General features: G+C 44.0%; 1 protein-coding gene across 1 annotated transcript; it reads right to left on the bottom strand.

Annotated features, from left to right (window-relative positions):
- Nucleotides 1-629: 629 nt before the first annotated feature.
- Nucleotides 630-53,626, bottom strand: lingo1a (leucine rich repeat and Ig domain containing 1a). Its single transcript, XM_083763792.1, has 2 exons — nt 53,448-53,626; nt 630-3,653 (listed from the first exon to the last, which is right to left on the bottom strand). Exon 2 carries the CDS (start codon nt 3,638-3,640, stop codon nt 1,772-1,774), a length of 1,869 nt encoding a protein of 622 aa, XP_083619918.1. The 5' UTR covers nt 3,641-3,653; nt 53,448-53,626; the 3' UTR covers nt 630-1,771.
- Nucleotides 53,627-72,089: the final 18,463 nt, after the last annotated feature.

The following is a 72,089-nucleotide window of genomic DNA, read 5'->3' on the forward strand; positions in this document are numbered from 1 at the left end:
GCTGAATTTGGGATTTATTTTTCTTGGCATGGATTAAAAATGTATTCTCTCCATCATCCTCTGGGCTGAGGAAGTATGATTGGCCTGACGTATGAAACTTAAACGTGCATGAAGCTGAATCTGTCAGTAGATATTGGGCTACTGTACATGCCAAGTCAAATTGTATTGTACCTTTTTATTGTATTATTGTCTCCTTTATTTACATATGTTTGGTCTCCAGAAAAAAAAAATAGTGCAAAAGTTAGAGGTTATGTCAAAGCAATGGCACTGTATAGTGGTTTAAATTGTGGGCAAAGCTAGTTCTGGGATGAGATGCCGAGCTTTCTGATGTGATGGAAGTGGGTGTCCATGAGATAACTCTGATGATGACACATCAGAGTTATCTGTGTGTCTGTGTGGAGCCAAACCTCCTCCCTATCCAAATTCAAATCCCTATTAAAGACTCATTCGCTTTTAATTTAAGTCTACCCATGTACGATGTTCCCATGTACTGCTTATTGTATTTTACATTTTGCTCTCTTATACATTGAAATAATGCTATATTCTATCCCCTTCTTTCTGTTGCCTCTGTGTATGTTATTATGCTCTGTAATGTGAAGCACTTTGGTTCGACCTCGGTCGATGTAAATGTGCTATATAAATAAAGTTTGATTTGATTTGATTTGATATCCGTCCATCATCCATGTGCTTAGAATAGGTGATCATATTGTAATAGCACAGATGGTAGTTACATGGTGCCATGTGAAATACATGGTTCTTAGTGAAATCTGTGCTGATCAGCGTTGTGCTTTTGAAATTGGAATCAGCTGTGTAAACCAGGCATTTGGGAAGCCCTCCTATGTTGCAGTGGTCAATATTCTCTCTTGGCCGTTATATGGATTCATTCATATTCATTCATCAGTTTGACATTTAATCTATCAATGATACAGTATTTACTGTAGCCTATGTCCTCCACTCTATTCAGTGATCTGGTTCTAATCATTTGGAACAAAATATTTCTATGTTACGTTACGTTACATTACGATATCTTGTGTTACACCGACACATTTCTTGGAAAGAAAACTATTTTCAAAGACCAACGTCCGTTGAGCTGTGCGTGTAACAGACAGGATGGTAGCCTACAGCACAATATCATCCCACAGGTGTGTCTCACTCCCAATTTAAATGAAAGGCAAGTACAAAAGTTATCACACAACACTGCCTGAATGTGCTCTCCAACCTATAGAAATATCTGTCTTCCCTTTTAAATACAAACATTACCTATGCTGGGAAAAGTATAAAAAAAAACAACAACATAAAAAAAATATATAAAAATAATAAAAAATACAGACAAAATACAAAGACAGCATTCAGCAATGGCCAAAACGATGATCTGCGCTCTCTTACATTCTGGCTGTTAGGAACAGAGACGTACGTGTTTTCGTCATTACGTTCCCCAAATAAATCCACATGAAAAATAACAAAACCCGCCTTTGTAGAAACTGTTCGCATCAACTGTGCTTTCTGTTTTTGTTGTTTTGTTGTTGTTTTTTTCCATTTTCATTTTTTCCCCATCATATGCCCAGTGCTTCAGTCAGGGAAAAAAACCCAAAAAATAAAACAGATAACTACCATCACTAGACCAGGGATCCACAGGTTTGTAGGTGAGAGAGAGGGAAACTTTGTAATTGTGTCTTTATAATTCTCCATTCATCCTTTTTTATCTTCTTCTCTTTTCAAACGTTTCAAAAGTAGCAAGTCAAATCCTCAACAGCGGGGGGGGATTTCCACCTTAAATCATTTTCATGTTAAACTTACGCGGAGCGTCCGCCGCGGTGCTGCTGCTCACCCCGGCATCCGACTTGCGCGGCACGTACTCGATCTCGATGTTGTGCTTGGTGTTGCCCTTCCCTCTGCTCCAGAGGAAGAGCAGAACCAGGCAGAACAGAACCACACCCAGGAAGGAGATGAAGCCCATGGTCGTGGCGATGATCAGTGTCTTGATGTCGAACGGGAACGGAGCGTTGGCCCGCGTGCCGTTTCCGCCGGTCCCACCGATTCCGTTCTCTGACGGCTGGTTGGAGATGAAGGCAAACGTCTTGTTGTTGGGCTGGTGCGGCCAGTCGGGGGAGTAGCTGTGGACGTGCAGGTGCGCCAGGGCGGTGTCGTTGCCGCCGGCGTTGCTGGCGACGCACGCGTACGTGCCGTTGTCCTGGATCTGGGCGTAGCGGACCTCCAGCGTGCCGTCGGGCAGCACAGAGACGCGGCCGATGGTCTTGGACGTGATGTACTTCTTCTGTGGCGACAGCCACATGATCACGGGCGCCGGGTCGCCGTCCGCCTGGCAGGAGAAGTGGACGATCGCCCCTTCGTCCACAAACTTCTGCTGGGCCTTGCGGTCGCGAATCCGCGACTTGCGGCAGGTGAAGTAGTTGGGCTGCAGGACGTCCGGGAAGTCCTTGAACTCCTTCCCCTGGACGAACTCTGGCGAGGCGCACGTGGGCTGCTGCCGGTTGAAGTTGAGCCTCCAGCGCCGTCGGAACACCCACAGCATGCGGCAGTCGCACGCCAGCGGGTTGTCGTACAGCGCCAGCGTCTCCAGGTTCCCCACCGAGTGGAAGGCCGACTCCTCCAGCGTGCTGAGAGAGTTACCCGACACGTTGAGGATCTTCAGGTAGTTCAAGCCGCGGAAGGAGTACGGCTCGATCATGGCGAGCCTCCCGCCCACCAGGTGAAACTCCTGCAGACGGAGGAGGTCGTGAAGCTTGTTCCCCTCGATGGTGTGGATGGGGTTGTAGGAGAGATTGAGAAAGCGCAGGTAGACCAGGTGGCGCAGCGCCACGTACGGGATGGTGGTGAGGTTGCTGTTGGCCACGGTGAGCGACGTCAGGTTTAATCCATAGAGACAATTGGGGGTCATGGTATCCAGATACGGCCAGTTGGCGATCTCCAGCACCTTGAGTCGGTACAGCCTCTTGAAGGAGTAGTCCCTCACCACGTTGATGTTGAGGTGCCTCAGCCGCAGGGTGACCAGGCTGTGGAGGTGGGCGAAGGCCTCCGTGGGCACCTGGGACAGGTTGCACTTCTCCAGGCTCAGGTGCTCCAGGCTGCTCAGGCCGTGGAAGGCCCGGTGGGAGATGAAGACCAGGTCGTTGTCGCCCACCTCCAGCGAGCGCAGGCTGTACAGGTCCTGGAACATGTAGTCCAGCAGGATGACGATCTTGTTCTCGCTGATGTCCAGCCGCGTCAGGTTGCTCAGCCCCGTGAAGACGCCCAGCGGGATGAGCTTGAGCTTGTTGCTCCGCAGGCCCAGCGCGCGCAGGCCGTACAGGTTGTTGAAGGCCCCGGGCTCGATGCTGGAGATGGTGTTCTCGTTGAGCTCCAGCTCCTCCAGGTTCGGAAACGCCGCAAACTCATCGGGGTTGATGGTGCGTATCCGATTCTTACTGAGGTCCAGCAGGCGGGTCTCTGGTGGGATGCCCTCGGGCACGGACATGAGCTTCTTGCGGTGGCACAGCACAGATCGCTCCTGGACATTGCAGTCGCAGCGGGATGGGCAGCCCGTGGCCGAGCTCGACAGCACGGAACCCAGCATCAGAATGAGGATGGGCTGCCAGCACGCCACGAAGAAGCTGTGCCCGTTCGCTTCTCCAGACACCATCTTCAACGGTTACCTGCGGACACACAGACAGAAGGAAAAGACATTTAGCCATGTAAAATGAAACCGGGAAATAAAAAACATAACAAAAGAGAGTATAGGTGAGATAACTGAAATAGAAAGGGGACAGGTATGGAAATAAAACTTGGAACTTCAAAGCTGTCTGAGAATTAAGAGTCGTGTTATAATTTGTTCCGCATGAAGAGCAGACAATGCAAGACTGAAGGCGGAACTAAAACCGAGGAAATTAAACTTGGCGGTGGCATGTGTGTATGTACTGTATGGCAAGATGCCTTAGAGAATAAAGTGTTCCATTAGAAAGCCTTCAATATAATGAATAATAATCCACTGCAGATTTCAAAAGATTGAAATGTGCCAGCGTGCCAAATAAGTACACAAAGCAACTAAAACAAAGGCTCTGTTTTCTTGTTGCTGCCACATTATCTCATTATTGAACGTAGCGCATGTGAACGTTATTGTTATATCTCTATCTGTGTGAAGGAAGTGTGCTTGTTTTTGCTTGTGTGTGTGTGCATGTGTGTGCACGCACGGGTGCACGCGTGTGTGTGCGTGCATCAGGTGGTGGAAGTATTGAGTCTTCAATTTTGCATCACTCAAGCACACAGTGTGTTTGACATAGTACTATATACTTTGTTATCGAATCTTACATTTTCTGTCAGATATATTAATATGACAAGCTACGCCGTAGCTTGTCATATTATATATTTGACAGAAATGTAGGACTGGACAGATAGATGCCTTTTATTAAAATACTGCTCCCTTTTATTAAAATACTGCTCTCTTTTATTAAAATACTGCTCTCCCTTAACGCACGGTGGCTATTTGCCACTCCACCTCACTCAGTCAGCAATCCCATGAGCGATAAAATGTAAAGTGTTGCCATCCGCGTGTGACACAGTTCCAAACAGAATGGAGTGCATGAGTGCCCCTTCTGCAATATTCATGCCGCCGCGGCCAGAATGAATGAGGGTGGGAGGTTACGGGGAGAATAAGGTATGTGCTCGCATAATGGAGAGTGCTGACACGTTTGAATTCTGCATCGTTCACGTGGCTCCACACGGCTTCAAAGGGCTTCTCAGACGCAGGGCGGCTCCCCATGGCTCAACTGATGGGAAGGGCTGATGGCTGCAAGGAAGCTGCAGGTGCAAAGGCATCAGCATCCGATTCCGTATCATTTCACATCATATCGATGTAGTTCTTGCAGCTAAGCCCCACTATATTTAATTTATGTCTGTCTGTTATGTACATGATAGGTTGTTTGTTTGACGTCAAACAAAATGTACAATTATATGCAATTTACAATTCAGACATTTATCTACGGTATTATGACAGAGTGATTTGTAAGTGCAACATCCTAACATACTTTGAAGCGATTATTTGTAATGGCACTCTGAGCCCTCGCACCGAGGTCATGCCGTGCAACTCTGAATTTTTAAAGTCACTCTGGTTAAGAGAGTCTGCTACAGTAAATGCCTAAGTTGTAATGCTTTGTACTGTACCTCCCAGCTGCTGGGAGGTTACGGGGAGGAATAAGGTATGTGCACGCATAATGGAGAATGCCAAGGATATTTTGTCGAAAGACAGGGCTTTTATGGCAGTATAAAAGTTCAACCTCGGTTGAACTTCATAACATTCAACATAAAATAAATGTGTACGTGATTAACCACCTAAACCCTATATATAGGTTACGTAATTGACAGCACATCCCCAGAGGTTTATACTAGATTAAAAATGTCCTCGACACAAGGTTCTCTTTGCCAAACGCAACACAACGCGATACAACACAACACAGCGTGATACTATAATAAAGAATATTAAAAGTTAAAACACATTAATAAGGGCTGATATGCTGCATGAGATATTGTGTATATACAATGTGTATATGAGAATACGCTTGTAGGCACGGTAGCTATACTGTAGCCTACCCTGCTGATGAATCACAGCATCACAGGCCAAAGAATCCTAATAACCTGCCTGGTGTTGGCTTTCACTCTGTGTCAGTCACGGCTTGCACACACTTCAATTCCCCCACACGGGGCACACATATATTCCCGTCGCCCCCATCACCACTGTCCCCCCCCCCCCGGACTGATCAATCACCCCGCGCACGGCATCATCTCTCTTCATATGAAATGGCGCTCCCCTCAAACAGAGACGAGGGGGAGTTCGCATTTTTCAGAAGCTGATCCAATCTGGCGCCGTGTCACCGCAGACAGATAGAGGGTTCAGACAGACAGGCAGGGAAGGTGCGCAGGGAGACTGGCACGTCTACAGCGAGATCACATGACTATCGCAGCCATTTCTCCTCCTTTTCTCATACAGGCTCTGCAGCCACAGAGCTCTGCTGAATATTATTTAGCAGTCGACATACTGCACCTTTCACAAGCCTATAGACGTGCCCACGCACGCATGCATGTGCACACACATACGCACACTCAACCTTATGATACAATGTGTGATACAATGTGTTTTAGGTGTTTAAATGCAACCTGAGCGGGCCAATTAGCAGTATCAATGGAGTTAGGGGTGTGTGTGTGTGTGTGCGCGTGTACAGTATTTGCGTGCGTGTATTTGCGTGTGTGTATTTGCGTGCGTACGTGTATTTGATGTGTGTATTTGCGTGCGTGGTTCCGAGTGTGCTTATGTGCTTCCGTGTGTGTGTCTGAGTGTGTGTGTGTGTGTGTCTGTGGGTGAGAGTGAGTTTGCATGTCATACTGTAGAAGTGTGTGCGTGTGTGTGTGCTGTGTTTGCGTGTTCTGTAGGTGTGTGAGTGTTTACGTGTAGCTGTGCGTGCGTGTGTGCTTGCGTACATGCATGTTGGGTGGAGGGGCTTGGAAGAGTGATGGTGTTGAGCGTGACATATTTGCCTGCCGCTGGCCAATCCCTCACTGTAAAATATAGACCCCGCCGCACAGTCCGAGAAGTGGACACACAGAGACAGACAGACAGACAGACAGACAGACACAGCCCTTGTAGGAGCGAATAAACAAACACTATCTAATTTCTGCACCATCTGTCTCCCACTCCAATGCAACCCGACTCACCTCAACCACCTCTGCTCCACCCCCCATTAACAATATAATTACAATTGATTTTCATCCCTGCAGAAATGTTGCGCTGCCACTCCTCGTTTCTTTATGTAAAAAGGACTATGCCGGCATGAGTTATATATTGGATAGTTTGGAGTGAATCATGGAGTGTAAATCACCATGTGCTTTGCAACGCTGAGCGAGCAGATATGCTGGAGAAAGCAAATGGGTGAAAATTAACATGGACTGTACGACGCGCGGCCGGGGCAGTTTGATAGGCTGTTAAAATGGAAGAACAAAGTCTCTCTTTCGTTCTCTGTTCAAAACGCACAGGTGAACTTCTCTTTATTGAGGGGCACTATCCCCTCCTATGTTCAGCTATAGTGTAGATTTCTGTCCTAACACAAACATGAAATGCTATGAAATGAATTTTCGTCATATGTGTCTGAGCAAGTCGACATGTTACGGCATGATGATGTACGATAATAAGAGGGGCCCTCACTTCACACAGATGTGATTTTTAGATTTGATCGCTCACCGTTGTGTGGAGACTTGCCTTTGACTTCTTGCACCAATCTTTCTCTTATCTTTTTCAGCTGTTTGGTCATGTTTTGCCTTGTTTGGGTCAGTACCTTTACTATTTCAACTGTCAATTATTATGTTGAACTTGACAGTTGACACTACACTTCTTTAGGAACTGTATGTATATATATATATATATATATATATATACATAAGGTTAATTTATTTTTACCTTTTTCATATCACATTAATTTGGCATTTGGTATTTTGGTATTGTTGGATACCATTTTGTCCACAATTCCATGCTGTATTGATCTGGCCATAGGACATATAACAGGCAAAAAAATCTAAAATAACAATCCTTTCTACATTCTCTAATTGTGTAGAGTTCTTGTAAATTAAGTAATGCAGATGTTTAACAATACTTTTGAGAACGTAAAATTAAACAAAATGAATCCGTAAGGTTAAATTATTATCGTATATAATAATATAACACAGTATATAATCAGTTCGGGATGCAACTGCAGGTCTATCTGAAATTCAGCTGTCTCAGGAAAGGTGCATTAGCATGCATTAGCATTAATCAACATATTCTTTGTGAGCAGATATTCACCATGCCTCTCCCCTCCCACAGTTGTGGGCACACCAGATGTGATTGTGTGCACATTGCACAGCTGAACACACTAACTTTGTGTCTGCCTGTGTGTCTTTTTGAAGCAGGTAAATGCTTGAAACTGTAACTGCGGCTTTTCTCTATCTGTCCATCCAGGTGAGTTGAAGGCAAGGCCGGTTCTAGAATATCAGTACAATTTATCATTTCTGATTGGGTGGGCAACATTTTTAGACCCACCTGAACACAACGCAAAAGGAGAGTCTCTCGGTAGTCGGTTGTGACTAGCGAGATGGAGGGAGATACTGTGACGGGCCGACGGCTCGCAAAATGTGCACAACAGAGAAGAGTTCAGACCACAACACAGATAAACTGATATGATGATAGCATAGTTTTCTGTGCATTTCGGGAGTTTGGTAGGGATTTGACTCCCCAAAATGTTTCCGCCTGTGCCCCCAAATATTCTACCAGCCCACCCTAGTGGTGCAGGCTAGAACCACCCCTGGTTGAAGGCAGACCGGCCTGGCAACATCAAGACAGAAGATTCTGCAACAAGCTGCTCTGTTTCTTAGGCGTGCGAGCTTGCAATGGACTTGTGGTGTCCTGTTTTCTTTTGTTGCATTAACCTCTGAGTGGTGTGTCCACTCAGAGTTTCACAAGTAAACTTAAAGTACAAAAAAAGGTTGACAGAAAAAAAGGCAGCCATTGCTGAACTTTGCAGGTAGAAGTCATGTGTAAACTATAGTCTGCATTGTCCAGCTGTTCTCATTACACTAGAAATGAGGTTCAGCTGTCACCAGACACCTTGTGTGTCACTATGCAGCACACCATGAGTCACAAAGGTGCATCCCTGCACAGCTGCTCTGCTGATTGGCAAATACGCTGATCCTAAAAATACAATATGTTTCACCAAAAAGGACATTAACTGCCTTAACCCTGTCATCCCTATTTTGGGCATGTCATTAAGTAGCGATGCATGATACTATCGGTATAGCATATCGATATTGGCCGATATTTCATTAAAAATGCAATATCGATATCGAAATTATTCTGATATTTTTTCACCGATATTGACCAATATTGATCGGTCATTGCGATATTGATACAATAATAATGTGACTCTTAATGGCTTTGAAAATGAAAATGAAAACAATTCAGCAATGAGCTCAATATAAATATAATATATGATAATGTAATATAGCCTATTGTTATGCCCATTTTGACCCTGTACTGCATATTATTATTAACATTATTAACAGTTTAAAATAAGCGTTACATGGTAGAAAACCTCAACACACAGTGTTGTACTATATACAGTACACCACGTTCTCACAAACCACCTGAGACATGCATGTCGCTCGGTGACAGTGACAGTGACACCTGTCAATTTAAGATCCCCGCTGTCAGTCAACTTGGCCAGAATTCCCCAGCGTGCTAAGCAGCTGAACCTGTCCTGTCTCTCAAGGTCAACGGCTAACTATCCTCACTGACCCTCCCTCTGCATCATGGCGGGTGGTGGAGAATGTTTGTGCAAAAAGATAAAGTGCAGTTTCTCGCTTCAGTAGCTTTAATAGGCCGCGTGGCATGTGACAGAAAGGGACTGCAAAAAGGCGAGAGGAGAGGGAAAGAAATCAATATTGTTATGGCGGACACTTAATTAAGGAGCGACGTGGCAAAGCCATTCTGGGTCGCTTGCGCGTTATCTCTCGTCCTTATCTGGGGAGCACTGGGCTAACTGGACATAAAACTCACCAGAAGAATCGGTGGGGGGGGGGGGGGGGGGGGTTTCATAGGGTCATTTCTCCCCGCTCTGTCACTCAATTTTTACATTTGATTCCCTCCGGGGTCAGAGGTCAAATGAGGGGATTTGACGATAACATCGTAATCAAGCCAAATGCCGTATCAAATCAACCCCGAGATGACTGCCCCGTCTCGGAGATCACACACCCCAGATCTAAGGCATGCTTGGCTGCCACTCTGTGCTTCATGGTGCTTCCAATCTGCTGTCATATGCTCTCATTCTCCCACGACCGTTCCCTTTAACCTATGTTGATGGAAGCCCTATATAGCCTGCCTGGCTGGGAGATGCCTTTGCTTTCTCAACGCAATGCACTTTCACATGATAGGTATGTATAATGACATTGTCACCGTCGGGTGGAACCCTCATATCTCCATATATGTATTATTTTTCCTGCCTACTTCATCAAACAATGACTAAATAACAACTGCATTGGACCCATTGGAACACAGCACATTTCTTTCCATTATCTGAATACAAATTATTTTGGACATACAAGGTTTCCACCTGACAGCAGTGATATATGATATGATAGCCCACAGTAACTACTGTAAGTGAAGCCCTGGGCATATTGGTAATCCAACCACTTAAACCCTATGTACACTCTGTTGAGCCGAGTCTCTCAATGGCCTATTATACTGGGCCTTCTTTCCCCTCTGCACCAAACATTTTTTCAGATTTTTGTAGATCTTAAAGCTCACCACCCGTCACATTGCGAAGCGTTGTGTGCTTGCTGATCTGCTATTTTCACTATATTTGTTAAGAAATATATCATAATAATCAAGGCACATTTTAACTCACTCGCCGCCACCACCCCCATCTGGTGGCTGAATTGTGTACTCCAGGACCGCCGTTAGTTCATTTTCTATGAACGACCCTATTATTTTGAAAGCCATTGCACCCGGAAACCGAAAATCAGAAAGTGAATAATCGCTATGTAACAGGAGCAAATGTTATTTAATTCATAACATATACATTTTGTAACCGCCGATCATATCGTTTAGAGAAATGAGGCGCAAATCAAGCTTGTTTTGATCCAAAAACAAGAATCTGAGATATTACGATTCTAAAAACTGCGTTCCCATAGACATGGAATTTTTCTTTCTTTTTTTTTGTGTGTGTTCTTGATTTGAAGTAATTTCGCCCAGCCCTAACTCATTGTGCACACTATACTGTTATGTGAAACACTACAGTACACATTCAGTATGCATTGTAGACAAACAGTTTTTGCACATGTTGTTTCAAACAGGAGCCATCTAATGTGAACGCCAGTCGTCTGATAACATTAGTGGCCATCTGTAAAAACGATGACGTAAATAACTGATCGTACTGATAATTCCCTGAGAATACACCTCAAATCACAGTTGCACTGTTTATTGCACTTATTTTCTGCAATAGGTTACCTTGTGATCTTATCCCTTGTTGGTTCTTTGACCTAATTTCTTCCCGGTCATCAATAACATTTTGTCTCATCTCTGAGACAGACGGGTAATGCTGGGATGTATCAACAGAAGACTAAATATCAACACCAAACGTTCCAGGCCATGGCACATCAAAATAATGATAATTGAACTGGATGGGTCCCGCACTCCCCCCACCCTGACAAGCACTTGTAGACATTATATTTGGTTTTACTTGGTTCTACCTTTAAATATTGTGAAAACAGCTGAAATACAAGCTCACAACGCCTCGCAATGTGAGGCATTATTATTATTATTATTATATTTTTTATTTTATTTTAGAGGTATTACAAAAAGTCCTTAAATGATCACATTAGAAATGTGCACCCTTACTGTATATGTTGGGTTTGTTTACTATTGACTGAGGCACGGCACGGCACAAGCAGGCTCGCTGTGGGGTGAGTATGGGGCAACCTGCTAGCACTGAGTAAGTCTAAGTCCATTAGCAGTGACACTGACACCCAGTCAAGACTGTGATTAAGTCCTAATCCCAGACAGACAGACAGAGACTACCCATGAAAGTATTGCATTTACTTAATGACTACTGTACTTACGTTGACGTACTTTTTAGTTGACTTGAGTATTTCTATACTCTCAAATTTAAAGTAACACTGAGGAATTTATATTGCATATGGCTCCCCTAGTTTAAAATCACAACTGGCAAATGTGTGAAGACACAGGGGAAGGGGAGGACACATTAATATGAAAAATGCTAGCTATGGTTAAACATTTATGGCTGCGTTTTGTTAATGATCCACTGTTATCATTTGCTCGCAGGCACATGGCTCTTAATGCAATTCTTCACTCCAATCAGGGTGTCTGTTTCTGCCCCACAGAGAAGCACTATTAATTGAGGCTGAAAGAAGATAGAACACAGGCCTACATCTCTCTCTCTCTCTCTCTCTCTCTGAACACAGCAGCAGTAGCTGTTAAATTGACCAAACCAGGAATGGCTGGATGGATGATGCGCCACTTTGAATGAATCTACATGTAATGTATGATGGCATTATTCTTTATTTAATTATTATCCTTATTATTATTATTAAGCTTGTAGATCTGCTATTTTCAAATAGCCGATGTAAAGTATCTGGCCGGCCGCTTGTTTCTCTTGCTAAATCTTTCAACCCTGACGTGGGGAGTCTGGGGACGTACAGTACGTGGTCCTATTATATTATGTTCCCCAGTTCCCACACACCTATCACTGTGGTTTTTATCATGTCACTTTGACAACAGGGCAGGCATGCCCGGCCGAGCCGTTAGGCAAGTGCAAGTGCCCGCACTGAGCAGCCGACGGCCTGACTTGACAAGCTGCACTGGACAGAATAGGTTATCTCCTGTCTCCACAGCACATGCTACTGTACTTGACACATAGTGACATGTGCCTTAAGCTAGCTAACGTTAGCCGGCTAGCACGATACGCAGTTACATGTTGTGATGTAAACATATTGGCTGCGAGCCAGTCTGTTTCTGAGGCTGGGACCAGGACCCTGGAGACATAGGCTACTCTATTGTATACATAGATATGCTCCAGGGTGTCAACTCTGTCAATAAAGTAGCTACAGTCCACAGTGATCTCACACAGAAGACATTTCTTCTACACAGAAGTACAATGTATTTTCATCCCCCCAAAAAATAGTTTACTGGAGAAAATATTGTGCTATCTAGAACAGCTTGTATACAATGAGAGGACTATTACTGTGGAACACAACACAATACAAAACAGAGAGATCATTCTTTTCTACCAGAGATTCCCCCAGTTATCAAATTATTAAATAACTCAATAAATTTGTGTGGTGTGTAATTGATAAAAACAAAATGTGTATTTTTTGGGGGTGAACTAAGGACAAGACAACACTTACGTGTATGTCATATCTCGATGTTATGAAGTCCAAAATCCCAGCCGATATCTTGTCTCTCGTAAAGATATTGAAATAACAGGCATATACAGGCCAGCCCTATGCCACAGCAAAACGTATATACTTTTCTCCTTCTGGAAGAAATAGAGTCCAAATCGAGTTCACCTTGCTGTAACATCCCTATAAGCTCTGCAAAACAAAACGACGAGGAGCAAGGAGGAGGAATAATAAGGCTATCAGGGAAGACAAGACTTATATACCTGATGAAGAGAAAGCCATATTATAGCCACTGGTTTGACCACCTGTCACAACGTATCGACACTGAGCCCTGCTTAAATACCTGCAAGCCTCCAGAGAGAGCCGCAGGAGAGGGAAATCCCAGTCGACAAATGCTGATGCCAGTTTATCCACCTCCCTACCCATCCATCCATCTATCCATCTATCCACCTATCCATCTATCCACCTATCCACCTATCCATCTATCTATCTATCTATCTATCTATCTATCTATCTATCTATCTATCTATCGATCCATCCATCTACAGTAGCCTATGTGTCTATCTGCAGCAGCAGCACAAACGTGTTGAAAAGCCCCACGGGAGCCTGATGCCTCGCAGCCTCCAAACTGCCTCGTCAGCTCCTCTCCTGGGATGATCTGGGAGGTGTGGGTGGGTTACACCATCCTTCTGCACACACACACACACACACACACACACACACACACACACACACACACACACACACACACACACACACACACACACACACACACACACACACACACACACACACACACACACACACACACACACACACACACACACACACACACACACACACACACACACACACACACACACAATCCGCCTCTCCCCGCCTCCCCTGTTCTGTTTGCATTAGTATTGCATTTGCATGATGTTGATGGTCGATTCTGGAACAATTTGCATATATTGCTGGCATATGAGTGCAAACACACACGCACGCATGCATGCAGCACACACACACACACACACACGCACACACGCACGCATGCGCGCAAGCACACACGCACGCACGCAAGCAAGCACACACACACATTGAGAAAGCTGACACCATTTGGCCAGGGGTATATTTTGGGCGGTTATACAGGGACCCAAACTTTACAAAACTTTTAATAGTGAAAACAGCCTACAGTATCTTCAAGCTCATAACGTCTTGCATTGTGAGCATGTGTGCTATTATTTCGCTATGAAAAGGATATTTCCTCACAAGCCATAAAAGACAATGTTTGGGAAACACTGATTTGGACAGCTGGGCGAACATGTGACACAACAGGTCATAATGTGTGCCAGGTTCAGAAAGCCATATCTCATGCCTGTGGATGAATGTGCTACATGGATTAAGTGGGTGAGCCATCAGCATGTTCTCTTCCCAGTGAAGACTTAACAATGCAATTCTCTGTTAAGCACAAAGTTGCCGCTGGCTGTTCTGACAGCTTTTTTCCACTGCGAATGTAATTCCAACCGTAAATCCCTCATTATAGCACTCTGCTAGCATGACCTTTAAACTTTTCCGCTCCACGACCACCGGCCTATTGTATTACTCTGGCAAGGTCACCACACACAAACGCGCAGTCACACACGCAGTCACACACACACACACACACACACACACACACACACACACACACACACACACACACACACACACACACACACACACACACACACAGAACACACTTACTTTACTTGTGAGAGGCAAAATGTCCCCACAATTATAGTAGAACTTGTGAGGACCTGAATTTCCTGGCCCTCACAAGATAAATGGTTGTTTTGTGCATACAAAAACAAAACACGCAAATAAACAAACAATACAAAATAAATAAAAAATGATTGAATGTTAGAGTTAGGGGAACATCCAGGTTGGGTTTTGCGTACTTGCACATTTAGGCAGCTATCTGCTCAGTGTAGTGGAACACAGAATCACACAGCCACAAAGTTTCAGACACCCGGCCAGAACATATATTGTAAAACAACAATCTCTTTACTTAGTATTTCTAAACACATTGAAACAGCACAACATATATATAGATAGAATAAGTATGAGGCATATGCTGCAAATCCATCTTACCAGATAGTAGTCGTTGCTCTCACTCTCTCTGCGCTATCTTTTGCTATATTGCTTCTGTTAAATTCCTTTTTGGACCTTGGGGGTCTTCAAAGCCTCGCCCAGACCATTGTTCACTTTGACCAATCATACTTCGCACTCGAGAAACGCCAGGGCCCGCGAGACACATACATCTGTGTGGGTGATAACTGATAAGTCCTCAGTTCATCAGTGTTCAACGATATACATCTGTGTGGGTGATAACTCCTCAGTTCATCAGTGTTCAACGATATACATCTGTGTGGGTGATAACTCCTCAGTTCATCAGTGTTCAACGATATACATCTGTGTGGGTGATAACTCCTCAGTTCATCAGTGTTCAACGATATACATCTGTGTGGGTGATAACTCCTCAGTTCATCAGTGTTCAACGGTATACTATCTATAGAGAACTGAGCACTGTGAACCTACAGGCACATACTTGTATGGAAACTGCATGTACATGTACACACTATTTAGTACATGTACACATAGAACATATTCGGGGTACATGACCATATACACAACTACAATTTAAAATGCATTGCCTTTATTGCATTGCTTTTCTCCAAAGCTGTACCTCACATTCACACAGCGATGACGGCGGAAACCATGCAAGGCACCAACCTGCTCATTTAGGCGTTCAGTTCAGTGTCTTGCTCAAGGACACTTTGACACCTTTCCAAGAGGAGCCGTGAATCGAACCTGGAACCTTCAGATTCTAAGAGGGCTACTACTCTACCTCCTGAGTCACTGCCACCCATATGATTGGGTTAGGCATCTGCAGGTCAAGTTTAGGGGTTAGAGTTGGAGTTATAGACACTATGTGTCATGGGCTTGTAGATCTGCTTTTTTAGGCTTTAGGTTTAGGGTAAAAACATAAATAAAAAAGAAAACGTTCATACTAAAATGTTGATGTCCTCATAAGTGTAGTAATACGTCTGTGTGTGTGTGTGTGTGTGTGTGTGTGAGTGTGAGTGTGAGTGTGAGTGTGAGTGTGAGTGTGAGTGTGAGTGTGAGTGTGAGTGTGTGTGTGTGTGTGTGTGTGTGTGTGTGTGTGTGTGTGTGTGCGTGTGCGTGTGTGTGTGTCTGTCACCGGGGGAGGCTGTAAGCTGCCTTGCTGGAATTGCAGGCCCGTCCCTGTGAAATGGCTGAGGCTTAAATGTAAGCTGACACCGGCCAGATGGGCTCCAGGACCGGGCCTGTAATCCAGGCAGAGTGCAGCTACTGTAGGGGAGGAAGAGGAAGAGGATGAGGACGGAGCCACTTGGCGCAACAACAAGGTGTATAGGGTTCCGACGGCGAGACCAGATGTTGTCCTGACGCCATCTCACAAACGCACACAAGCACGCAGGCACACAGGCACGCACGCACGCACAACCCAACACATTAGTCGCAGAACAGTGCAGTGTCCACACACACACACACGCACACGCCTCTTTATTAACGCCTATTGCAGGCTGTTGGGGACAAATTAACCACCGTTGCATTAAACCCCGGTGTGCATATAGTTTGAGCATATCATTATTGAATCTGCAAAGTAAATAAAGTTTTCAAATAATTGTAGTGGAGTAAAAAGTTTAATATTTTGCCTCTGAGATCGCGGGTATACTGACATTTGGAGACGCTCCAGTAAAGTAGGAAATAACTCTACAGCTCAAGTACGGTACTTAGTTACTCTGCACACCACTGAGCGTCAGAGGCGAGCCGGGCCTGTTTGCTATGCTGCCCATGTGACTGTATGAGATGAGTCATGCTGGGGTGTGAGCAGAACCGCTAGCTGTTTGAGCTACTGACCTGAAACACTGCAGTGTGCAGCTCCACTACCGCCCTGCAGGCAAATTTTATGTGTTTCGTCACACCACATCACTTTTTTCCACATTAACACAGACATATGCTGTTAAATGCAGGTGTCAGCTTTCTCGGCTTCGGGACAGAAAACATTTTTTTGGTGAACGTTGTTTTGATGAGGATTGCCTTGCAGAACGCTCTATTACACATGCAGGGAGGATTGTTTATTATGGGTCAATGTGGAGGGGGGGGGGGTCGCCAAATTATTTGGGGGGGTCCCCAAATGATTATTATTCTTTTTCAACTGAATGGCTGGAAAATGGACCCCTGCTCTACACCAGCGGTGTTCAACTCAACAGGGGGTCAGGGACCCCTAAGGGGTCCTCAGAGTTACTACAGGGAGGCTGCCACATCCTTGTGTGATAGGATTCTTTTTGAGTGGTGCAACCACTCCTACAACCAGCAGGTTGTATGTCCGGATGTGTATCTGAGCACCAGTATGACTTATTAGTACCAGTAGGGGGTGCCAGAAACAGAGAGAGGGATAGTGCTGCTCTAATGAGAGAGAGAGAGAGAGAGAGAGAGAGAGAGAGAGAGAGAGAGAGGTGGGGGGGGGGGGAGTTGCACCACTCAGTTCACACGGGTATGATTTTTTACTTTAACGACTTGAACCCTACCCTTTTCTGAGCAGAACTTCTGAAAAAAGAGAATACAAAGTACGAAGTACTGAGTACTGTATACTATCAATGAAGGCCGAACAAATCTCCTAAAAGAATATATCAATGTGTTGTATTGTTTAAACTCTGTGTGTGATGCCGTTTGGGACCTGCTCTGCTTTCAGAAGCATATCGCTGCGGGATATGGGACGTAACAGTTGCGAGAGCAACATGTAAACAGTCTACAGTCTACCCAAACTTTTTAGCTCAAGAGTCAAGACTCAAATAATAAATGTAGACAAGAAGTTTAAACTAGTGGAAAGAGCAGATCTACAAGCTCACAACCCGTTGCTTGGTGCCACGTTGTGAGCTTGTAGATCAACTATTTTCAGTTTACTTCTTATTTATATTTTTCTTTTATTTATTCATGAAATTAGCCTACTGAAAAACATCATCCATTGTTCTGTTTAATTCATGAAAAAACAATTGCTTTTTTGGCAAAGTTTTTTGAAAATGTTTTGAAAAAATAACCATTAAAAAATAAATGCAAGGAAACAAAAATGAAAGGGACCCATAAACATGGCCCATTGTTTGGGAAACAGAGGTCTACTCTAGATAATCATAATTATATGGTGTATGTACGTTATGTATTATGTTCTGAAACATGTCGCTTGGGATTTGGCAAGTCGAATCTCATGAGGCTCAATCAGCCAGCATCAGCCAACCTGCAATGGGGGGCAATTTCAGGCCGCTGCAATTTATCTCTGCAACGTTCTAAAATGCTTTTGTCTCGGCACAAATCTTTGGTCTGAACGAGGTTTTAGACTAGAGGAATGCCACTAAATGAGGAATTAAGTGACACACTCAACCAAATCAGTTAAAAGATATGCAACAATCAGATCAAATTAAGGAGCCTACATTTCTAAATGCGATGTAGATTTTCTAAAAGCCTATTTCTAAATCCAGACCATTCATGCTTCAGGGAACTAGAACCAACTCTCCCTCGAGGGCAGGAAGCACAGAACGAAGACCTGCCATGTCATCAGCATGGGTTGAACATTCCTCATGCTCCACACAGTGGATTTTTGGAACACTGGCAAAGTAGTATACTGGGATGGGGAGAGCACCTGGCCGGGTAATTTGAGGACAATTTCACGTTGGTAGAATCATGCCTTCCAGGGAGGGTCTTAGCGTTCATAGTCTAAACTGAGCTCCAGAACGGGTCCAGTTAATGAGGAGATGCACGTGAAGAAATACCGTAGCTCAGAGACAGAGTGGGAGGATTTTGAGCATTCGAAAACGGATGGCACCGGTGCAGAGAAATGTGTAGCCCTAATGATTCTTGTTGTTAGAACTCTGTACAAAGTCATATTTCATTACCGCTTCTCGCTCCCATGGTAGCTAATTTGGGGCTAGACATTTCACTGAAGTGCGTGTGTGTGTGTAGTATGTGCATACAGTACATAGCCTACAAGTCCAAGTGCTGCATGTGTGAGCATGCTCGATGTGTGTGTGTGTGTGTGTGTGTGTGTGTGTGTGTGTGTGTGTGTGTGTGTGTGTGTGTGTGTGTGTGTGTGTGTGTGTGTGTGTGTGTGTGTGTGTGTGTGTGTGTGTGTGTGTGCGTGCGCTGGCCGAGTCGTATAAAGGAGATGGTTTTCTGTGTGGAACTCATTAAAATGCTCTTCTGCTCAGCCGAGGATCCATGCAACCACACAGAGGCTTCACACACACAGCTCTAACAGAGGTCATGGAGTTCTCTACTGATCAGCAGCCAGCGAGTGCTTTGATCTTCTATCGCTGTTTAGGAGTCAAAGATGTAGACGCGTTTCAAACTATTGCAAAGAGATAAAACAGCAATTACAATTCCTTAAAACATAATTTTCCTTTAAATGTCAATTGCATCCATGACTAGACCGATAATTTACCACATAAATATGGGCTAACATTTAAATACCGGTGCATCCCTAAGTTTTAGAATAAAGAGGAATCGATTTTGTGTGTTCATAAGACAGGTTCTGTATACCTTCTACTTATGTTAAAATTCATGAACTGAAGCACACAGAGCGTGACTGTGAGATAATCAAGAGAATTAAAGCAGTGAGTCAGGAATGTCCTCTGGCGTGGTGGTAGGGGTAGGACTGGCATATGGCAGCTTTTTGTTGGCATGGCTGCTGTTCAACCAAAGTGACTGTGTAGTCACAGTAGACCTAATTAGTAAGTCAGTTTAACCACTTCAACCCTGGCATACCTATTCTAAGCATTGACCATGGGCATATATGAGTAAGCCAACGGTGTTGAAAAACATTTTAGTTTTTTTTGTTTACTCAGCCTAACAGTCAAAGCTAGTGTCGCAGTCCCGCCCCCTCGAGAGACCCGGAAAATAATTCCCCGTTCATGTTCAAAAAGTATTTATTTAAAGACGTTTACGCCGCGGACAAAGCCAACTCTTGTCGCGACAAATCATGACAATAAACACAATGTTTTGGGCCAAACAAATAATTAGAATTTCTTTGTAATTATTTGTTTGGTCCAAAATATTGTGTTTGTTGTCATGATTTGTCACGACTCGAGTTGGCTTTGTCCGCGGCGTAAACGTCTTTAAATAAATACTTTTTGAAATGTCTATGGGGAAAATGCATTGGTAATTAATTCCTGGGCCTGGCGTAGTCATGAAAGGGGGCGGGACTGCGACGCTCTATAGCGAACTTTCTGTGAAAATGGCCGATCTACACGCTTGTTTAGCAGGTAGGTAGAGGGTACCTACCTGCTAAACAAAGTAGAGCAGTGGTTCCCAGCCTATTCTGGATCAGAGGCCCACTTGAACATCTCAAAGTTGTTGGCGGCCCACCCATCTGACCACTTCAGGCCTCTGTTCATAGTGTATGCAGGTTATTATACTGTACAGCATGTTCCATTTTATCGATCGATAGTTTGTCTTCTGGCGTAGATCAACATAACCAGAATAGTATGTTCGAGTTCCTGTTTAACTGTATCACAATTCTCGGAAATACAAATGGATGAAGACAAGCATGATAGGGTTGTCCCGATCGGATCGGGTGATCGGAAATCGGCTCCGATCACATTATTTTCAAAAGATCGAAATCGGGGAGAAAAGATCAGATTTTTAATTGTCTAATGTAAATCTCAAAGAAAGCAATGAGATTTAGTAAAAACTCTTGTGTTTATGCTAGTTGTTTTCCTTCTGGTCCCAGTCAGAGATCCTCAAACAAAGACTAGTCACACTCAGAGGCGTGAAAGACACCTATTATGAAAACAAAGGAAATGCATGATGGCATAGGTGTCTGTAGTACTCTCTCTGGATGAGAGAGATGCAGGCCTTTTGTGTGTTTTTTTTTTTTTTTTTTTTTTTTTTTTTTTTTTTTTAAACTTGCTGTATTTTTAAACTTGCTTTATTGTTTTGTATTTTTCTGTTTTGTTAGGCGACCTTGAGTGACCTGAAAGGCGCCATATAAATAAAATGTATTATTATTACTCTCTCTGGATGAGAGAGATACTCTTTAAGAGTTTTAACTTGACTTCAGTTCTATAAAATATCATGATCAGAATCGGATCGGGAGCAAAAAAACGTGATCGAGACATCCCTAATGCATGATTTTAACTGTGTACTATAGCAGTGTGTTATACCGGAGGTCTTCATCTAAACTGACTAATAAGCAACTCTGAAGCTGGGAAGGTCTATAAATGTAACACCAGACCAATTCCTCAACTCCTCTGCTGCGCAGTCGGGAGATGAATGTGGCAGTTTGTTTACGAGCAGCGCGTGGGTGGTGCGATGGTGTGTGTGTTTGTGTGTTTGTATGTGTGCATGTGTGCGTGCGTGCGTGTGAGCGTTGTGTTGGAACTTGGCAGGCGTCATGGTACTGTAACACATCTCGCAAGAAGCGAAACAAACAAGGAGACATTTACAACAATAAAATCCATAATTTGCAGACATCATTTTGCAAACGAGCAAACACAGTGTTATTGCAGTTCATAGACGAACGATACACAGTCAAGGGAATCTATCTAAACTCCTTCAATCGCTCTATCTATCTCTCCTCTCTTCTACTACAGCTGTAAGCTGTTCGTTCATTAGTCATGCCCTTTCAACACCACCAAACAGGGTGGTTTACCACGTCCTAGTGTTATGTAGACACAACTCAGTAGGCATAAATCATATTGTAGCACAACACTAATCTCTTTACAATTTAGGCCTGACGTCGGGGAAAAGAAATGTCCTGACAGTTTTCTGAAATAACTGTTTCTATATCTGTGGCGCTCAATATTTCATGTCAAGGACCCCAAAAATGATATGTAATTGGCCACCGAGACCCATCTGAAAATATGTTATTCCAGGAATCCCTCAGAAGCAAAGAGCTGAGTTAAAAACGTTGGCTCTGAAAGAATATATATCAAAGATGTGCGCCACATTTTCACGATTAAAAAAAAATAGCAGACCTACAAGCTCGTAGCGCGGCACTCGGTGCCGCACTATGAGCTTGTAGATTTGCTATTTTTCAATAGCTAAAGTATAACATAATGCTTAAAACACCAAAAGGGGTTTTTCGCCCCAGAAACAGGCAGACATCTTTGTACTGTATCTCCTGAAAATGCAACGACAATGTATAGGGCTGTGACGGAACTAATCCATTTAATTGATTATAAACAGATGTTTTAAAAACATTAATGATTTTAAAACATTAATTTGGGAACTAAAATTATATTTTGCCGGTGAAAGTTACAGGTGTGCATATGGTGGTGTGTGAAATGAAATGTAAATAAGCTTATAAACACAATCATTGTTTAGTCAGCAGAACAAAGAACCTTTTTTTGCGGGGGAACATACAGTAGGTACGCTCCCACCATGTCTCTACATCCCACCAGAGGAACCATATGCCTTTCCACCATCAAGGAAACATTTCTCCACACACACTATACATTGTAGAGTGAGATTGTTAAAGTATTCAATGTAAGACCTTCACTTAAACCCTCCCTCCCACTTCTTCTGAATTTTTTAACACACAATCTTGCACAGAATTAATTTGTCGACTTCAGGTTAAAGACATAATCGGGATGAGTTCTGTTGCTATTTCTTTTTACAATTCCGCACTCGGTGCCACGCTATGAGCTTGTAGATCTGCTATTTTTCAATAGCTAAAGTATAACACAATCATTGTTTAGTCAGCATCATTAATTGTCTTAGCATGTTAAGGGGCTTCTGGAGAAACTAAAGTTTTCAGATTATTTGCAGATCAATCAAAAAGATCAATGTCAAAAACAGAATAATCGCTGGGGCAATAATCAATATCTGCAGCCCAACAACACAACAACAACGTACATTTTCCTACAGATTCCCTCTCAGAGGCAGAGCGGCTATAGCTGTGCTCCAGTAGTGCAGAAAGAGACTGCTGCAGTTTCTGCATCTCATTGTTCCTGTTCGTCTGTAAAACAAGCCCAAGCCTCCCGAAAATAAAAACATCACTGTCAGCTTCAAGAGACTTCCTCCCCGTTCGTTCACACTGTGTGACAGAAACGGGACACTTATTGCAGAAGCGCCGATTATAATTATAAAGATTAGATGAAAGAGAGGGATGTGAGGCTTTGTAATTGTCAGTCACGCACCGGCAGACTGATGCCCTATCTCATGTTACCCAGCCAAAATAAGGGCCATTGTGTCTGCCGTTGTAATAATGCCCTTCACAGGCTTGTGAATGGGAACGAACACTGAAAGGTCTATCATTATCTGTGGGAATGAATTCACCCGCAGTCGTACGGAGAGAGAGAAAGGAGCTTAAGCAAATAAATTGGCTCAGTAGCATAAACACAGTCAATCACACAGCCAGTAACCTCTTATCCTCCTCGACGACACCCTTTTTCTCCAGTTTTTAATGTCACATCATTTTCAATCCAATTTCTCCTTTTGCCTTTGCCAAGCACTAAGCATAAAAAGTTAAACACATTGGAACACGTGGAAATTCGTTGCTAATCGACTGCAAATGGCTCATTTCATGTTGTATCCTCATAAAATATGCAAAGCTCCTGCCTTCTCTTGTTTAACTCTTTGAATAATATGAAAGATGTATTATTTTGTGTACGTACATAGGGTAATGTCTGTTGTCGTCCACCTTTTCAACCACACACTTAAAAATCACACCCGTGTGAACTGAGTGGTGCAGCTCCCCTCTCCCCCCCAACCCCTACTCTCTCTCTCTCTCTCTCTCTCTCTCATTAGCAGGCAACAGTGCAGCACGTGCAGCACTATCGCTCTCTCTGTTTCTGGCACAACAGCGCCCCTACTGGTACTAATAGTCATTCTGGTGCTCATGGCCACATACATAGGCGGACACATAGGTGAACACGGACATTTCTGTTCCTTGGAGTGGTTGCACCACTCAAAAACTGAAAGCTATTACAAGTTCACAGCTCTAATATAGGGGAAGAAAGGGCACTTCCTGCCGCTCCAATTCCACTTCCTGCCATCACATGAGGGCTGATTTTAATAATCCACGTTTTAACTGAGAATTAATGTTTCATGAGTTGGGTAAGTTAATATTATGCAGCTAAATCAGGCTCACACCTCCTCCTCCTCATAGTCCTCCAAGGCAGCACATGGTGAGACGCGGTGTTGGATTTAATATGAGAAGGACACCGTTTAATAATGTTTAATTATGCAACGCCTCCCCCCTCACCCCCCCACCCCACCCCAAAAAAGCAGACAGCTTCGTCTCGTTTTACGAGAGGTGGAGAAGAGATACGGATTTGTAAAAAAAAAAGCAAACAGAACTCATCCCGATATGTCTGTAACCTGAAGTCGACAAATTAATTCTGTGCAAGATTGTGTGTTAAAAATTCAGAAGAAGTGGGAGGGAGGGCTTAAGTGAAGGTCTCGCTCTACAATTTATGGTGTGTGTGGAGAAATGTTTCCTTGATGGTGGAAAGGCATATGGTTCCTCTGGTGGGATGTAGAGACATGTTTCCTTCAAAGTGGAAGGCATGGTTCTTTGTTCCCGGCATACAATAATAAACCTATCCCCGCAAAAAAAAGGTTCTTTGTTCTGAGTTGCAGAGAATACACAGAGGTGTATACAGAAGTATACGAGAGGTGGAGAAGAGATACGGAATACAGAAGTATCCACCCAGAAATCACGTTATCCAAAAAAGCCACCCACTCCAACGCTAAAGGATTTATAAAAATAAATGCTTGTATCTCTGATTTATTTCCCCAGATTGAGTTTTTGGTGAAAACAAGCGGCCATATTTGTTTTTTCATCTTCTTCTTCTTTCATCAAAGAAGAGAGACTCGTCTTTCCAACATATGCTTTGTTTACATCCTCGTTGAGAATCGGTGGATCTCGAAAGTTGAGTAAAACGCTGGCAGTAAAGCAGGTACAAAAAGCAATTTGCTCATCCGACTACTTAATGATCTTGTCGTTTACACAAAGTTACTGCAGGCCTCAAAGGAAGTGAAATTCAGCAGATGTGTGTGTGCGTGAATGTGTGTGTATGTGTGTGTGAGCTCAGTGAGGATGCAGTGAAGGAGGTCCAACAGAAAGGTTACTTCACTGTGATGTCACAGAGCCCCCCCCCCCACCCTGCAGTGGATACTGTCAACATGGAAAACATTATGGCTTCCTCTTACCATCAATAATTAAGGCTGCAACCTCACTTCGACATACAGTATGGACTGGTACAGTATGTGTGTGTGCGACCCGTGCGTGCATGTGTGTATACAAGCAATTGTGTCTCTGTTCTGGACTGGTGTGTGTGTGTGTGTGTGTGTGTGTGTGTGTGTGTGTGTGTGTGTGTGTGTGTGTGTGTGTGTGTGTGTGTGTAGGGTTTCTAGGGGCGACAGCTGTGATCTTAGATGGCAAGGCTTCCCTCACAGTGAAGACATGGCCGTCTCCCAGCCTTGCCCTGCAGGACATCGGCAGTCATTAACTGACCACCCCACACACACACACACACACGCATGCACGCACGCACGCACGCTTGTCAACATACTGAAGCACACAGTGCTGTAAAATATCATAATAGATGGTTCCAGCTCGATTTGGCACCTGCCCACAGTGCCAAAACTACTAGCAACTGGTGTACTGACCATGGTATTACTGTGCTTAACTGACCAGCCAACTGGCCTGACCGGAACCCCACAGAAAATCTTGTGGGGTTCCGGTGTGAGACATGAGACTGAACAATACAAATTAATTTACGGCTGTTATCAATTAAGCAAACCTGGGCTTCCATAACACCTCAACAGTGCCACAGGCTGATCACCTCCATGTCACGCCCCATTGATGAAATAATTTGTTCAAAAGTAGCCCAGACCAAGTAGTAACTGCATACATTCATATATTTTTCAGATGATCGACATTTCTCGTTTAAAAAAATATTTATTTAGTTGTCTCGTAAAATATTCTAATTCACTGAGATAGGATTTTTTGATTTTCATGAGCTGTACGCCATAATCATCAATATTAAAACAATAAAAGGCTTGAATTATTTCAGTTGGTGTAATGAATCTAAAATATATGAAAGTTTATTTATTTTTACTACATTTTTCAGATTATTCTAATTCGTAGGGATGGACCTATACATACTGAACTCTAGTTGGAAGTCCATTCATGGTGAATACCATTATACCCCTCTACACACTAGTAATCTAAATATCAACTGACAACTGCTTCACCTCATGATTCCCCTCCTGTTTAAATAAACGACAGGTCCATCTTATATGCACGCAGTGCGACCAAACTATACTGATTCCACTGAGCGAGCCAGTCCAGGGTAGAGCTAGTCCTTTAACATTTAAATAAAATGTTGATTCTCACTGTATAGATCTGTTAGTAATGTTCACACAGCATCTCCCTTCCAGCAGCAAGGCTGTGCGTTGGTTTACCGGATAAGAGTCTCCCCAGGCCAGCATCCTTGTGTTCAAATCGTTAAAACAATCAGTCTGCACCAAATGATGACATACATGAATACAACGCCTACCGAGACGTAGACGTTTCTCCAACATCCCACATCCTACTGACTGCCAATAGTCCTTCACATGAATCACTCCACAGAGAGAGAGAGAGAGAGAGAGAGAGAGAGAGAGAGAGAGAGAGAGAGAGAGAGAGAGAGAGAGAGAGAGAGAGAGAGAGAGCGCAAGCCAGTTTGAATAGGCTGCCTAGCAGCCGTATTGAAAACAAATTAGGCCTCGTCCTTATTTCCTCTTCACAGGTGTTACCAGTGATACTAATTATAGGCTCTGTTCCATTATGTCCGAACAGAGTCATGGGTTCTGATTGCGCATGTTTGCCCACTGGAAACACTCTGCTATACACCAGTGGGTCTCAAAGTATGGTCCAGGCCAGGGACCCTCGTGGTTCATTGAGGGGGTTCCAAATGGACCCTTACTAGTGTGTAACTCATGGATTTGTACACTGTTAGAGTTGTATCTTTCCAATATGGCTTCTATCAGTGTGCTTACAGACAGACAGACAGACAGACAGACAGACAGACAGACAGACAGACAGACAGACAGACAGACAGACAGACAGACAGACAGACAGACAGACAGACAGACAGACAATTGAAGATAACATTCAAATCACTTGCCTATAGCCTCATTTATTTCACAAATGGAAATCTTTCTAATGGTTTCTGGGTTTTTGCTTGTACTGGAAAGGATTTGTGAAGGTGAGGCGTTCTCAGGGGGGGAGAGAGAGAGAGAGAGAGAGAGAGAGAGAGAGAGAGAGAGAGAGAGAGAGAGAGAGAGAGAGAGAGAGAGAGAGATTTAATTAATTCACCGGTTTCAATAGAGGCCTCTATTCTGTCCTCTCACCTCGCATCAGGGAGACAAATGGTGTGGAGAGAGAGAGAGAGAGAGAGAGAGAGAGAGAGAGAGATTTTTCTTCTCTTTGATTTACAGTCCAAAACGGTGCATTCTCTTGAGTGAAATATAAAGTGAAGCCAAGCTCCTTGGAATTTATCTCTTCCGATGTGGCGGTGGGCTCAGCGAGAAAAGTAAACAATCGTAAAACAATTCCTCCTAAATACCAGGGAGCAGAGATGAAGTCAGAAAGAGAGACGAGAACTTGTCCTCTCCTCTTCCATCCCATCCTCTCCTGCAGTGAGCTAGGTCAAACACAGAGAGAGAAAGAGAGAGAGAGAGAGAGAGAGAGAGAGAGAGAGAGAGAGAGAGAGAGAAAGAGAGAAAGAGAGCGTGTGTGCAACCACCTGGGCTTGGGTGTGTGTTGGCGTCGGTTCAAGGTTTCCGTTTATACAGCCGGATTTAAACATACTTGTGCACTGTGGTGGCGCATGCTGAAAATAGCAGCTACAAGTCATGAACTTATCTACTTTCAGTGTGCCAGTGACACAGGCGTGACAGGCGCGCAAAAGTATAAATCAGGCTTGCTTAACGAAGGCATGCGGCTGACCCTCCGTCTCCCCTGCCTGTTGACTCTGCAGCATAAAAACACCAACGTCCTGCTTGAAATGCAGAACACACTGCCTCCGTCTCTCTAAATCAGAATCCCACACGCCGCAGCGTTGCCATGAATCACCCTGATCGGATATGCGAAAACCCACCGTTTCGACTGTGAAGGCGTGTGCAGCTAATTGTAAATGGATCGACCGAGGAGGCGGGGGTCTCGGCTCCAGTATCGATTCTGGGGTGGGTGACTTGAAATTGTTAACACGAATTCACGATTCATCACAATTTATCAGCGAAGTGGAATAGAGCCATGCTTTTCAACACTTTGCCTTAAGAACTATTCAAGCATTGTAAGACTAATGAAGCTAAGATTTCTCATTTCAGCACATCCTCCTGTGGGGATGAAGGCGAAAAGTGCAGCAATTGTGCAATAAGGAACAAGACTGCTTGCTACCGAGGCCTCATCTGTGCAGTGATGACAGAGACAACACAACACATTGGGGCTGCAGGCATCGCTGCACCACAAATACAAAGAGCAGTAATTGCTTCTTTGTGCATTTTCTTTAGATTGTTTAAGGTCAAGTGATTAGGTTATAATGTGGTTAAAAGAGGAACTTCGGCACTAACTGCGAGTGTAGCGGAGCAGAGCAGAGGCTCAACCGACCTTCCTGTACTAGTTCCACAGAGGAGAGATAGGAGAGAAACGGGGGGGGGGGGGGGGGGGGGGGGGGGGGGTGTTAATCCATGTCCGTAGAGAGATTGCCCAGAAAGATGAAGCCCTAATTAGACAGATAAAAACCATCACTTAATGCTTGAAAGACCCAAAAACGCTGAGACGGGTGGAATCAGAGGACGGGATGTGGAGGTCGTGGCAGTCGGCGGTCGGTCGCGAACTCGTCTTTTATTTTAAAAGAGTTAACTTCCTTGAGAGTCCAATCAAAGAAAGAGAAAACAAAGCGGGGTGGCTCCCATGTGATAAATAAATAATAATGAAATGGTGGATCTCACATTGTGAATTCACAAAGCTTCTAGCATTATATAATAAAAACTACATTTTGTGAATTCACAATGTGAAATTGTGTTCAGGTGGTGGTAGCCAACATTGGCCTGGGTTATTGCTCTCAATTTGCACCGATATCAATAGTAACTGCCAATCAACAATGTTTTGCTTCACAGCGCTGGTGTGTGCCATCAGTACTGTTACGCCAGGGGTATAAACTTTGACGTCAAGCATACTGTATATGCATGGGCATATTTCTCCAGACTAATCACACATGCTGGTACTACTATGTCAGACATAATAGTACTGTTATAGAATACAGGTATATCCATTTCTGCCACATCATATAGTTGACGGTCATCTACAAATCTGGGCAACATTTCAGCCCCTTTGAATTCCACTATAAAGTGAAAAACATCAAAACGTAAACATATTCGTGGAGGTATTAAGCTCTTTACTATAGCACCGTGCACATGTAACGAACAAATCCAGCGGTTGGTGAGATTAACTCCAGGCAGGCAGAAAGACAGCCAGACGCATCCTGTCTGCAGAGCCATAAACACACAAACACAATGGTCAGATGAAAATCTCAGCGGGACGGAAGGCTTACTGTTGGCATTCTATCCCATGTGAGCTCATAAGGCACAGTGAGTAGGGTTCTGATTCTCAGCCTGTTAACCCTCCATTTCCAGCTTATACTTCGTTGACTGGGTTCCCCCAGGGGACTGTGTACCTGGCCCCCCATCTTTCTTTCCCTCCGCACAATTCCATTCACGACGAAGCATTGCGAGATTGTAGATTGGCTGTTTTTTGCCAATCGGCATATTTTCACAGAACGTTCACCTGTATTATGAAATGCCCATGGGATGCTATTAGGGTTCATGTGGTTATAACCATCGACCCTCCGTCCCCCGTCCCCCTGCGGGGGTTAGTTTGGGGGGGAAATAAAACAAGCCGAGAGGCTGTTTTGTTTGTTTTATTATCGTTCATCTCTCAAGCTTCTCCGCATTCGCCATTTGTGAGGGCTGATGGAGGAAGAAAACGCTGACCTCCGTACATTCACTGAGATTATAAGTGTGGTGGTGTGTGTGTGTGTGTGTGTGGGGGGGGGGGGGGCAAACAACAAACACTTCTGAGGAGATACTTAAGCGATGGCACCCAAGGGACCAGAGAGCAATTAAAAAATAAAAAAGTTGTCTAAGCTGTCCTTGGATCCTGGTGCTCACTATCCCCCCCCCCTCCCCCCCCCCCCCCCCCACACACACACCATTGCTGTTGTTGGGAGGGGAGGTCATAAAGATAAAAATGAAAAGGGAAGCACATTTCAGCGAGCTCTGCTTAATCACAGGGAGCTCCCTTTGGGAGTCCCGGCAGCCATCTCGCTTTTGTTGTGTGGTGGTGGTTGTTGTTGTTGTCGTTGTTGTTTCCTGTGTGAGGCGTATTTCGCCGTGCTACGCATGCATGGATCAATGACAAGGTGACCTCATGTAGCAGATGGAGAGGCTTTACAGTTTGACACTGCAAATACCCTGTTTTACGAGCGGAACACAAACCAGTGTTGATTTTGATAGACGATTTTTGATTTAGTCATAGTCTTTCGAATAAAATTTCATTCAGTTTGAGTCATATTTTAGTCATCTGAAATGTTTCAGTTTGAGTCTATAGTTTTAGTTGACAAAATATCATGTGATTTTAAAACGACTAAATGCACAGTTGATTTTGTCGACACAAATGCATTTTGCGGGCCTTGATGGCATCATAATGCCTGATTTTACACTCGGTTGAATGCTGAAAATAGACCATCTACTCAGCGGGACACGTTGTGAGCTTGTATATCTTTGCAACAACACCCGAGCGCAACCAAACATAAAACGACTTTTTCGTCTAATTTGTATCTGTTGACTAAGAGTTTCAGTCGTCGTAGCTTAGTTTTTATTTCGTTTTCGTCAGTGAAAGAAATGCAGTCGACGAACATTTTTCGCCATAGTTTTAGTTGACAAAATCAACACTGGAACACAACACACGCAGATACACATCATTGGCTGCGAGCTCACACAGTGATGCCCTCAAAGAAAGATCATCTTCCTGGGAGTGGCAGATTATAAATAGCACATTATGACACGTGTGTGTGTGTGTGTGTGTGTGTGTGTGTGTGTGTGTGTGTGTGTGTGTGTGTGTGTGAGTGTGAGTGTGTGAGTGTGTGAGTGCACTGTATGGTTGTATAATATTTACATTTATCTTTCTGTGTGTCGCAGGGAAAAGAAAACGACCTAATTAGATTCTAAACACTTCAGCTCGTAACAAACATCAAGCCCTCCCATCTCTGGCGCTGAAGAACGACAAAATCCGTTCCACCAACTCCGTCTCTCAGATTAATGAGATGGAGCGCGTTCCCCCTCTGGAGAGAGGGAACCAAACAAAGACAAGAGAAGAAGAGAGATGGATGCTCTTGCAGGCGGAGGGGATGTTTGGAAACGTCCTCCTCTGCCTCTCTCACACAGTGCTTTAGTCTCATTAGGAGTCTCAGTGTAGAAAGTGGAGCGTGCACTCATCACAAAGTCTTCCAGCTGGGACCAATACAACCCTCCCATCATCCCAACCATTTTCCCCCCACAGTAGACACATTTGTGTGTTGTTGTTTATAGACACATTTACGGCTGCAACTATTGATTATGTTACATAATTGAATAATGGAGTGGTTTATTTTTTAATATAATAATGAATATATAAATAATATCAACGAATCAGCACAAAAAAAATGCATCGACTAAATCGATTAGTCTGATTAACCACCTATGCCCCATTTAGATATATACATTGTGACACAGGTGTCACCCCAAAAAATAAGACGCCCTACATCAACTACTACTACAAAAAAAATAAACAAGCAAACAAAACGATTATATATTTTAGAAGTAGTTTAATTAAATGTTAAGGCCAGCACCACCAGGAAGAAGAATAGCTTCTTCCCTGTAGCTGTGAAAATCATGAAGTCTAGACCCTGAACTGTGACCTTTGTCCTGGTGATCTGTGTGATTAAACATGAACTCTGCATTATGAACTTGATCCGTGACACATGAACTGTTTCTTATTAATGCTGTACTATTTAGTGCTGCTGCTTTTTTTTATGTCCATGTGCAATATTAGCCGGTTGTGCAATTGCTTTTTTGCACTATAGGTTTTTTTTATTTTAGAAGTATTGCATTTTACCTTCTTTTTTGCCTGACCAGGACCTGAGTAAGCAAATTCCGTTCTGTACAGTACTTGTATGCAATGACAATAAAACTCCTTGACCTTGTTGGAGAACATATTGACAAGCAAAACCTAGGAGAAATATCACAATACTAAATATTGGATGCATAATTTTTAATAGCGGGTATGCCAAAGACAAAATAATATTCCATAATAGTTTAAGACTTGTCTAGTCCTCCTTGGCAGAGGGTCCAGTGAACAGAGGGAGTACAGAGGATCCTATAGATGTCATAACAAATACCAATTCTACTGTCTTTAAATACCAACTACATCCTTCAGTGGAATTCTGACAGGCTTATTAACGCCGATAGTGCATCATTTTTAATAGCAGGTAGGCCTATGCCAAAAACAAAATATGGGAATATTCCAAATTCCATAATAAGACATGAATCAGTGGTGTGTACTAGTGTGTAATAGTGTAATCCTCCTTGGCAGGTTAAATTAAGAGGATTCAGTGAACGGAGGGAGTCCAGAGGAGATCCTCTAGATCTGTCACAACAATGTCAGATTCTACTGTCTTCAAATACCATTCAGTGGTATTCTGACAGGCTTATTGACGCCGAGAGGCACGCACATGTACAGTACACACACTCGCACATGCTCACACTCGCACGTGCACGTACATGCTCACACTCGCTCACGCACACGGGCGAGTGCGCGCACACGCACACACACGCACACACACACACACACACACACACACACACACACACACACACACACACACACACACACACACACACACACACACACACACACACACACACACACACACACACACACACACATCAATCCTATATGACATATTTCTGGATTTCTGTCCAATTTTGCAAACTACTTATCTATGCTGTCTATTTGACCAAGTACTGCAATAGACAGAACGCACGCACGCACACACGCACACACACACACACACACACACACACACACACACACACACACACACACACACACACACACACACAACCTGCATATTGGTGCTGTTGGCTGCCCTGGTAGAACAGTGGGGGGATTGAGTGCGTTGCTCAAGGGCATGGTGATATTCGCGGTGTCTGACAGCAGCAGTCTCTGTCACTCCCTGTCCTTGCCATTAGCGTGCCATCAGGCCAACATCGCCCTTATTGCACAAAGGAGATGTTAACCATCACAATCTATATCTGTCGCAAGAGGATGTCCAGACACTCTAGCACAAAATCAGCTCTCACACTCATTAATTATTTTTCCTATTATTATTTTCTTTTCATTTTCAGGGGTAAAGGAATCTTTATATTTATATATTTTTGAAAAATTTCCCAAAATAGTAAGTAACTACCGGTAAGTAAAATAAAGGAACCTCCAACTTGTACTTAGTATAGTTGGGTATGTAATTAGTTCGTTTCACACCTACTTCCCACTGTATAGCACTGGAGTTGATTACGGTATATATTCTATACTTCCTCTAACTGCTGTGTTTATTTGACACAGGGAGAGAGAGAGAGCGGCAGCAACGCACAGCTCTGTCAACAAGACAAATTATTTATTTGACATTTGCATACGGTATGTACCGCAGTCTGAGCACTGAGCGTGTGTGTGTGTGTGTGTGTGTGTGGCAGGGAATCCCTGAGGGGCTCCTTTATACATAACAGGCCAGAAATGCAGGCTTTGACCATTTCAGTGAGCCGCCATTCCATGTCATGCTAAGCAGAGGTGAAAAGCATCAAAGTGGTACGTCACAGCATGAGCATGCATTACCAGAACAGCAAGCCATTTCCGTGCCTCAGATTCACTTATGGTGCCCTGATGCCTTTTTCACACGTGACCGACGGTAATAGACTGTGGTTGTACTGGACAGCTGAGCTCCCAGTGACCAACAGTAGAACACTGTGGTTGTACTAACTGGGCAATGGGCAGCTCCCAGTGACCAACAGTATAACACTGTGGTTATACTAACTGGGCAATGGGCAGCTCCCAGTGACCAACAGTAGAACACTGTGGTTATACTAACTGGGCAATGGGCAGCTCCCAGTGACCAACAGTAGAACACTGTGGTTATACTAACTGGGCAATGGGCAGCTCCCAGTGACCAACAGTAGAACACTGTGGTTATACTAACTGGGCAATGGGCAGCTCCCAGTGACCAACAGTAAAATACTGTACAATACTTGGCTGACTGTACTGGACGGCTCACAGATAAATGCATCAGTGTTCATTTTTTTGTCTTTTGAATAACACCCATTTAGTCTTAGTCCTATTTAGTCTTCTGAAATTGTTTAGTCTTAGTCGACTAAATATCGACTAATATAGTAATATAGTAGAGAATGTTGCATCTCTCAAACCGCACCCATTTCTCCAGTGGTGGACAAAGTACTCAAATTGTATCAATACTGCCATGCAGGAATACTCTGTTACAAGTAATCAAAATGTACTTGTAGTACTATTACTAGTAAAGTATTGGCATCAAAATGCACTTAAAGTACCAAAGGTAAAAGTACTCATTATGCAGAATGTCCCGTCTAAAATGCGTAAAAAAGTATTTTGAAAATAGCTGATCTACAAGCTCACAACGCAGATCAGCCGTTTTAAAATAGGGCTGAAGTGGTTAATGTATGTTTTGTAATAATAATCAAAATATATATAAAGTAACTAGTAACTAAAGTTTTCTAATACTTGTAGTGGGGTAAAAGTATAGCATCTGCCTCTGAGATGTATAGTGGTATAGGAGTAGGAGTACAACAATGGAAATTCTCCAGGAAAATAAAATATCCTAAAATTTGTACTCCACTGCCTTTTCTCTCTCATTAACCCCCCAGCCCCCCCCCCCCCCCCCCCCCCCACTCCATTCCCACAGGTACTAGACTTCTGTGATGACAGCAGCTGGTCTCGCTTATCGGTGGGCCGAGCAAGGTCAAACACCAGTTCCTTTTCTCTCCTTTGATCCGTCCATCCCCGCACCATGCTTTCATCAGTTCTAACCCATTCCCCCCCTAACACCTCCTCCGCCTACCGTCATGTCACAACTCCCTTTCAATCTCTTTCTTATCTCACCTCTTTATTAACCTGCAACAGATTTGGGATAAAATATATAACGTGTTTCACATCCTATCCTACAAATGCCCATACATCTTCCTCAAAATAGGGATGTCATGCAGGTATAAAGTGGTTAAACCGGTCCATTAATCTCATTAATTGAATTTGATTTGAACTGAATTAGGGATATTAATCGTTAATAGCTGTTAAGTAATTAATCAATTAAACTCAACAGTTAATAATTAATCGAAAACCTTGGTAGCCAGACGTGTGTATGTGTGAACACACACACGTACACTACACACAGATACTTGGTGTGTATGTGTGAACACACACACGTACACACAGAGACGTGTGTATGTGTGAACACACACACGTACACACAGAGACTTGGTGTGTATGCGTGAACACACACACGTACACACAGAGACTTGGTGTGTATGTGTGAACACACACACGTACACACAGAGACTTGGGTCCTGATTCTTCAAAAACGAAATGCGCCAGAGTGTAACGGTGGCGGAAACAGATATCGTATTTATCCGTCCGATCAAGCTAAGTTGAGATGACGTGTTATTCAGAGAGTGGTGTGTACCACAGGTTCGCAGGCGTATCGCAGGTGTATGTCATACTGAATGCAGCGGGTGCAAAGTGATCGGAAAAGCAACCGACAACCTCATCTGCATAGATCCACGCCCCATATCGTACCATAAAAGGCTTCAAGCATGACTCAGCAGACAGCAGTTTGTCTGAGATCCGTCTGTCAAAAAAAGAAAAAAGGCTTTGCAGCCGCAGACTATATAGCGGCTTCACAAATTACAATAAAAATGATTGCTGGAAAGAAATTACAGCCGCGGTCACTGCTATGAATATAGCCCGCACTCTATTAATTTAATAATTCTACACATGTAGGAGCAGGACAGTTAGGGCTTTTATGTTATGTCGTTTTTGCACCATTGTATATTACCACTGTAGGCTACTATATATGTACAAACTATGTACAACGGTGCGTGCTCCGCTGAAGCAATATAATTATAATTTATTTAATTAAGTTCTGGACCAAGGCGGGTGCTCACTCACACCTTTGCAGAGGTAAAACATATCCGATATTTAATATATCGGATATATGTCAATGCAAAAGAGAGAGAGAGAGAGAGAGAGAGAGAGAGAGAGAGAGAGAGAGAGGAGAGAGAGAGGGAGGGAGGGGGGCATGGGCCCTCGACACTGGTTTGCGCGATAAAGAACAGTAGCCTATACATTCATAAGTGAATAATTATAGGCCTACCTCGTAGGCCTGGGATCCTCTTGTCTGAAGAAATTATAATCCAGTGAGTTTATCCAGTGAGTTAAACTATTCTGTGTGTGGCATCCATGCATGTGATCAATATCAATAATATACATTATTATAAAGTCTGCCCGTCATGTTTGTGAACAAGTGCGAGTGCAGGTGAGCTGGCTTAAAACTATGATATGACTGGCCGACTTTCAAACACGCTGATGCCATTCATTAGGCTAATGTGGTCTTCTATTTTTTTCCAATGTGAATCGGATCGGCAGCACGCTGCTGTCTGCCCCCCCCCCCCCCCCCCCACACACACACACACACACACACACACACACACACACACACGCACACACACACACCGACAGTCAGAGAACTGACTCACTAACTATACAACACTAACCAGGCCTATGTTCTTATTATAATTGTGAGTTTGTTTTTTAACATGCAGCGAGTCCGCGAGAGCCGATCTACAAGCTCACAACGCGTTGCACTGCGAGTAGAAAGCTGTCAAGTGAGCAGCCCCAATCGCGCATGATAGAAATATCCTAATGCATGCATTAAAGGCATACAAGTGCACTCGGCTTATATATATATATATATATATATATAGGCTATCATTTTTTTATGACCAATATGTTGGGGACACATGCCTACATATTTTATCTGAGATTTGGGAACAATTTATTGATTCAGCATGAAGACTAAAGCCTTCTGAATAAATCTATACGCAAGTGTATGGTTCCGAAAATTTCTCCGCCACCTAAAGAGGTGGCGGAGGATTTAGCGGAATTTCCGACAAACCAAAGGCAGCGTCAAGTTCACGGCCATTTTCATGAATTCCAAATTAATGTGGGAAATCCACGTAAATGCCTTTCCGCTAGCGTCACGTCAATATATAAGCGGAAGCGCGTTGAAGAATCAGGCCCTTGGTGTGTATGTGTGAACACACACACGTACACACAGAGACTTGGTGTGTATGTGTGAACACACACACGTACACACAGAGACTTGGTGTGTATGCGTGAACACACACACGTACACACAGAGACTTGGTGCATAGATACTAGAGCGGTGCCCGTTGGGCATGCCCAAATATGGAGTCTATGCAGATGTCAGAACAACATTGTGGTGAAGTGACAGGCCAGCTCAATATATGGAGATCTAGGGGTGATCAGGTGTGATCAATTGGCCAATTTGGGCCCTGTCCAGAGCCTCTAGAGCGGTGCCCATTGGGCACTGACCTACTTGGAACGATGCAAGTTGGAAATGAATGCCCCACCCAGTTATTGTGTCTGTGTCCCTTTTATGCCCATATATGTAGTTCTTTGTCAGGCATGCCCAAATATGGAGTCTATGCAGATGTCAGAATGAGGTCAGAACAGGACTGCTCCATATGGAGATCAGGTCCAGAGCTCGGGCAGAGGCCTTTTGTGGCGGTTCTGGACCACCGTGGGTCCGACCGACTCAACACCGGGCACTGCACTCCTGTGTGTGAAGAGGGCAAACTGACTGACTGTGACTGTGGTTAAGTAGGCTAATCAATTGTCAGGTGTGGGGTTGCCATGGCAATCAATTGGCTGAGGCAGAGGCTGGAAATTGCAACCGACCAACTATACACACACGCAGACACGCACATACGCAGAGACGTGGCACATTTATAGTAGGATAGATGCAACAAAAATGCAACAAAAACAAACACATGAATTCAAGTCTCCATAGGGTGATAAAAAAACATTGGGGGGGTAAAACTGTGCGTCGGATAGTTTAAACTATATGGTTGTCCAGAGTCCCTCAGGGCTCTATAATTGTGTATTTTCTGTCGTAGTTTTCTGTTATTTGTGGGGAACTCTTTCACAGAAGATGGACAAGCTCACAAGACATCACACCGTTTGTCAATCTGTTCCGTGATTACCTCTGCTTCAGTCTCTCAACTGTTCTTTCTCCTTGTTTTCACCAACGCTCCATTTAAAACTAACAAAAGTAAATAAAGGTAAAAAAAAAAGTCCTAAAGTTCTGTGGGAATAACACAGAATGATGCCTTTCCATTTCTATTAGGACACAATGTTTCATTTGAACTTCCAGGACAAATGAAGGTCTATTTTCTGTGACCAGCTCCTGCAAGTGTTTTTTTTTTTTACTGATCATTGCTGCGTTCAGATGTCATTCATCTCAGCGTCTCTCAGGTTTTATCAGAAGCTGTCTGGGCCACCACCACCACCACCACCACCACCCTGATGGAAGCTTTCTTGACTTATCTGTAACTTCACCGGGTTCGCAACACATTTAATGAGAACATCCTTCTTCTGGCTTTATAGCTCATTCCTCTCCTGGCCAGACACCGCCAGAGGCTGCCTGGCAACATGGGAGACAGAGAGCTCTGCTTGATCCAGGCCTTCACACCCGGCCGCTCTCTATCCGGATAAACAACATGTCCCGACTCCCCGTCCTGCAGAAACCTTGTATCTCCATATCTTAAGGTCTAAATAATAACTACATTGATTCCATTGGATTCGGGTTTTTTTTTCCCCTCTCATGTTCTGAAAATACATGGTTTCTGCCTCACAGCTACACAATGTAATTGCAATTTAAATGCCGGATAACCTTTCATTCAAGTAAATACAGAACTTAATAGAACTAATTGGAGATTGTCAATGTGTTTCTATGGTTTAACGACAACAATGCATTTTAGATAATTATATGAAACGTTACTTTTGTTTTTAGAAGGGACGGGGGGCGGGGGGTAATAATTCATCATGAGGCAGAGATGTATTTTCTCTCTCAAGTAAACCTCTTTTCTCAAACTAATAATTATTCCACCTCATTCACTTTGATTGTAGTCAACATTATATTACAATTAAACAATCACACCTTGCGATTTGCAAACCAACATGTCTTGTTCTACATCGCTGAGATATGACCCTGACCTCTTTGGCTCAGAAGCTACAATTGGGTCTTTCTTTGGGAAAGCCTACTGATCATTTCAAATGAATGAAAATCTACCCATCTGTTCTCTCTGTAATTTTGGTCAACAGCATAACTGATATACCCTAATGAGAAATACCACTATAACTCAGTGGTTTTCAATAATTTCATATCAAGGGCCATTATGAATTCGAATTTGATGACATTTAGACTCTCGGACACAAATCTTATCAGCGATATTTTGTTATCGCTGGACTACCATGAATTCCATGCTGTATGCCTGCTGTGGTACCATAGAGGAGATAACAGGCAAACGTTGATAACAAATTACAATTCTTCTAAATTTTCTAATTTGTGTAGACTTATTGTACATTAAATATTAGTACTAATATTAGTTATAGTTTTGTATTTCTTTCTTTCCATAAAAATTACAAAATGGCGAAAATTGTTGATCTGCTATTTCTGTTACAGTTGGGTGGCACAATATACCTTCAGGTGGATGTCCTTGACTAACAACATAATACTTTGGGGAACCAGTGGATAGTGTGATCTCTGTGTGGCGTTGTGCTATAGCTGTACCGCCGTGTCAAACCAACATCTCCTCCACTCACTCACCGCTCGATATATGCTGAAACCTGAACTCCACTTTCCTCTCTGAGCTTTCTCTCCCTCTCTTCCATCAGTAGGATTAATGATCCCCTTTTTAACCTGCCGTCAGTTCAACCCTTCTCTTTTTCTCACCCTCTCAATAATCTCTCTCAGGAAATACAACACAATACTGCCTAAGTTAGTTATGGTGACTTTATGCAAAGTCAGATAGTTGAATGTGTCCTTATATAATCATCACTTTTACCCAAATACAGCTCTCAAGTGGAGTTGGGTGGTTTTTCACCATTAATGTGGAGAGAGCTGGTTTCTGCCCTACAGAAACAACATCTACGAGCTCACAGCACAATGTAACGCGATTGTAAATCAGCTATTGTTGTAGGACATGCATAAAACGTTGAAATATGGAGATAGACAATATACAATTTGCAGCAGCCAGCAGGTATACATATAACACAATCACATCAAACAGCTAGCATCTTTCCTGCAAACCACGGCCATGTTGCGGCAGCCTAAAAAAGAGCACCATTATCGCACCCCTAATCCCATTAAGGTTCATTAAGGATTTGTGTCCGTTCATCCATCCACGCATGCGTGAAAGTGTGTGCGCGCTTGTGCGTGTGTGCTTGAAACGTGGACACTATAAAGAAGTGTATATCAGATCTACAAGTTCAAAACTTGTAGATTGGTGTCATCAATTTGATCTATAAGTTCAAAACTTGTAGATCACATTGATGACATTGCTATGTGATTTGACACTCCCAAGCTCCAACCAGCAACCACTCACGTTGAGCGCGTGTGTACGAGCACATGCACGCAACACACACACACACACACACACACACACACACACACACACACACACACACACACACACGTCTGTCCGTCCATCTGCCCACCCACCCTCCCTCCCTCCCTCCGCCAGGCAGATCAATGCAGGTCTTCTTTTATCCGTCCATGGTTTTCATTAAGTGTGCGCTCTGAGAACAGAGGAGCCTTTGCTTCTTCGAGGTACAAAGACACATGTGGCACTCATAATACGTGACCTAAAAGCTCACTCTAATGTGTGCTCTGTACGTGCACACTTTACTAAACACACTCACACACTCACTCTGCCTCAAATCATACTTAATATAAACACCTCGCTGCAAATCGCCCAAATTAGCTCGTACTGCCTTGCTGCCTCTGTGATCCGGACGGTTTAAAAGAATAATAATGGAGAATGAATAGATACTAGAATCTAGACCGATGCATTAACAAAGGCTTGTTACTAAATAATAACTACACTTGCTATTTTTGAACCCTTCAACCCTAGATACTTCATTGACCAGGGTCCGCATTGTCCCTTTTTCCCCTCCGTCTACACCAAGGGCCCTTATCCCTAAACTTATTTGCCATTTTGTTTTGGCAATTTTGAAAAAAAAAATCAAAACAGTTCAACCAGCCGATCTACATCGACACTTTGAGCTTGTAGATCGGCTATTTGAACTATATTTAACACTTTTTATCAGTCTCTTTGTCCTCATTTCCTGTGAAATGCAAAGGTAAGGTGTTGCTGAAAATTGGAGAGCAAATTAATGATTGATCTCAACAGCTGATGTTTGTAGCACAACACAAATAAAAACCTGGTTATGTGTTTCCATAATGCCATAACGACACCTGCTCTTTTGTCTGATTTGATTTGTTACTAGATTTTGAAAAATAAAATAATCACATTTTCAGTTATGAAAAAGCTGCAGAATGTCCCACGACCAGAACAACATGCCTTTTTAACCCACATATGCCAGTAGTTTCTATTCTATTCTATTCTACACTTAATGAGGTCAGCCTACTTGACAGAGAACAGCAGTACAGTGATCCTTGGATCAACAGTCTCTTTAAAAAACCATTATATCATTGAGCCAGAGCCACAAACATAACCCCGGGCCCTCATCTGTATATCCACTTACGGAAAATATCAAACACTAGTCCGTTCGAGTGGTATTTCACAAGAGGCTCACGAGACAACACTCCCTGATCTATTGCGTTTTCCGCACCAGGCCGCTGAACAACAATATCACAATATGTCCACAGTCAAAGTCGTGCCGTTTTTTTTCCTCCTGCACAATGGGTATTATTACCAGAGTGAAATAATCTGAAATGCATTAGACACACAGATACACATCAAGCATGATATAACGTACAAAAGCAAATCCGGGTTGCCCTGCCCGTCTGGCTTATAGTGGTCTGTGTGATCATGCTGTAACTGAAAGGTCCATAGGTCTCATCGCCCCTCATCAGCTGTTCAACATTCAAAGGACAGAAAGAAAGAAAGAAAAGAAAAAGAAAACATCACAAAAAGCCCCCTGTTGGCCATGAACGTGTTCCAGTGATGCTGTAGTGTGGAATCCCATAAAACAAGGTTAGTCACGCTCAGTTCTCCAGGCATATGTCAATCGTCCTGATGTTCTATCGTCTTATTTCCTACGCATGAAGTGCTCCATGTGTGCAGTGTTGTAAAGTATCTACCGTAAGTACATTTACTTAAGTACTGTACTTAAAGGTATATTCAGTGATTTCACTTAATTCAAATATCACTTATTTTTTTGTTTTGTTGTGATAATCCTCTCTACTATAGAGTGTGCTGGCCATATAAGGAGTTCCTCCCTGTCCCCAGTTAACCCCTGGGGGTCAAAAAACCTTAGGTTTCGTTTTTGACTCTCTATCCTGATTGGACGAAAGGCTGGGTCCCACAGCCAAAAACGAAACCTAAGGTTTTTTGAGTGAAATCACTGAATATACCTTTAAATTAATGAATGAATGCCTTTATTGCAGACCCAGGGTCCATAGAGAAACATACAAAACACAAAATACAATATACATCCAATAAAATTAAATAAAACTGTCCAAATGTACATTATGTTCCTTTTAAGCCAATGTCTTCTAAGGCTAGAGGAGTATCTAGTGCAACTTTTGACAGGGTTATTTATACTGACGACGATGCTATTCACAGACTCATCCAAGCGACACATGAATCTATGCATTAAGTTCCGGAGAACAGCTTGAAAAGATGGAGTGCCGTCATTTTTTCCACCCTAAAACATGATCATCGTTCATGATCACCTGCTATCTGACCACGTAAGGCAGGCACAGGCTCTCCTGACCAGAGTGGAGTTGGAGTGCGCTGAAGTTGGCCTCAGGCTAAATGCAAAGAAGGCCGAGGTCATAATCTATATTCTATAACATCCCCCAAGAACATCTGCCCCTAACTACAATAGACGGTACTGCACTAAAGGAGGACAGTGACTTTAAATATCTGGGTGCATGGGTCGGCTCCACAGAAAAGGACATTAAAGTGAGGAAAGCACTTGCCTGGAGAGCTCTTAACCCATTTCGACCTGAGATCAGATTCTAAAAATGTCTGTTTGAAAATGACAGTTTTCTGAAAAGGCTATGTTTCTATGTCAGTCATTTTTCAAAAATAGCAGACCTACAAGCTCATAGCGCACCACCGAGTGGCGCGCTACGAGCTTGTAGATCTGCTATTTTTCAATAGCCAAAATGGGTTAATGGTTAGTTAGTTAGTTAGTTAGTTATCCAGATCAGTTTCCTTCTCCTCTATAGTTGTGAATGCTGGACACTAAAACAAGCCCTATACAGAAATCCCTGGACGGGTGGCTACACCAGAATGTTACGTGTGGTACCGAACATCAACCAGGACGAGCACATCACCAACAAGCGTCTGTACGGGGAATTACCAAGTGTATCAGAGAAGATAGAACTGCAGTAAGTTGGTATGAGACTAGCTGGCCACTGCCACCGACACCAAGAACTCCCGGACAAAAAGCTTGTACTGTGGGAACCAACGCATATTTACATACATTAACAACTTCAGCACTGTATACATTTCGGCCATTTGATATATATATTCGGCTATTTTCTAAAGATTTGTATACATTTGAACTTGTGTCACGGTGTGTATCAAAATGGAACCCAAGTGCAGGCAACACAGGCAGAGTAAGTTCAACAGTTTAATAGCGAACAAAGGGAAAAGACTTAAATCGAAGTACAGCAGGCAGAGGTCAAAACCAAGAAAGCAGTCCAAAACAGGCAAACAAATCCAAAGGGACAAGTCCAAAAGCAGGCAGGAGGTCAAAATCCAAACTAGGAAATAATCTAGGAACACTAGGAAAACACTAGGAAAATACTGAGAACAGGAATACACACATGTAACAATGGCCGCGTTTATATGCAAGGGTGATCATTCCGAATAAATACTTCAGAATAAAATACTTCGGAAGTAAAAGAAATTGCCGCGAGTTTACATGGGAAATGGTCATTCCGAACGAGTGTTTACAAGGAGATGTGATATAAGACATAATACATGTTAATTCACGTAAAACTACGCCATCTGTTGGACACATAAAATATAGGCAGTTCATTCATTATGTGACTGTCTCAACAATAGGCTACTACAGACATTACAGACGATACTTTGAAATCCCATCATTTCATTCCGCAGTAGCTTTGAGGCTGCTGGTGGTTGGATAGGGGCGGGCATATATGTTTACCGTCTTTTTTCCCCCACCCGGGCTCCCCTTCTCCGCTGGGAAGGTGATCATCTCGTTTTTATTTGTAGGCTATGCGCTGATCTACAGGCTGACAACGTGTCCCATCTGTGGTCTTGTACATCGCATAAAGCATATAGCCGCATAGCTTATCTACACGATACACCATCGCCGCATCATTACGGCATAATATATTCCGGGCAAAGTATAGGCTACCAGAGAATAAATTGGGTGTTTAATACTAATTGATTGCAGCTGCTCATCAATGCAATTAAACTGCAAAGCCGTTATGTTTCATGACGTTTTGGTTGCAACTTGGAATAGGCCTATATAGCCTATACAAGTTTAAAGGGATAGGATGGACATTATAGCGATAATAGCGTATTCTTCCGACTGTGTGTGTGTGTGTGTGTGTGTGTGTGTGTGTGTGTGTGTGAGAGAGAGAGAGAGAGAGAGAGATTACTGAACAGCGGACTGACGGCATTTCGTCCTCTCGCTCCTCCGTCTTTCTGTGAGTCCCCGATGCACTGTAGCCTGCCCTACAGTATAGCATCAAGCATCCAGATACATATAGGCTGGCTATATAACCTATCAAACATATTGAACATTATCAGAGTGATCATCAACTCGGGACGGTTGGATCTTTGAACACTCACAGATCAGGGGGAATCATCATCACTGCTGCTGCTCCACGTATTATTTTGTGGATTTCGGAGCTGCAAAATGCACGAAATAACCGCTCTATGTGCAAACTCCTCGGCGCGCCTCGGATATGAGCGCCTTGGAGTTGGAGCGCCTTGGAAATGAGCATGCTCAGAAAGTCCAGAATGAACTTACATCCGAAGCAGTGTATACATGAGTCCAATTTTCTTTCAATCGCATTGAACATCGGAGTAATCCGGCCAGTGACATCGGAATGGTTTTTAAATCGCATCGAGCGTTTTCATTCGGATTTAAATTTTTGTAGGTGTTTACATAACAACGTTTAATAGGATTTAACTTCTATTCGGAATGAAAAGGGGATTTAACTGCTCATGTAAACGTAGCCAATGGTTATCTTTTAGCAAGGAATGAGGCAGAATGAGTCCAGTTTTGTAGGTGGTGGCTTGATTGCGGAAGTAGGCACAGGTGTGTAATGAGAAGGGAACTGTTGGGCTGATGAGGCAGTGGGAGACAGGTGTATGGGTCTGCAGTTGTGGTGGAATAGAATGTGGGAGTGGCCAGCATGGAGACACTGTCTGTGGAGAGACAGACCGTGACATCTATGAATCTAGAATGTAACCAACACGTGACAATGTATGTAGGACTTTTAAGACCTTTTTAATACCAAAAAAAATAATAATTGAAAAGTAAACTAAATGTAATGCTTCAACTCCTACAATTTCAAGTGCTTGTCAAGGATGGGGGTCCCCACAGTCCAAAGATGATTATTTTGAGGGGTTCCCAGTTCAAATATGATTATGTTGGGATGTCGCGGCCTGAAAAGGTTGAGAACCACTATTGTATGCCATCAAGTGGCTCAATTATATTGACTGCAGGTGTCTGTCTGTCCGTCCGTCCGTCCGTCCGTCCGACCGTCCGACCACCCGTCTGTCCATCACAGATAAATAAACCCATCCAATTAGAGAGCTGTCTTCACCTTGCTGTGCTTAGCTCAGCGTGTTCCTCACCTCCCAGCAGCCTTTGCTCTAGCCTCTACATACATAGTCTCCGTGGGGTTGTTTTACTGCCCCGCCAATCATAATTTACACCCTCCAACCCCCCCCCCCCCCCCCCCCCCTCCACAGGCTGACATGCTGAGTGTCAGTCACAGCATCTCCTGCATGATGGGTGTCTCCATTTTAATTCCACCCGGCAAGAGGCCCTCATCGCAAAGGAAATTGATTGACCCGACATGAGCCGAATACAGATGCCCTCTCCAGAGAGAGAGAGAGAGAGAGAGAGAGAGAGAGAGAGAGAGAGAGAGAATGGCCTTGGCAAGGATCTCTTAGTAAGCACAATCACACCTCCACCCCAACCCTTGACCTGTAACCTTTCCTGCCAGGGATAGCACCCCCCCCCCCCCCCCCCCACATTGCATCCTCAGAGTGGAAATGACAGGATGTTATTTCAAGCCCTGTTTGACGTTGACGAGAGCTCACATCAATAATGGGTTTAATGGACCTAGGCTGGAGATATATCAGGAGGTTTGCTTTTCAAATTGAGCTGTCGTTGGAAAATAAAATGACAAATGGCTCTAACAAAGTGATTGACAATATAATATATATTAGAATATATACATATGGTGGGTTTCTTCCTACTTTCCTACTACGTTCATTCACAAAATTAATTGAAGATAATCACAGGTCTTGAAACACACTGTCTGACGGTTGTTAGGATGAATGTGTCAACAGCAAAAAAATGAAAAGAAAATTACCTTGAGTTTATCACCCGGTGAGACGGCGGTGACATTTCTAATCTTGTAATTTTATCATCCTCATACTTGAGCTGCAGTAGGTAACAAGAACATGGCAGGAAATTATACACGCTCCAAGGTGTTTGACAGAAAGTGCCCGATACTCGAGACTCGAGACTCGTCCAACACTGATGACCTACACGTCATACATATCAAACATGTATATAGCAAGAAGCCGCCTGGAGGAGTTAGAAAGTAGTGTTGGATTAAGATCTCCTCTTGTCTTTGACTTTAATCCAAATGGCACCAGTAACCACAGCAGGGGAACAGCTTGTGGAAATATCACATGGAAAGGAGAAGGCCATCCAAGCATCCTTTTCCTGTGGCTGTTGCCATTTGGAGACACGCAAGATACACAGAGCTTCCTCCCGTTACCTCCTCGGGCTTCATATATACTGTATGTACACTCAAAGTGCTGTCACTGGGAAAATGGCACATGCACACAGGCAGGAAATTAATTGGCTGCACTTGCTTGAGCTTGTCAAAGCCTTTTTTCTCCCCCCCTCCTCTTCTGTAGAATACATTTATTTCTCCTTTTAAAAAGGTGAACCTTCCCTACAGGCTCGTGTCAAATTGAAACATTTATGTGGCCCGAAAGACAGCCTCGTGACATGCCCGTAACACGCCTCAGTTGTTCCGTGACATTTTGGTTAGGGAATTGGTTATCATTCGATATCCTGGGAGGAAAATGTTTTGTCTTTTTATTGTTACTTCGGTCCTATGAAACAATTTGCGTCTGGTTGTAGCTGCTGGCTGCTCTAATATATACCTTTTATGTGTGCATGTTCTCGTTGGCCATCATCACCTCATCATCACCACAGGTGGGCGTTTCACCCATTTGGCGTGGTGGTGGGAACTCTGGGGTTCTGCTACAAGGAGATAAGACACTAAAGACGCTCTGGATGGGGGATGCGTCTTTCCTGAGTCCTTCATTACATGGCTGCACGTTATTCATTTAATTGGACCTAATGTGTTCATTGAATGTCTCTGTGATCTCACGGCTCATTATTGGATTCTCGACATGAATATTTACTGGTTCTTAATATCCACCAGGAATTGTACTCCCCCCCCCCCCCCCCGCCCCCACCACCGCTACAAAAAAAATGTAATACATAAAACTCTTGTCCTTGCATGGGGGGGGGGGGGGGGTAGAATGATGATAAACAGAAGAGGAGAGCAGAATAATTGAGGATAGGGATGAAGAGGGTATAGGAGAGGTGAAGGAGACAAGGGAGAGCATCATCACAATCAAGCCAATATCCCTGTAGTGCTGCCTGACACGCATGTGTCCCACAGTCCCAATCTGCCCTGGGGCGGTTTCACGACATGTGAGGGAATCAAACTCACGGCAGGGAGGACAGTGCACTGCGGCGACACACGAGAGAACACAGACAAACAACGGACAGCTTCTCAAAGAAAGTCACCACCTGCTCTGTGTGACCCTTAGAGGACAGCTAGGTTTTAAGAAGCCGAAGACCTACTACCGTGTTGTTCAACCATTCATACATTCATCTGAGCTATACTGAATATTGCATATCATCATTATGCCACAGAATTCAGCTTGCATATCATCATTATACCACAGAATTATCCAGAATTATCCAGCATTAATTTACTAATAGGCCCCATGGGGCAAATGTGGTTATTAATTTTGAATAACCTCATGTGCTACTAATCTAATCTGAGACTTAAGAATCAACTCTTCCTGGATAGACAGTCAGATACAGTGAGCCAGACAGACAGACGGACAGGCGGACGGACAGACAGCTTTTTTCTTCTTTTATTAACCACGTGAGAAAGACGCGTTACCACTTGTGTTCTTCCTTAACTGGTCCAAACTGGTTGCCTGCTGAGAGTGACTTCCTAATGATGAGAAAGCCACAGACCCTTTTCCATCCTGAGTGTCCGATCGATGTACTGCACATTTGTACACTCAAAATGTTTAAATGAACACTGATGATTGTACTGCACAGTGGGAGGCAGACAGTAGCCTACGACAACAAGCCACTTTACCACCGCTATAACATAATCGGCTGCTAATCAACTGTCATTTTCTTTAACATCCACAATTGTGTTTTCAGAGTGGCACGGTAAGAGAGCAGCACAGATAAACAGCCCGCCTGTCTTCATAAGCAATCGATTTGACTGATTCTATTCTTGAACCTACTATAATGCAACAACAATTCACAACGGTGATCACATGAACAGACCAGTTTCACTCCAAACGCAGCAAATACAAATAGAAGAGAATAAGCCACGACAAAGCAGAGACAAGTGTGTGTCGTGTCAGCCCAGCTAGACTGCAGTACTGGCTGGAGCCACTGGCCAGCAGCAGCAGCACTGACTGTGGATATATAAAATTGACTGTGGCTGACTTTTATAACAGCTGATAATTAAGACTAAGTGCATAAAAGCGGGGCATAAAATGGCAGTCGTGTCAGATGTGTAAGAGACAAACAAGCTAAACTGCTCTCCTCCCACTGTGTAAAGTTCAGAGGCGGTGTCATCACGCAGAGCATCTCTGCAGGGAGCTTATCAACACCCGGTCACTTCTCCCGACCCCCCCCCTGGGGTCAACAGGACTGCTGTAGTCATGACGCACAGCAGGTGGAAGAATATTAGACAACCCGCTGGTTCTCTGTCTGTCTGTCTGTCTGTCTGTCCAACCGACCGTCTCGCTATCTCTCTCTGTCAACAAAATGTGCTTTCATGTCTTCTTTATTTCATTCTATGATGATGCCACTAAAATGGGTTTCCTTGCCGTGACCAGATGTCGCGGTTTGGAACCTTTAGTGTAAGCCAGTGACTGGAGCGTGTCCTATATGACATATAGGACATAGTTGTATATTAAAGCTCTGCTGGATTGGAATCCTGTAACATATAGTATATGTTACAGGATTCCAATCCAGCAGAGCTTTAATATACAACAGTAAAGTATACCATCCATTTTTAAGATAAATAGATACATTATGTTTATTTCGCCTGTCAGCCAAGGAAGGACAGCGCACTCTGTCATATAGGGCCGCAGTGATGAGTTCTATAAGGTTCACCAGATATAAATCGCAGAGCAGAGTGATAAACTGCATCCAAGGGCTTGAGGACAGAAGGAACAGCTTTTCTATAGATGACATCTCCATAGTCCAATACAGAAAGAAAAACTGCTTAAATAACTCTTTTCCTACATGGAATTGGGAAATTAAGCTCTATTCCGGTAGAAAAAGCCAATTGTTTTGCCTTAGTTTACAGACAAGATTGTCAATATGGTATTTAAATGTAAAGGTTATCTTTGGACTTGAGCTGAACATAATAGTGTTGGTGCTCCACACTGTCGTCATGGGTTTGGCAGTACATCATCTGCATACAGACAATCTTAGGGTTAGCTGCTAGCACATTAGGGCTTGGCAATATATTGATATTACATTGATATTGTAATATGAGACTATATTGCCTGAGAATCATTTGGGGATTTTGGCTATCATAATATGATGATTGTTTTCCTGGTTGTAAGCCCTATTTATTATGTTCAAAATGTTTTGAAATGATTAAGCGAGAACATAGCCGATTTACAAGCTCACAATGCATTGCACAATACATTATAGTTCAGTCACGCGAGAGAGTCGCTGCTTCTTCGCTTGACAAGGAGCCAGCTTAGAGCTTAGGTGGTTCGGGCATCTGGTTAGGATGCCTCTTGAGCGTCTCCCTAGGGATGACCCCGATGCATGTCCCACTGGAAGGAGACCCAGAGCAGGCCAAGGACCAGATAGAGGGATCATGGGGCTCCATTTGTCACCGGTAATCCCCTTATTCCTAAACTTCTTTGCCTTTTTTTTACTATTTTGAAAAACCTTTTTTAATAGTTCAACTAGCCAATCTACATTGACACGTTGTGAGCTTGTAGACTGGCCATTTTAACTATTAAAAAATGTTTTGCAAAATAGTAAAAAAAAAAAAAAAAAAGGCAAATAGGTTTAGGGATAAGGGGTTTAGCGGTGACGAAAATGGAGCCCATCTCCAAACTGGCCTTGGATACTATGTTGCTCTGGAAAGGGAAGTCTGGAGCTCTCTGGTGGAGCTGGTGCCCCCGCGACCCGACTACAAATAAGCGGTTGAAGATTGATGGATGGATGGACAATGCATTGGATCGCAAAGCACAATGATTTGTGAGCTTGTAGATCAGCTTTTTTCACTGTCTTTCACTGTTTGATTTTCCTTTATCATCACAATACGATATTGTCACAATATCTATATTGGGGTATTTGATCAAAACATATTGTGATATTAGATTGTGTCCATATTGCCCATGCAGCCCTACTCTTTAGCAATCACACACGCTGAAATGAGAGTCAAGCCAACCCTGTTATTAAGCCCATACTTTACCTCCCACCAGTGATACCAGATACACTGCATAAGGGCCACTATGGAGAAAGATGGGCTTATTGCTAACATTGATCAGCAGACTGGTAATTCAATAAAGGATGTCAACAGTAGCATTAGGTCATACTGTATAGGGCAGGCTAGGAGAGATGCTGGTGTATGCAGAGTGTGTATACGCACACACGTGTGGGCATGTGTGTGTGTGTGTGTGTGTGTGTGTGTGTGTGTGTGTGTGTGTGTGTGTGTGTGTGTGTGTGTGTGTGTGTGTGTGTGTGTGTGTGTGTATGTGTGTGTGTGCGTGTGTGTGTGTGAGGTGTTATTGACAGCTGCTGGGATGTCAAGGTCAGGCTTACAACCACATTGCTTAATGAAGGCAGAAGCCGGATTGGGTCAGCTGAACAGACAATGTCAGCTGTTACTTACACACAAAACATACAAAACACATACACACACGGCGGCGACATCAACATCATGATAGACGCCTCAGAAGTATCGTCACACTGAGGCGCGCGCATGCACGCACGCACGCACGCACACACACACGCACGCACACACAATATATAGTACAGTATATCCCTTGACAATCACCAATGGAGCTTGACATTTCAGCTTATCTCATATCATCTAAGGTTGTCTAACCTGAAACAGAAAGAGAGAGGGAGGGGGAGGGGGGGGGGGTATAGCTTTCTCTGTTCTATCTCCAGGCTATTTTTAAACTAGCGATGCCACACAGTACTTTATGAATGTCTCTATGCAGGCTGAAGCAGCATCACAGCCTGCTGCCCAGATACACCATCTATCTGCTATGATGGTGTGATGTTATACGAGATGCTGCGACACATAGCCTACAGAACACATGCACAACACACCCATAGCTCCCTCTCACGCTCACCCACCCACACCCACACACACACCCACCCACCCACAGACACACACACCCCGCCTATCTATCTATCTATCTATCTATCTATCTATCTATCTATCTATCTATCTATCTATATATCTGGCTGTAACAAATGATATTCCAATTCCAACTCGATCTGAAAATCAATAGGGTACATGAATGACTGCCATTGCAGTGTGTGTGTGTGTGTGTGTGTGTGTGTGTGTGTGTGTGTGTGTGCACTCACACAAACACATGTGCCATATTTATTGCTCCAGAGAGGACCAGAGATAGCTACATGTCTTCGGGCACTGGACAGAGATGGTCGAGATAAAAACCTCATGTATCTCGGCATCTCTCTCTCTCTCGCACGCACACAATGTTCCTCCATGTCAGAAGACTCGCAAACACGCGCGCACAGGTAGGCTTGCGTTTGAGTTATTATATAATTAAAGTCCTTGCACCTCACAAATGAGCCATTGTTGAGACAGGCTGGAGTGTTTAATTGGTGATTGTCGAGGCTTAGCAACACGCACGCACGCGCGCGCGCGCACACACACACACGCACAGTCGCGCGCGCACACACACACACACACACACACACACACACACACACACACACACACACACACACACACACACACACACACACACACACAGAGTTGAATTAAAGATCGACCCGCGGTCCTATCACCTCACAAACGATCTATAGTGAGACAGGCATGATAAAACAGTATAGCCTATATTGATCAATATTGGTGAGAATCACAGAGGAAACATGTAGCTGTAGGCTACCTTAAATATAGAAGCTTGTTGTTTTACCTGCAGAGGACGCGCCTACCCAATCTATACACGCGCTCCCTCCCTGAGACGATCCTGTCTCATGCATAACTTAAACTTATTATAGGCTACACTGAACACATTGGCAGTCCTTTATCAAAATAACCTCGACTGTCGACAAAGCGAATACTTATCATTACGGATCACGATTTCCCCGCCTTTTAAATATATATAAAATATTATTCGTTTCTGTGCAAGGATAATTAAGCTCTGGCCTCAAATCATGTTATATAGCATCCCTCCACGCCATGGGTGATGTACCAGCTGTGTGTGTTTATAAAATTATGAATACCCAAACGACATCGGGATAAAACACAGGAACAGTGTGTGGTTGATGTCTGTAGGCTACATACCTTCTCCAGCTATCACAGCATCCAAGCATCCTGGCGCATAGCTCCCTGAACGGACAACTCCCAACGACGGACGCACAATCTGAGACACACTCCACCTATTTGTGTATATAGGCTATCTATCTGTCGATATCTATCTATCAATTGAATCTATATCAATCTGTCCGTATATCTCAAGTCCACATCGCCTTTTACAATGATGCGCTCTCAAGGAGAGAAAGAAAAAGCATTAAAAGCCGACACTGGAATCGTTGTCCAGCCCGTCCTCGGCTCGCGCGCAGAATCCAGGAGGATACACTTTCACTTTCCCCAGTCCGGTGGGAAGCAGATTCTCCCAAAAGATCGTTGCAAATATGAGAGACCAACACCATCCAGCAAGTTCACATGGCCTTCTAGTGGCACCGTTTTCAAGAAAAATACCTTCAAAAAATAAGTCTCCACCACGTATACGCGGCACAATCCACACGACTTGTTCCCTCAACGCCTCAACCAGGTCCTGTTGGAAAGAAAATCAAGCTGTGCCTTTTATTCTTCTGCACCGACCGAGCGAAACAATAAAACGAGTTCTCTCCGCCGACTGCGCGTCTACTCCCCGTGCCATTAAACCCGTCCTTTGATAGAGACAAAACCCCGAAAGAAGACTGATGCAAGACTGAAAGACTAGGTATTCATAGAAAATAGAGACAGGGAGAGAGACGGGACCACGACTCCCACGCATTGGCTCGTCTCATGCGCACACATTTCTCCCTCACTTCTCCTTGTAATGCGGTGCGTCTCACCGCCGCTGCTCTCTGTCTGCTGCTGAGAGAGAGAGAGAGAGAGAGAGGGGGGGGGGGGGGGACTTCGGAAGAGAGAGAGAGAGAGAGAGAGAGAGAGAGAGAGAGAGAGACGAAAAAAAGGAAAAGACTTGCGTAATTATGTAGGACTCGAGTCGGCAGGCGAAAGGGAATATTATTATTAGGGATATCAATTGCGAATTGCGCGCGCGCGCGTGTGTGTGTGTGTGTGTGTGTGTGCGTGCGTGCATAGGGTCGTCGAATGTTGTCTTGTGTTTGGCAATGTTTGTTTGGTCATTAAATCAGATACACCACCGGTCAATGATTTGCACTGATTTGCTGATTAATTTAGCATATGCAACGTGAACATTGTACGCGCGCGCGCGCGCGCGCGCACACACACATCCACCCCCCCCCCCCACGTACACCCCCCGCACGCGCGCACACACACACACTTGCTTGCTAGCTTGTGGTTGTCCATCGTGTCCGATGATGACCATCTTCTCCTATCTGCAGTGGCGTGCACAGATAGACACTAGGGGGTGCTAGAGCACCACCTGCCCTTGCCCTTTGGACAGCAATGTGACCTTTTGGGAAAAATATGTATCTATTTTTTTCTTTTTTTCCCTTTTTTACAGTTTACAGTATGTGGACCATGGTGAAAAAAAAGGTTATAATATATTATTTATGCCCCAAAATCTATAAATCTCACTATTAAAGCAACCAGCCGGTTCCACGCGCTGCACAAGGTGCCCTTTTTTCACAGGAAAAAGGAGCACCTGCTCCTCTAAATGTCTGTGCACGCCACTGCCTATCTGTGAGTCCTCTGGTGGCTGTATAGTCCGATCCTGGATCCGCAGTCACGGTTGCAGACCAGGCAGATGAAAGCGGTACTGGGGGGAACAGGGGTGGCTTTGCGGGCATGCCTCTTTGCACGCTTTGCTGCACGGTGTTGTGTGCGCTGTCTTTCCATGTGCTGCACTCCCTGTGCGGAGCGAGAACGCCAGAGGTCGCGACAGGAAGCAAGTTCCTCCAGTGAAGAGGGGTTGATCTGGCCTCTCTTCAGTGTGGTCTTAATTTGGTCTTTGAACCGCTTCTTCTGCCCGCCGGCACTGCGTTGACCAAGATGTAACTGGCCATAGAGGACTTTGCGTGGTAGTCTATGGCTGGGCATATATACGGATGACATGACCCAACCACCTGAGTTGATGTTGGTTCAGGATAGACTCCATGCTGCAGCTGCCTGCACGTTCCAACACCTCTGTGTGTGGCACTCTGTCCTTCCAGGTGATGCTCAGAATCTCCTGGAGACATCTGACATGGAAGGCCTCCAGGCTTCTGAGTTGGTGGCTGTAGATGGTCCATGCCTCACATCCATACAGCAGTGTGGGGACGCACACACACACACACACACAGACATGCCCGCACGCGCGAGCACACACATGCACACCCACCCATGCGCGCGCACACACGCACGCACGCACGCACCCCCCCACACACGCACGCACACACACACACACACAGCCACACACACAGCCGACATCAGGACGCACCTTGTGCACTATAGCCTACTGAAGGGAATTACTACAATAAGCCATAATGATTTGGTATCCTGGTGGTGCCAGTAAGCAAATAATATGCATAAATATTTAGTATACACACTGATCCCCAGCATGAGTATGTGTATGTGTATGAGAGAGAGAGAGAGAGAGAGAGAGAGAGAGAGATTAGAGAGAGATAGAGAGACTAAAGAGAGAGCGAGAGAGGGTGCACTGAATAGCAATACCTCCTTTGAGGGCCTGGTGGCACTGTGGACCTCAAATACCACACACCCATGCACACACACATGCACGCACGCACACACGCACACATGCACGCACACACACACATACACACCTCTGTGTCTATCTAGGGATGGATTTGCATGATGGCTATAGCTGCAGAGAGGCAAAAAAAGAAGACTCTTTCAGTCTTGTGTTAAAATAAATGTTTGTCGCTTACCTGCTGTCATTAGCCACAAAACACTCAACATTGTTTTGAAAGCAGCCGGTCTAAAAGCTCACAAAGTGTTGCAGTTCAACATGATGATGCATGGAAATAAAGGTATGTGCGTGCGTGCGTGCGTGCGTGCGTGCGTGCGTGCGTGCGCACACGTGTGTGTGCGCGAGAGTGTGTGTCGAAACGGTAACATGGCATTGGTCCAACTGGTAGAGCTATCTTTAGTCCGACCGGTCGGACTAAGAGGAGGTCGAACCAGAGGGCAGTCCCCTGTCCAATCGCGATGCATTGTGAGCTTGTGATCGGCTATTTTCAAATGACCAGAATATGGCTTAAGTGGTCAATGTAGGCTACTATATATGTTCTGTAATAATAATCAAAATCTACAAAGTAACTAGTATAGCCTAACTAAAGTCTTCAAATTATTATCGTGGCTTAAAAGTATAATTGTGGGGTCACACATAGGAAAGGGTTTTTAGGGTGGATGATAGAATGCAAATTCTAGGGGGAATAAGCTATGGGAAAGAAAGAGGCATGATTTGATCAGGGGCATTAAACCAGAGAAACTGGGAGACAGTATTCCCTGGAAAGGCTGCTGTGACATCACATGCATTTCGATATGATTAAAGAGGGTCCCTTAAGTGTTCCTGGCCTGGCCTAAAGTTACACCACGTTTCTAAATCGAGTGAGCGTTGTGCATGTGGCCCTGAAAGCAGGAAGAGTTAATATTTCATAGAGGACAAGTCCTATCTTGTCATGTGCACCACGGTGATATAATGTGCATATAATATTAGACATTTGCATGTCCATAATGCATTATAATGGACCGCATCTGTATACCGCTTCACCCATTCACACACCAAGGTGTGTGAATGGGTGAATGAAATCATTATCTAAAAAAAATAGGAATTAAAAAAATTCCAAAAAGTAGCACATCCAAAAATTAAACAAGCGGGGGAGAAAGTACTCACATTTCCATTTCTTTATTGGCACACACGAAAAAGTAACGCTAACGCGTTTCGGCTATGCAGCCTTCATCAGAGCAATGCATAGCCGAAACGCGTTAGCGTTCCTTTTTGGTGTGTGCCAATAAATAAATGGAAATGTGAGTACTTTGTCCCCCGCTTGTTTAATTTTTGGATGTGCTACTTTTTTGGAATTTCTTAAATTCCTATTTTTTTATGTATACTTGATTTGGGTTTGGCACTCCACTGAAAGCCATTGCTGATGCGCAACCTCTTTTTCTCATTTTGAAATCATTATGTATGAGTGCTTATTAGGACTGTATTGTTGCCCTTCGGGCCTACTCGGGAATCACTTAAAGGACAACTTTAGTTTCTTTCAACCAAGGTTCATGTTTTAGGTTGTTATTAGAGAAACTAAAAGGTGAGTGTCAATTTTCTTTCATTAGCTGCTTTCTTTCATTTTGGGGATTTTAGCAGTTTTTGACAGGGGGGCGGGGGCATTCGAGCATGGGGCTAAATATGTATTTTTTTACAAAATATTATGGCGATTTATTTTTTTATTATTTACTATAGTCCTAATAAACCCCAAGAAATTACATCTGGCCACAAAAGATCACAGGATCTATTGAATGTGACAAACTGACATATTGAGCCTATGACACACAGTATAAGCCTTCCCCCAGTAGGCTACCTTCACATTCAGTAGATCATGTGATCTTCTGTGGCCAGATGTATTTTCCTGGGGTTTATTAGGACTATAGTAAATAATAAAAAAAATTATCACCATCAAATTTGGTAAAAAAATACATATTTAGCCCCATGCTCGAATGCCCCCGCCCCCCTGTCAAAAACTGCTAAAATCCCCAAAACGAAAGAAAGCAGCAAATGAAAGAAAATTAACACTCACCTTTTAGTTTCTCTAATAACAACCTAAAACATGAACCTTGGTTGAAAAAAACTAAAGTTGTCCTTTAAGTCCGGAGCAATGTAAGTCAGGAATGATGCAAGTTGGGAATGCATTGCTCCACCCGGTTAATGCAATTCCCATTGGGCGTCATGCGGCAACCATTCTCAAGAAGTTCTTAAGAGGAATTATTTTCTTAGACCCACTTAGGAAGTGTTTAAGAAGATTTTGGCATCCACCAATGTTGTGATTTGTTCGTAGGTAAAAACCTAAATCTACGCACACTGTGGAGCACTCTTTTTGTTTTTTTTATAACTTTGTTTATTGGTTTTTTTCACAGCTGCATTATTGAAATATTGAGTTTGAAAAAGAATAATTAACATTAACAGCTTCTCTTAAATAAACCCCACAAGTATGACATAAAAGAGTAAACACATTGAACTTTCACCCCAAAGAAAAAGGACAACAGAAAACAAGACAAACAAACCTTAAATACAAGATCAGTAAAAGTTGAAAAATAAAAGGCAGACAAAAACAGACAAAACAACAGTACACAACATCCTATATAAAATTAAATAAAAACATAGGTACATGATACATCCATAATCCAATCCAATACAATCCATACAATCCAATCACAGTATAAGCTACTTTTAAAACCAAAGTCCAGCAGACCTCACTCATCCCCAAGCAGAGACGGATTCAAATTCTGAATGAATTGAAAGAATGGACCCCATATCCTCCCAAACCTATCGGAAGAACCATTCAAGGAGTGTCTAATCTTCTCCAGTTTTACACAGTACAAGGTGTCCCTAACCCAATGAGTGTGAGAAGGGGAAGTGGGCGATTTCCAGTTGGTCAGAATTAGTCTCTTCGCTAACAAAGTGACAAAGGCCAAAACATCCCTCTCTGGTTTAGAGAGCGACGGTATTGAGGGAAAAACACCAAACAGGGCCCCCAAAGGTGTGGGCTCCACTCTTTGCCCGACTATCTTTGATAAGGAATTGAAGATATCGGTCCAATATTTGTGTAGAGAAGGGCAGAGCCAGAACGTATGGATGAGGTCTGCGGGAGCCTGCCGACATCTATCACACTCAGGAGACACATCGTTATATATTCTAGACAACCTGGCCTTGGTGTAGTAGACACGGTGTAGTAATTTACATTGAATAAGAGCATGCCTCGCACAAATAGAGGACCCATGTACCCGATGTAGAATTGTATCCCAAACCTCCTCAGTTATCTCCTCTCCAATATCCACCTCCCAACGAGCCTTTAATGAATCCAAAGACTCTGGGCGCAAACAACAAATCTCACACTGTGGAGCACTCTTAGGGTGGCTGTTTTGTTCTTAAGTGTGACATTTTTGTGGAAAGAATGATGTATTCTTGAAGTTTCTTCAATTCTACAGTTGTATTATATAGTATTTAAATTAAAATAATAATATTTGTATCATATCTTTAGAGCAGTGGTTCTTAAAAGTGTGGTCTGGGACCAAGCGGTCCAAAACGAGGAACAGGTTTACCAGTTTAACCCCATTTTATACTTTGAAAATAACCGATCTACAAGCTCACAACGCATACCTACTGCCCATGTTGAGCTTGTTGATCGGCTATTCGAAACATTTTGATAAATCTTTAAAAAAATGTCTATAGCAGAAAATATTTTCGGGTGGGGGAATGCATGTCAATTTGGAGGTTCTTGACATAAAAATGTTTGAGATCCAGTGCTTTGGAGTTCTCAGGCCTGAAAATTACAATCAAACGCAAACAGACCAGTTGAGTTGAAGCCAAGCACAATACCCACCCCATAACCCCCACCCCACCCACCATCATCGCCCCCCCATACACCCCCCCCCCCCAAAATAACCTACATCTACAAGCTCACAACGCGTACCATTACTGCCCATGTTGATCGGCTATTTTCGAGAAAAAAGATAAATCTTCAAAAAATGTCTATAGCAGAACATATTTTCAGATGGGGTCTGCAGAATGCCAATTTGGGGGTTCTTGACATGAAAATGTTTGAGATCCAGTGCTTTAGCGTTTTCAACAGGCCTGAAAATTACAATCAAACCCAAACCAACACAAACCCAAAGTGCGCGCACGCACGCACGCACGCACGCACGCACGCACGCACAAACACACACACACACACACACACACACACACACACACACACACACACACACACACACACACACACACACACACACACACACACACACACACACACACACACACACACACACACACACACACACACACACACACACACACACACACACACACACCCCGTTTGGGCGGCTCGGGGCGGCTTGCCGGAACCGGGACGGCACCCTGGGCGTGTTCCTATTTCTGTGTGCAGCAATCACACACATGTGTGACTGCAGACAGGGTCATGCTGAGCCGACCTAGTGCTGATATCAGATAGATGTGGTAGAACCATAAATAGATAGATCTAACTGGCTTAGTCATCGTGACATCACGATAAAATAATAGGCGTTAGAACTCACAATGATCATTGCGGGTAATGTGTAAAATCATTCACACAAATCATTTGATCGCTAGCAGCCGGGTAAAAACACCATGTATGTAATAGTAGCGTGCACTGACTACAGCTAAATGTTTATTTATTTCAGATGAGGAGGAGGATGAAGAAGAAGAAGATCGGCTGCGACGATGGACACTGAACCTCATTTCATTAATTTCACGGGGGCAGCGTTTTATTTTATTTAGCCTACATACACACACACACACACACACACACACACACACACACACACACCGTCAAGAACAACTGGACTGCAGTGGAATAAAGCCCTTTGAATTGAATTGGTTTGGGGACACTGGGGAGGAGTAACTTTTGTATGTAGGCCTATTTATTTTCTGTAATATTTATTATAATGTTATTATGTTGGTAGTCAGAAGAAATAAAAATGCACTTTTCCAATCCGAGATACATGTCATGGATATTTTTTTACACTATTCTGAGGTTTATGGTCTGACTAAGCGAGTTTCAACTGTGATTTACTATGTAACGGTAGATGGTAAGAACCCAATTAATTTTTTTATAATACAGTATACATTCAAGTCTATATTCTTATACATATCATGGGCACCAATTCATATCAAAACAATGTCCTTCGATGTGTTTTTTATCAAAACTGTGTTTCTTCATAACAGGTTTTTGAGATACATGCATGAATAGACTAGGGTACTGGTAAAACTATGTAAACATGGTATATATCAAAATGTGCGTTAGAATGTCTACTTTTATCAAAAGAAAACTTTGAGTTTCTATCTTGTTCCAGTTAGGGGCTATTGGCAGTTTTAGCTGGATTGGTCAGTTTGGTCATGACTGACCATGCTATTTATAGATGGCAAAATATCTACAGTGGTACATGTGGGAAACTTTTTTTTTTTTTATTATTGAACTAGACAACTCACCCTTTAAAATGAGATATGTCATAGGTATGTAACCCCAGTAGAAAAAAAGTTATTAGGAAAATAAAACTTCAAACAGCCATAACTATTTTTGTTGTCACTAAACGGGGGAAATGCAGGCTCTTTTAAATGGCTTCCAACACAAAAACTAAACATTGTATCAACTCAGTTCAAGTCAAGCTTTCTCTGAAGGTCTTTCGTTGTCGCACAGTCACAACAGAGAATTTTCAATAAATCATTCAAAAACGCCTTTCTGCCATAGCGAATCTTACCAACTCCAATGAAATCAGCTGATCTGTCAAAGAGTTGTTAAGAACGTTTCATGAATTTAACTCGACTTCTCTTATAGGAATTCACTTAGGAAGAAATGTAAGAGGAAAAGTTAGGAACTTATTGGCGCATGACATCCTATGTTTCCGTCCGTCCATCCCCCATCTGTCCGTGAGCAGCTAATCTCCGGCACCGTTTGACTCTTCAGCGTGAAACTGTGCACGGACACACCCTACTCCCTAGAAGCCAGAGCAGAACCTGTGTCCTATATTATTCACATCACAATTCACATTCAAAACAATTATTTTTTTGTATTACTCCTACAGATTTGGTCCAAACACCAGGAAAATCGGTACACATTATCTATAGTCTATACATTATCTATAGTCTAGAGTCTGATAATGTGTACCGGACAGATCTGTTGATCACATGACTATACACTTTTCATATTCCATCCTGATTGGCTAAGATTGTGTTACATTGGCTCTCATGCCAGTGCCTTCTACATCTTCCTAATCCTGTTGTTATTGGGAGACTGTAGACAGGGGTGCGGCTCCTCAGCTGCAGCCCTTCCAGTAATCTGGTGGAGCCCTAATTAAGCTCTGCTCTGCACTTCAGTGTTTGTCAGATCCTTTAGTAACCTGCTGTGTTTCTCTGCTCCAGAACCTGTGCCTTGGACTTTGCCACATCACTACCAGCCTACGCCTACGGAAAGTTTGCATATACTTTGTTTGGACCTTTTGCCTGCTTTTGCTTTTTGTTGTGCTCTGGGCTGGAAATAAATCTTTATGTTTTTGAACTTTGAACGTGCCTCTGTGTTTGAGTCTGCAATTGGGTTCACCTAGACTTTCATACTTAACAGTAGGATTTGACCACCCAGTCCAAGGTAGAGATGCGGCTAAACGGCTCCTGTCCCTCCATCAAGGCTCACGAAGTGTCGCAGAGATGGCTATAGAGTTTCGCACCCTTGCTGCAGAAAGTGGTTGGAACGACGAGGCTCTACACAGTGCATTCCAGAACGCACTCTCCGAAGCCATCAAGGATGAGCTGGTGTCCAGAGACGAGCCTAGGACACTCGAGGAGCTCATCTCTTTGGCGATCCGCATCGACAACCGTCGCCGTGAGCGCCGGCGAGAGAAGACAGGTAGAGAGACATTTTCAGTTATGCCTGTTGCCTTGCCTACTGCTCAGCCCCAGTCCTCTTCTGCCCAGTCTCTTCCAGCACCCGAACCCATGCAGCTCGGCCGGGCCCGGCTTTCTTCTGAGGAGAAGCAGCGACGACGGAACACTGATAGCTGCCTATACTGTGGCCAGGCTGGCCACTTTGTCTCTTCCTGTCCCCTGTGTCCAGCAAAAGGGAGGGCTCAGCAGTAGTCGGGGATATACTGCTGAGCCGAGTCACCAGCCTTCCAGTCCCCAGACCACAGCTTGATGGCACCCTTGTGTGGCAGGACCAGTCTCTACCCCTGTCAGCTCTCGTGGACTCAGGTGCAGATGAAAGTTTTTTGGACCGCGGGGTCGTTATCCAGCTAGGGTTGCACACAGTACCTCTCGACTCGCCTCTTAAGGCCAACGCCCTCAATGGTCAACTCCTCGCCGAGGTCACTGAGAGAACCGTGCCGGTCCACCTGTGTCTCTCTGGCAATCATCAGGAGAAGATCAGCTTCCATGTTATGGACTGTCCTGGCTCCCCTCTGGTTCTTGGCCACCCGTGGTTGAGGCTGCACAACCCGCAGATTGATTGGACCACAGGAAAGGTAACTTCATGGAGTACTTTCTGTCATGCTAATTGTTTACGTTCTGCTCTTGTCCCTGCTCTGTCTACCCCTCACCCTGCCCCAGAACCCCCAGATTTGTCGTCAGTACCCCCTGTGTATCATGACCTAGCCCCTGTGTTCAGCAAGCACCATGCCTTGTCTCTGCCGCCGCACCGGCCTTACGACTGCGCTATCAACCTCCGGGAAGGAGCCCCTCTACCCAGCAGCAGGTTATACAACGTTTCTCGCCCTGAGTATGCCTCTATGGAGGGGTATATCCAGGACTCCCTCGCTGCTGGCATTATTAGGCCATCATCCTCTCCGGTGGGTGCTGGTTTCTTTTTTGTGGGGAAAAAGGATGGCTCATTGCGGCCGTGCATAGACTATCGGGGGTTAAATGCCATAACTATTAAGAACAAATATCCCTTGCCACTCATTGACTCAGCCTTTTCCTCTCTCCACGGAGCCACTATATTCACCAAGCTTGACCTGAGGAATGCCTACCATCTTGTTCGCATCAGGGAGGGGGACGAGTGGAAGACTGCTTTCAATACTCCACTGGGGCACTTCGAATACTTAGTCATGCCGTTTGGACTTACTAATGCTCCTGCAGTTTTCCAAAGTCTTGTCAATGATATGTTACGAGATGTAATTGGTCGGTTTGTTTTTGTCTTTTTGGATGATATTTTGATTTTTTCCAAGGACCCAGAAGCTCACCAGCAACATGTTCGTCAGGTCCTCCAGAGGCTGTGGGAGAACAAACTTTTTGTCAAGGCAGAAAAGTGTGAGTTTCACGCTTCCACTGTTTCTTTCCTGGGCTACGTTGTTTCCCAGGGGCGGCTGCTGATGGATCCTGCCAAGGTTAGAGCAGTCGCTGAGTGGCCGACACCTGCTAACTTGAAACAATTGCAGCGTTTTCTGGGATTTGCGAATTTCTATAGGAAGTTCATTCGAAACTACAGTCGGCTAGCAGCACCCCTCACAGCCCTCACCTCCACCTCCTCTCGGTTCCGGTGGACTACTGAGGCGGAGACAGCCTTCGGTGAGCTCAAGCATCGCTTCACCTCAGCTCCAGTCCTCATGGAACCGGATCCTGAACTTCAGTTTGTCGTGGAGGTGGATGCATCTGACGTCGGGGTAGGTGCAGTTTTGTCCCAACGTTCTTCTGTTGATCACAAGCTACACCCCTGTGCTTTCCTCTCCCACAAACTCTCCCCTACAGAGAGGAATTATGATGTTGGCAACCGAGAACTCCTTGCAGTATTGCTAGCTCTAGAGGAATGGCGTCATTGGTTGGAGGGTTCCAAACACCCCTTCATAGTATGGACCGACCATAAGAACCTGTCATACATCCAGACTGCCAAGCGTCTGAATTCAAGGCAAGCCAGGTGGGCCTTGTTCTTTGGAAGGTTTGACTTCACACTCACTTACCGACCAGGTTCTAAGAACACCAAGCCTGATGCTCTCTCTAGACAATTTTCAGCTGACGGCCGCAGTTCTGAGCCTGACCCCATCATGCCATCCACCTGCATCGTTGCCATGGTCTCCTGGGAGATCGAGTCCCGTGTTCGCCAAGCTCAGCAGAACCAGCCTGACCCACGCACCAGTCCAGGGCGGACCTTGTATGTACCTGATGCAGTTCGTTCAGATGTTCTTCAGTGGGCTCACTCTACTCACCTCACATGCCATCCAGGTATTAACCGGACCCTCAGCTTCCTGCGCAGACGATTCTGGTGGCCCGCTGTTGGGAGGGATGTCAGAGAGTTTGTTTCTGCGTGCTCCATCTGCGCCCGGAACAAGACCACCACCAGACCCCCGTCTGGGCTGCTACACCCCCTACCCATACCTAGTCGCCCCTGGTCACATGTTGCCCTGGACTTCGTCACTGGCCTTCCCATGTCTAATGGTAACACTGTCATATTAACTATTATTGATCGATTCTCTAAGATGGCTCACTTCGTTCCTATCCCTAAGCTCCCGACCGCTAAGGAGACTGCAGACCTGATGACATACCATGTGTTCCGTCTGCATGGTATTCCTGTGGACATAGTTTCTGACAGAGGCAGCCAGTTCACGTCCCAGGTATGGAAATCATTTTGTTCTGCTCTTGGTGTTAATGTCAGTTTATCTTCTGGATATCACCCTCAGTCTAATGGCCAGACAGAAAGGGCCAACCAGGAGATGGAGACGGCTCTCCGCTGCACTGTGTCCGTCCATCCAACCTCCTGGAGTGAACAGCTGCCCTGGGTGGAGTATGCCCATAACACCCTAACCAACGCCTCGTCAGGGTTGTCGCCTTTTGAATGTGCTTTTGGTTATCAACCCCCCTTGTTCCCAGCTCAGGAGGTTGAGGTTGCGGTTCCCTCTGTCCAAGTTCATCTACGTCGTTGTCGTCGTACCTGGAAGAAGGCCCGGACTGCCCTTCTTCGTGCCTCCGCCAGAGCCCAGACTCAGGCCAATCGCCGTCGGGTTCCTGCCCCGGTCTATGCCCCGGGCCAAAAGGTGTGGCTCTCGACAAGGGATCTGCCTTTAAAGGTTACCTCTAAGAAACTTTCACCCCGTTACATTGGTCCTTTTGAAATAGAGCGTGTCATTAACTCCTCTGCTGTTCGTTTGAAACTGCCAGCATCTCTCAAGGTCCACCCCACGTTCCATGTTTCCCTGTTAAAACCTGTCAGCTCCAGTCCCCTGTCTCCTCCTGCAGCAGCTCCTCCTCCCCCCCGTCTCATTGATGACCATCCTGTCTACACTGTCCGGCGTCTTTTGGATGTTCGCCGCCGTGGTCGGGGCTGGCAGTACCTGGTAGACTGGGAGGGGTATGGGCCTGAGGAGCGCTCCTGGATTCCCCGGCGTCAAATTCTGGACCGGACTCTTATCAGGGACTTCTATGCCCAGCACCCTGACAAGCCTGGTCGTGCGCCAGGTGGCGCCCGTAGAGGAGGGGGTACTGTTACATTGGCTCTCATGCCAGTGCCTTCTACATCTTCCTAATCCTGTTGTTATTGGGAGACTGTAGACAGGGGTGCGGCTCCTCAGCTGCAGCCCTTCCAGTAATCTGGTGGAGCCCTAATTAAGCTCTGCTCTGCACTTCAGTGTTTGTCAGATCCTTTAGTAACCTGCTGTGTTTCTCTGCTCCAGAACCTGTGCCTTGGACTTTGCCACATCACTACCAGCCTACGCCTACGGAAAGTTTGCATATACTTTGTTTGGACCTTTTGCCTGCTTTTGCTTTTTGTTGTGCTCTGGGCTGGAAATAAATCTTTATGTTTTTGAACTTTGAACGTGCCTCTGTGTTTGAGTCTGCAATTGGGTTCACCTAGACTTTCATACTTAACAGATTGGCCTCCAAGGTTTGCAGGACTGGTCCATTTTAAACAAAGTACCTCAAATCATGAACACAGTGTTCGATTGCTGTGAAACGTGCATGTAGGCCTACATTTCCAGCTGACGGCATTTTGTGTTTTCTTTGCAAAATAGTTTCTGCTACTACTCCTAGCAATTTTGTCCAAACCTCACCCAAGTTGGTACACCACAGTGACCACACCTCTGTAGCCATCTGCCATTTCGCACGACATGCTACAAAGCTCTACGACCGATCGGTGGGAAACTTTGTTCCCAGTAGGCCAAGGAAGAATCCCCACCCAATCTTTTTCCCAATCTCACACAAATCAGTATACATTGTCTCAGTAGTCATGTGATCATGAAATGCCTTCCAAAGTTTGCGGGCCCTGGGTAGGCAACCCGGCCTGGTGTAGACCTGTGCTCCAAAGAGCAAACCTTTCTATTGTAGGCTACTTGTAATTATAATTATGAGAATATTTGCTTAAATGTGCTTAATAGAAAATGTTGCCATTTTCCATACTGTACTGTAGTTCACAATTTGTTTCACATATACCCTCTCAAATATTAGGCATAAAGAGGTTATGATATCTAAATGAGGATAAGAGGTTGTGCATCAGCAATGGTTTTCAGTGGAGTGCTAAACCCAAATCCAGTATAGGCTACATCAATAAATAGGAATAAAAATAAAAAATAAAAAAGATACCACATCCAAAAATGTAATAAATGGCGCACACACCAAAAAGGAACGCTTTATGAGCCATCGTGCTTCGGCTAGTATGCTCTGAAGAAGGCTCATAGCCGAAACACGTGAGCGTTCCTTTCTGGTGTGTGCCAATAAAGAAATAGAAATGTGAGTACTTTGTCCGCCATTTATTACATTATTGGATGTGCTACCTTTTTGGATTTGTTTTTTTAATTCCTATTTTTTGAGGTTATGATATCTCTTTCCCTATAACTGCAGTAGGTTTGACTATGCACACTTTGACTATGCTTCACTTTGACACCTCTTCTCACTTCTCACCCCAGACACCCGTCTGAGAGAACTAATTTCCGCCGCTTCTTCGCAACTTATTCGCTTATTCGCAACCTTATTCTTTTCGGGTCATAACTCACACACTTCCCATGACCCATCTAATACCCACACATGTTGCCAGTCTGGGATGGCTCATGGTAGAAGACAAGCTTGAGTAATTAAAAATGGGATTGGTTTTCAAGACAGTCAAACTCTGCCCACAATACCCTCATACCTGACTAATTACCAAAGTGAGTGACACCCACAGCCACAATACTAGAGGGAGCCATCTGGTACCACCCACCTATAGAACAAACATGGGGAAATTATCTTTGTACAGTTTACTGCTCTACCACCAAAGTGTGGAATGCCCTGACACCATCCCTTAAAGGGACACTTCAAGCAAAAAAATATATGTTAATGGCGTTTAGAACATTCCTGGGGGTCTTTATGTGTGTAATATGTGGTTTTAGAGTTTTAGATTTGAGCAGTGAGCCCAATGTCTCTGATGTCATCAACACTGGGCTCACTTCCTTCCTGGACTACAATTCCCATAATGCTTTGGTGCACTGCTCCTCCTTGTGGAAAGGGGGAGGGCTGTCTTACTGAGACAACATGTAGTCCAGGAAGTAAGTGAGCCCAGTGTCCATGACATCTGAGACATTGGGCTCACTGCTAAAAGCTAAAATAATTAAAACCACATATTACACACCCCCGGGAAAGTGTTCTAAATCTTCTAAACGCCATTAACATATATGTTTTTGCAAAAAGGTTTCCCTTTAACACATGTGGATGACAGATTAATGCATCTTTTAGGAGACCAAAGGGGAGGTAAACTCACTTTATATATACTGTATATAATTTTTTTATATTTGTTGATGATATTGTATTTTGGTGTTATTTTTTATGCTATATGATTAAAATTAAGGCCCGGGCCCTAACTGGGCCCTCATCAAACCCTGTACACTCAAGACACTGCCCCCGCTGCGATCTCTATATATGGAGCTGACCTGTTCTGACATTCCATATGTTGATCTGACCACATCAAACCCTGTACAATCAAGACATGCTCCATATATGGCCAGTACAGAATTCATTCCATATCTGACCCCCCATGTCAAAGTGCCAGCCCTCACCCAGCAGTCTGCTGTCACCTAGGCGGATGCATGCACGTGACCTCACCCTATACCCTTATCTCCATATATGGAGCTGACCTGTTCTGACATTTCATGTTGATCTGACTACATCAAACCCTGTCACCCACACAAGACACGCTCCATATATAGCCAGTACAGAATTATTTTTATCTGACTCCCCATGCCAAAGCACCAGCGCTCAATCAGATCTGTCTCAGTATTATGACCATTTGTAGCATGTCATCATCCATTAAACTCAAGGTTGTTAAAACTGATACCCTTTGACACTCCTAATTAATTTTCATCTCGGTTTCAATGGGTGGAAAATTAGCTGCACACTCAGGTGTGCAGACGTACAAACAGAGTGTGAAAATCTCACGTACAGAAATAGAAATGACATTTTATATACAATTAACTTTTTCCAACTCATTTGAGTCTCTCAACTTTCATCATATTTGATGAAGGTTGAGATACCGAAACGTCATCTACAGTATAGGTTTGGGTATAGCGGAAAAAATATTTGCACCGGTTTCTATGGCCTGTCTCTGCTGGAGAAAATCACAATGCAGATGTTGGTGCTTCATTTTGGGGCCACAAGGTACTCGTCCTGCATATCTGATGGGAAAATTACACAGTTTTTGATTGATGCTACATTAACAGATGGATTGGATTTATTTTTATATATACAATATATATACCGATTCGTGACAACTCATGAAAACAAACTCAATATTTTGGACCAAACAAATAATTACAAAGAAGAAAAACAACAAAATAAGTGTTGTAACCTGCCGTTTTTTTCTTCTTTCTAATTATTTGTTCGGCCCAAAATCTTTTGTTTATTGTCATGATTTGTCACGACAAGTGTTGGCTTTGTCCACGGCGTAAACGTCTTTAAATACTTTTTGAAATGTCTATGAGGAAAATGAACGGAGAATCATTTCCTGGGCCCTGGTAGGGGGCGGGACTGCGACGCTCTATACTGGAACCATTTTAAAAGTATCGTTTTAGCACCTGTATTGGGGAAAAAACACCCAAGTGACATACCCAGCCCTGTAGCTGCACCTCTCCTCTAATTGTTCACAGCACAACATTTATTTTCTCTTACGCAATTAACTTTTACTCTACACAACCTACATAACGCATTGTGACAAAACAAAAGGCTGTGCATCGACTTTCCATTTGCGTGCCAACAACAATAAAAGCCGTGCGTGGCAGCTGATGTGTTTGTCTGGTAGCGCCGGGTGTTAAAATGCACTTCCCTGCCATTCTGTTCTGCGCCTCCCCTCCCAGGCCTTTGTGTGTGGAGCGGCAGCCTGCCGAGCCCGTTTAGCCACTCAAGCATCGCGGCTACATGTGAATATCATCAGCATCAGTTCACGCATGGCCAAGAAGCCCCAGCTGTGTGTGAGTAACAGGCTACCCGCTTGCCTGGTCTACCAAGACACTCGCCTGCCTAGATGGTTGGCATGGGATCATGCATGCGCATGCGAAAACGCACGCACGCACGCACGCACGCACGCACGCACGCACGTGTGTGTGTGTGTGTGTGTGTGTGTGTGTGTGTGCGTGTGCGTGCGTGTTCTGACCTGCCAGAAGATGGCCACTGTAGAGGGAAGAGGTCCCTGGGTGGCGATGTAGGCTGGACTCCTGGGGTCATGATCCACACACACACACACTCAATACAATAGAAGTATCAGATGTGGCTTCAAGGCAAGCTAAGTTCACCAGTTTGAATCCATAGGCCGACAGGCAAATGCTCTCCTCCAGAATAGAGAATATATTGCGTCCATATCCTGTACATTAAACAACGTGGGCACGTGTGGGTATCACAATGTGACGCGTTGTGAGCTTGTAGATTTGTTATTTTCAGAGAAGCGATTTCTTGTAGAAGATAAAAAAAAGTCAACCAAGTATAGACCCCTGGGAGTTGAACACCAGGGTGTTCAATAAAGCACAGTATAAATGGTTAAACAAGTATCCGTTTGCCTTGAACAAGACAATTAACTGCGTCCTGCTTCAGTGGAGAGGCTCTGTGTGACCACACGGAATAGAATAGAATAGAATAGATGACAGTGGTTGTACCGGACAGATCCCAAACTCCAACAACAGTAGAAAACGATGGTCGTACTGGGCAGCTCCCTGCAGTGGCCACAACCATGATGTGGAATGTGTATGAATATGAATATGAATATAATATATAAGGAGCAGGTTGTTTGCTCTGCAAAAATCTTTCCCCTGATGGATAAAAAGGTTGACATAAATACATAATCCACAGCTCATATGACCAAGTTTGCTCATGCATAAATATGAAAAAGACACAGTTCAGCCCCTGTTCCCTACTTCTCCTGACAGATATTAGGTAGCAGTCTGTATGTGAGTCCCTGGATGAATGAGTCAGAGGGAGCAGAGGGACTTACCTTTGTCTCCATGCTGTCAGCAGGAGCTAGGAGAGAATGTTCTTGATATTTTCTTCATGGCCTTATCCTTTAGAATTTAGATAATTTGCTTTCCCTTACTTTCCTTATTTCATTTATTCCGTATCATCTGCATTGTTATCTATCCCGCGTTCATGCATTTTCATAAATATGTCCTCTCTCTCTCTCCCCCTCCCCTCTCGAGCAGTTGAAAACAGCAGCCGAGGTAACGAGAATGGAAACTAGACTAATGCTTTCATATATAGCACAACATCATCAATTATTCACAACACCTGATGTGGTGTTTATTGTTCAACAGTCCTGTACGTCATCTCATGTCCTACATTATGGACTCAACCAGACCAGTGGTCATTTAACACTAGCATGTCTGAACTCAATTCACCTACTACTCTGACGGCTGAGCGGTCAGGATGACCGTGTTTTTCGTGCCATTTCATTGGCCACTCTCTCCCCCATCTATTCTAATGATCTTCACACCTCTCCCACCCGCCGACGACTTGCCATTGTCTTCTAACTAACATACAGTATATTGTAAGGCTAAAACTATTTCTTAGATATGAGTCTATCGATTACTGTTTTGATCAATCCAATCAAATTTAAA

The sequence above is a fragment of the Protomyctophum parallelum genome (genome assembly GCF_964188405.1).
Source record: "Protomyctophum parallelum genome assembly, chromosome: 4".
In the NCBI taxonomy this organism is placed as follows: domain Eukaryota; kingdom Metazoa; phylum Chordata; class Actinopteri; order Myctophiformes; family Myctophidae; genus Protomyctophum; species Protomyctophum parallelum.

What these genes read in the sequence shown, in the direction of transcription:
- lingo1a (XM_083763792.1), bottom strand. Translation starts at nt 3,640, where the DNA reads ATGGTGTCTGGAGAAGCGAACGGGCACAGCTTCTTCGTGGCGTGCTGG.